The following is a 72089-nucleotide window of genomic DNA, read 5'->3' as shown; positions in this document are numbered from 1 at the left end:
CCCCTACTCTACATTATTTTCCTCTTTAATTAGTTATTTAATTTTTAGTTTAGTTTCACTAAGGGATATCACAGAGAAAAAAATGAAGTTAATTATCATGGCACATCCCTAGAATTTATGACACGGATTGGTTGTTTACCGTCAAAAAAAAATAAAAATTTTTGTTTTGATACTTTTCCCTTTTGATAAGGAGTATTCTGAGACTTTTTTCTACCAGAGGAGAACCACAAACTTAATAACAGGAAAATGTGCGATGCGTGTGTATTAGTAACAAGAGCTAAGAGCTCATATGGAACTTGTGATGAGGCAAGGAGAGCTAAGAGCCAAAAGTTCATATGGTATGAGCTCTAACAAAATTCTAGGAATCAATAGATTAACTTAAAAGGAAAATCAGAGGCTTAATGCCGGCCATGATTTAAAATAACAGCTCTGAGTCACGATGCCCTTCTAAATATCAAAATTCATAAAGGTCCGATCACACACTTGTAATTTACAAATACCTAATTTTTTCTAATTTTTCCTATCCCTTTAGCCCCCCAGATGGTCGAATCTGGGAAAACGACTTTATCAAGTCAATTTGTGCAGCTTCCTGACACACGTAGCAATTTTCATCGTCCTAGCACATCCAAAAGCACCAAACTTGACAAATTACTGAACCCCTCCCCCCAACTCCCCCAAAGAGAGCGAATCCGGTACGGTTACGTCAATCACGTATCAAGGACATTTGCTAATTCTATCCACCAAGCTTCATCCCGACTCCTCAACTCCAAGTGTTTTCCAAGATTTCCCCCTCCAACTCCCCCCAATGTCAAAAGATCTGGTCGAGATTTGAAATAAGAGCTCTGAGACATGAATTCCTTCTAAATATCAAATTTCATTAAGATCCGATCACCTATTCGTAAGATGAAAATACCCCAATTTTCACATTTTCCAAGAATTCCGGTTTCCCCCTCCAACTCCCCCCAATTTCACAGGATCTGGTCGAATTTTGAAATTAGAGCTTTGAAGCACAAGATCTTTCTAAATATTAAATTTAATTAAGATCTGGTCACCCTTTCGTAAATTGCAAACACCTAAATTTTCAAAATTACCCCCCCCCCACCAACTCCACCAAAGAGAGCAGATCCGGTCCGGTTATGTTAGTCACTTATCTTAGACAGGTTTTTATTCTTCCCGTCCAGTTTCATCCTGATCTCTCCGCTTTAGGTATTTTCTAAGATTTCCAGTCCCCCTAACTGCTCCCCCCCAATGACGCTGGATTCGGTTGAAATTTAAATTCAGAGATCTGAGTTACGAGGTCCTTCTAAATCTGAAGTTTCAAGAAGATCTGATCACTCCTTCGTAAGTTATAATTACGTTATTTTTTCTATTTTTTCAGAATTTACCCCCCCCCCACAGAGTGGATCCATTCCAATTATGTAAATCACGTATCTAAGACTTCTGCTTATTCTTCCCACCAAGTTTCATCCCGATCCCTCCAATATAAGCGTTTTCCAGGATTTTAGTTTCCCCCACCCCATACTCCCCCCCCCCAATGTCACCAGATCTGGCCAGGATTTGAAATAAGACCTTTGAGACACGATATCCTTCTAAATATTAAATTTCATTGATATCCGATCACCCGTTCGTAATTTAAAAATACCTCATTTTTTTCTAATTTTTCGGAATTAACACCCCCCCCCCACTAGCCCGAAGAGAGCGGATCTGTTTCGGTTATGTCGATCATGTATCTAGGGCTTGTGCTGATTTTTTCCACCAAGTTTCATCCCGATCCCTCCACTCTAAGTGTTTTTCAAGATTTTAGGTTTTCCTCTCCACACTCCCCCCCCCCCTCCAATGTCACCATCGAATTTCATTGAGATCCGATCACCCGTTTGTAAGCTAAAAATACCTCATTTTTTGTAATTTTTCAGAATTACCCCCCCCCCCCAACTACCCCAAAGGGAACGGATCCTTTCCAGTTATGTCAATCATATATCTAAGACGTGTGCTTATTTTTCCCACCAAGTTTCATCCCGATCCCTCTGCTCTAAGTGTTTTCCAAGATTATAGGTTTCCCCCTCCCAACTCCCCCCCAATGTCACTATTTCCGATCGGGATTTAAAATAACAGCTCTGAGACACGGTATCTTTCCAAACATCGAATTTCATTAAGATCTGATCAGCCGTTCGTAAGTTAAAAATACTTAAATTTTTCTTTTTTTCCGAATTATTATACGACTATTTCTAATTTAATTTGGTACGATCCCTGATACGCCTGCCAAATTTCATCGTCCTAGCTTACCTGGAAGCGCCTAAAGTAGCAAAACCGGGACCGACAGACAGACCGACAGACTGACAGAATATGCGATTGCTATATGTCACTTGGTTAATACCAAGTGCCATAAAAACAGTGATCACCTTGAATCTCGGAGTGAACCAAATAATATTTAGACTTGGAAACTTGAGCAAAGGAAATTGCTGTTCAGGTCGTCTAAAATTCTCTGAATTAAGCGAATATGACAGTTGAACTTAGCTTTTGTGGAAAGCACAAATTGGGAAAGTCGGGGCTTCTTAAGATTGAGGAAACTAATTGGGAAAGTCGGGGCTTCTTAAGATTGAGGAAACTAAAACTCCGGCATTTCATCTATAGAACTTGTTTGTCTTTAAATAAATTTGGAAAATCTACGGCCTACAAGCGATTTCATATTGAGAAAATTATTTTATATGAAGTAACTGCCAAAATTGTTCCTCCCTTCTCTGGAAATAAATAAGGAGATTACTGTCCATTGTCAGTTCTGTAAATGACAACCAAACCTAATAAACATTATAACAAGAGAGAAATAGATTATCCTAAGCTCTCCAGCTTGTAGCCCACAGATCGATTTTTTTTTCTTAACAAAACAAAACCACTGAATTTCCAATTTCCTAATCATTCAAGTTCATCTATCGGTCCAATTTTCTTTTCTTTCTTTTTTATGGCACTTGGTATTAACCAAGAGACATATAGCAATCGTAAATTCTGTCGGTCTGTCGGTCCCGGTTTTGCTACTTTAGGCACTTCAAGGTAAGCTAGGACGATGAAATTTGGCAGGTGTATCAGGGACCAGACCAGATTAAATTTGAAATAGTCGTTTTCCCGATTTGACTATCTGGGGGGGGGGAATGGGGCGCCCGTTAATTCAGATAAAAATAGAAAAATTGAAGTATTTTTAACTTACGAACGGTTGATCAGATCTTAATGAAATTTGATGTTTGGAAGGATATCGTGTCTCAGAGCTGTTATTTTAAATCCCGACGGGATCTGGTGATATTGGGGGGAGTGCGGAGGGGGAAACCTAAAATCTTGGAAAACACTTAGAGTGGAGGGATCGGGATGAAACTTGGTGGGAAAAATAAGCACAAGTCCTAGATACATGATTGACATAACCGGAATGGATCCGCTCTCTTTGGGGTAGTTGGGGGGGGGGTAGTTCTGAAAAATAAAAAAATGAGATATTTTTAACTTACGAACGGGTGATCGGATCTCAATGAAATTTGATATTAAGAAGGCTATCGTGTCTCAGAGCTCTTATTTTAAATCCCGACCGGACCTGGTGACATTGGAAGGGGGGAGTTGTGAGGGGAAACCTAAAACTTGGAGAACACTTAGAGTGGAGGAATCGGGATGAAACTTGGTGGGAAACATAAACACAAGTCCTAGATACATGATTGACATAACCAGAACGGATCCACTCTCTTTGGGGTAGTTCGGGGGGGGGGGAGGTAATTCTGAAAAATTAGAAAAAATGAGGTATTTTTAACTTACGAACGGGTGATAGGATCTCAATGAAATTTGATGTATAGAAGGATATCGTGTCTCAAAGCTCTTATTTTAAGTCCCGACCGGATCTGGTGACATTGGGGGAGTTTGGGGTGGGGAACCTAAAATGATGGAAAACGCTTAGATTGGAGGGATCGGGATGAAACTTGGTGGGGAAAATGAGCAGTCTTAGATATGTGATTTACATAATTGAAACGGATCCGCTCTATTGGGGGGGGGGTTAATTCTGAAAAATTAGAAAAAATGACGTATTTTCAACTTACGAAGGAGTGATCGGAATTTCATATTTAGAAGGACCTTGTAACTCAGATCTCTTATTTTAAATCTCAATCGGATCCAGCGTAATTGGGGGGGGGGGCAGTGGGGGGGGATACCGGAAATCTTTGAAAATACTTAAAGCGGTGAGATCAGGATGAAACTGGATGGGAAGAATAAAAACCTTTCTAAGATACGTGACTGAAATAACCGGACTGGATCTGCTCTCTTTGGTGGAGTTGGGGGGGATAATTTTGAAAATTGAGGTATTTGTAATTTACGAAAGGATGACCAGATCTTAATGAAATTTGATATTTAGAAGGATCTTGTGCTTTAAGGCTCTAATTTTAAATTCTGACCAGATCCTGTGACACTGGGGGGATTGGAGGGGGAACCAGAATTCTTGGAAAACGTGAAAATTGGGTATTTTTTATCTCACGAATAGGTGATCAGATTTTAATGAAATTTGATATTTAGAAGGAATTCATTTCTCAGAGCTCTTATTCCAAATCCCGACCAGATCTTTTGACATTGGGGGGAGTTGGAGGGGGAAATCTTGGAAAACACTTTGAGTGGAGGAATCGGGATGAAGCTTGGTGGATAGAATAAGCAAAGGTCCTTGATACGTGATTGACGGAACCGTAATAGATTCGCTCTCTTTGGGGGAGTTGGGGTGGGGGTTCAGTGATTTGGCGAGTTTGGTGCTTCTCGACGTGCTAGGACGATGAAAATTAGACGTGACTTAGAGCTCTTATTTTAAATCCTGACCAGCATTAAGCCTCTTATTTTCCTTTTAATTCAATCTGTTGATTCATAGAATTTTGTTAGAGCTCATACCATATGATCTCTTGGCTATTAGCTCCTCATGCCTCGTCACAAGTGCCATATGAGCTCTTAGGTCTTGTTTTTTATTAGATTCAACATATATAGAGAGAGGAGGAGAAGAGAAATGTCGCAGTAATATGCAGAAGTCACCTAGTCCTTTAAATTTTATTAATACATTTTTGGTAAGTCTAATCAATTTTGGTCTTGGTAAGTCTAATCAGAGAGATTAGTATTGTGATATCACCTGACACCAACAATAATTTTGCTGGATGTTTCTGCGGAGTAACCAGAAATATATATATTTTTTTTAACTCTCTTCAAAGAAAGTAAAGAGTGATATCAAAGCATAAAATAAACAGAAATAAAGTTTATCATCAGGAAAACTTAAAACAAACAGAAATTACTATTAGAGAGTATATGAAGCTAAAAAATGCATAAAATAAAATGAATGAATGATCCAGTCTAACTTAAGGAATAAAGAAACGGCCTAGTCCTTTTTAAAAAGCGACTTTAGAAGACTGTCAACGATAATGTTTTTTATTTTGTTTATAGTTGTCCTTAGGTCACAAGCTACAGAGTTACCAGTTTCCAAGTATGTACTGAGTTTAAAATTTGACACGTATAATATCTAAGAAAAAATACATTCAGCATAGACGAAACCCTAGTTTCCATTTTAATCCAAGTGGATTACCCATATTTGACAAAACTCGTTACTATGGAATTAAGTTTTACTAGCTTCATCCAAGCCCATTAAAGTGTTACCTTCACTGTACCCAAATATTTCGAGTTTCCTCATAATCCCCCCCCCAAAAAAAAATAATGGCTTGTTTCTGAAATCTCCCCGACACCAGATGATTTGTGTTTCATTAATGCTCACATTTTTAAGAAAGCTATTCTTCAACAAGATTTCGTAAAACCCAATTCTGTATTGGGGAAATCCGAATTTTTAGAAGGGTGTGCATATGTAAAGAAGAGCATTGGCGTTATTCGGGCTTGCTTGAAGTGACTATTTAATATATTGAAAAATACGGCATGCGCATACTAAATTTACTTTACCTTTGCCTCAAAATGTACCACATATTTTTTCCGACATATTCATGGTAAGAGCAATCAGACCATGTCAAACTCTGAGTGACTGCCATATAAGAACTTCACCGATTAATTCCAATAGTTATAAAATTACGTCATTACGCTGCATTGATATTACAAATTATTGATGCTTACAAAATATTTATTTGTCATTTCAATATTTTTGCAGACCTCAAAGGATGTTTTATCAGTCATTTGGCTTCCTAAAGGTTGGCAATATCCAAAGGTATTGACCGGGCAGAACAGTATCCAATCCAATGATAATGCGCAGGCGGTCCAGTTTTGTTAGATACCCAATGCAATTCAGAAAGACGTCGGTCCATGTATTTTACTAGTAGTAAGACATCTGGTGAGACCTAATAGATAATTTGCGATAATATGGGCATAACTGTTGCGTAATAACAGTTGCAAGATTGCGTTATTATTCAGCATTAACATGGGTGTAACTGTCGCACAACAACTTGCACGGAGAAAAGTTTCCCTTGCGTAAAATGTATAGGATGCCAATAAAAGATATACTAGTTGGCACAACACTCTCTTCAATAGAGGTGGGTCCCCACACAACGAAATTTTGCAGACTGTTGGCAATTGAGCCTTAAAGGTCGATGGTCTAAAAGAACAATTTTTTACAAATAAAAGTAGGGTGTGATCTTTATCCCGAAGCGTTCAAAAAAAATTAATCCTAATCAAATTTCAAGGAAAAGACAAATAATTTCTTAGGAAACACAGTTTTGAATTTCAATTTAATTTATCTATCTTAGAAGGATTATTTGATTTCCTTTTAGTTCCTTTTCATTCAAAAGTATAAGAAACTGACACATGCATTGAAATTTTAAAGCAATATTTAATATTTTCTATGGTCATTTGTTAGTTTTTGGTAGAAATTAAATGGCCACCAACCCTATAGGAGCTTCGAGGGGGGGGGGCAGCCACACTTTTCCTTGTTGTCAGTACAATAGTACATATGGAAGCTATGTGTCTGTTGTCTATAATTCCAGTCGCCCTCTTAGGGGTAGAGGTAGTAGAGATAATAACTTGAAAATGTCTTCCCATATTCTAATTTTTATTTATTTATTTATTTATCACCCGTCATTCTGACAGAAAAAAGACGGAGTATAAAAAGCAAAAAAGAAAAAGGAAAAAATAATACACTTCCACACAAAGAAGAAAAACAACAACTATGAACTAAAAACTCACTAATCTACAACTGAATGTAAATACATATAAATTCTGATAATTTTGCTCCTGGGGTGGGATTGGACTTATGAACTATATTTACTAATCAGTTTGTAAATGGCAAGCTCAGGATCAGTTGTTTTATACATTTTAATTATTTTACTGTTTCCTATCCAAGGGGGAAGCCGAAGTAAATATTTAGAAAATCTGAAGAAAGTGAACCTGAGTTCACTTTTTTCACCAGTTGAAAATTTTTCCAAAAAGGTGCTAGGTAAAGGAGGCATTGCAACAGAATTATAAAGGGACACTAGGATTTTTCGGTTAAACATGTGAGTTTTTTATAAGTAGAGCATAAGAAGAGCAAATTTTCCGTTCAAAATATTCAGAAAGGAGCCGGCGGGTGTGTTTCAGTGAGGAACCAATGGGAAGACAAAGATAAACAACACATTCTACGGGTCTTAGACAACTATCACCAAGAACAATGGTGGGCAAGGGGCCTTCAGCTTGCCAATTAAATAGCATAACATCAGACTCCGAATTAAATTTGGGACATAGATGATGATATCCATTTTGTATAAATTTGAAAGTTTTCTTCTATCCGTTGGATAGAAGCTGAAGGATAGAAGCTTATATTGATAACTCCGTCAGCATAACACACGAGAGAAATGTTAATAGCTTGAAGAACACATGAACAACAAGAGCTAGGAGCTCATATGGCACTTGTGACGAGGTCGAAAGAGCCAAGAGCTTTGTGGTATGAGCTCTAGCAAAATTCTAAGAATCAATAGATTGCTTTCAAAGGAAAAATAGAGGCTCAATGCCGGTCGGGATTAAAAATAAGAGCTCTGAGTCACGAAGTCCTTCTAAATATCAAAATTCATTAAGATCCGATCACCCACTCATAAGTTAAAAATAGCTCATTTTTTCTAATCTCTCTTTCATTTTTTCTCCTCTCTCTTTAGCCCCCCAGATGGTCGGATTGGGGATAACGACTTTATCAAGTGAATTTGTGCCTGCTCCCTGACACGCCTGCCAATTTTCATCGTCCTAGCACGTCCAGAAGGACCAAACTCGCCAAAACACTGAACCCCACCACCTAAATCCACCAAAGAGAGCGGATCCAGCCCGGTTACGTCAATCACGTATCTACAACATTTAAAAGCGTTTCCCAAGATTTACGATTTCTCCCTCCACCTCTCCCCAAAGTCAAAAGATCTGGTCGGAATTTCAAATAAGAGCTCCGAGACATGAGTTCCTTCTAAATATCAAATTTCATTAAGATCCGGTCACCCGTTCATAAGTTAAAAATACCTTAATTTTTCTGATTTTTCCAAATTAACAACCTCCAGCTCCCTCAAAGAGAACAGATCCGTACCAATTATGTCAATCTCGTATCTATAACTTGTGCTTATTCTTCCCATCAAGTTTCATCCCGATCTCTCCACTCCAAGGGTTTTCCAAAATTTCCAGTTTACAAGATTTTTTGTTTCTCCCCTCCAACCCTGTATGTCCTAAGATCCGATTCCAATTGAAAATGGAGTATCTGAGACATAAGATTCTTCTATATATCAAGTTTCATTAAGATCCGATCACTCATCCGTAAGATACCTCGATTTTCACGTTTTCCAAGAATTTTGGCTTCCCCCTTAAACTCCCTTCAATGTCACCGGATCTGGTCGAGAATTAAAATGAGAGTTCTAAAGCACAAGATCCTTCTAGATATCAAATTTCATAAAGATCTGATCACCTGTTTGTAAGTCACAAATACCTCATTTTTTCTAATTTTTCAGAATTACCCCCCCCCCTTGCTCCACCGAAGATAGCGGTTCCAGTCTGGTTATGTCAGTCATCTATCTTGGACTTGTGCTTATTCTTTCCACCAAGTTTCATCTTGATCTCTCTGCTTTAAGCGTTTTCCAAGATTCCCCCCCTCAAATGACACTGGATCCGGTCGGGATTTAAAATAAGAGATCTGAGTTTCGAGGTCCTTCTAAATATGAAATTTCATTAAGATACGATCACTGTTTCGTAAGTCAAAAATACCTCATTTTTTTCTAATTTCTTAGAATTAACCGTCCCCCCAACTCCCCCAAAGGGAGCAGATCCGTTCTGGTTATATCAATACCATAATTAGGACTTGTTTTTATTTCTCCCACCAAGTTTCATCCCGATCCCTCCATCCTAAGCGTTTTTCAAGATTTTAGGTTCCGTCCCCCCCAACTTCTCCCTCACTGGATCCGGTCTGAATTTAAAAAAAAGAGCTTGGAGACACGATATCTTTCCAAATATGAAATTTCGTGAAGATCCGATCTTTCTTTCGTAAGTTAAAAATACCTCATTTTTTTATTTTTCAGAATTAACCATCCTCCCCCAGCTCTCCCAAAGAGAGTGGATTCATTCCGTTTATTTCAATCACGTATCTAGGACTTATGATAATTTTTACCACCAAGTTTCATCCCGATCCCTTCACTCTAAGCGTTTTCCAAAATTTTAGGTTCCCCAACTCCCCCCAATGTCACCGGATCCGGTCGGGATTTAAAAGAAGAGCTCTGAGACATGATAACCTTCCAAAAATCAGATTTCATTAAGATCCGATCATTCCTTCGTAAGTTAAAAATACCTTATTTTTTCTAATTTTTCAGAATTAACCCTCTCCCTCCCAATTCCTTCAAAGAGAGTGGATCTGCTCCGGTTATGTCAATCATGTATCTAGGACTTGTGCTTATCTTTCCCACCAAGTTTCATCCCGATCCCTCGACTCTAAGCGTTTTCCGATATTTTAGGTCCCCCCTCAATTCCCCCCAATGTCACCACATCCAGTCAGGATTTAAAGTAAGAGCTCTGAGACATGATATTCTTCCAAACTTCAAATCTATTTAGATCTGGCCAGTCCTTCGTAAGTTAAAAATACCTCATTTTTTCTAATTTTCAGAATTACCCCCCCCCCCACTTCCCCCAAACAGAGCAGATCCGTTCCGGTTATGTCAATTACATATCTAGGTCTCCTTTCATCCCGATCCCTCCATTCTAAGCGTTTTTCAAGATTTTAGGTCTCCCCCCAACTCCCCTCAATTTCAGTGGGTCAGGTCGGGATTTGAAATAAGAGCTTTGAGACACGATATACTTCCAAACATAAATTTCACTAAGATCCCATCACCCGTTTGTAACTTAAAAATACTTCATTTTTTCGATTTTTTCCGAATTAACCAACCCCCCACTCCCACCCCCCAGATGGTCAAATCGCGAAAACGACAATTTCTAATTTAATTTGGTCTGGTCCCTGATACGCCTGCCAAATTTCATCGTCCTAGCTTACCTTGAAGTGCCTAAAGTAGCAAAACCGGGACAGACAGACCGACACAATTTGGGATTTCTGTATGTCACTTGGTTAATACCAAGTGCCATAAAAACATAGCGACTGCGCATCTAAAACACTATTATTTTACAATGTTGGCAAGGAGATGGCCCCCTGGTAAGTACCCTTCCGAACCGGAACTGTGCGATCAAAATGACAAGATTGAGGCGATCCTAGCAACTTTTGAGACAGCTTTAGCCTTACTCGTAGCCCTGAGTACATATTCTTAAGAGACAATACTACAGCGTGATTAACACCTCGCTTTGCCGCATGCAAAAGCATAACAGCATGAATCAAAGAGTCGAGAACTCAGCGGATATCGTGGCCAGCTAGAGCCAAACTTTCCCCTGAGTTTTCCACATCTCTCAATTCTTACGCAACTACAGCTAGTGCATGGGTGCATCCGATACAAGGTTGGAAGCCAAATTGTGAAGGGGTAACAAACACTTCATGCCTAATTCATCAATAAATAACAATTTGTAAATTTTACAAAGTGTCGTGGACAGCTTTAACATTGTGGCGTGGCATTAGATTTTCCTTTTACGTAATTGGAGTAAGGTCTCCTACACAAAACGTTGTAGGAACAGCGCTAAATCAAACATCATCTGCATCAACAAAAAATATTGTCAACAAGCAGAGAGCTACCGTTTATTATATGGAGAGCACTAACACTGTCAATACCCGAAGATCGTTTACGCTTTAGGCGAGTAATGGCAGTTATGACAGATTCTCGTGTCACTAACAATCATGGCCGGATGCGCATTCAAAAATTCTGTCAATTCATGCTCTGCTATAGCCTCGGTTTCGGGGCCAGGAGGAGCAAACTCATTCGTAAAGAGCAAACTCGTGCAGACCATTCTGATTTCGGAAAGGCTGATGCTGAGACACTACATTCCGGCTCAATTCTCACAACATTCTTCCAAAGCATTGCCGGGTTTGTGCCGCGACTAAAGAAATAGTCTTGTACGACAAGAAATTTATGGTGATTTCAATAAAAACCTTAAACCTATCAAAAATGGTGTCACATCAAAATAGAAAGTGTACCATTAGAATCATCATGGTCGAAAACCTGTATAAGGAAATTACAGTCTCCGTCTTTGAAAAACATGGAAAATCACTTGTTTACATCGGTAGCTCTGATCTGTCTCCAGTTTTTTATTGTTTTTTTTTTTAGACCAAGCAGGCTACCTGAACATCATAGAAAGATGCTTAATGGCTCATTCAAAAGATATTTCTCATATCTATGTGCTTTTTCTAATTTCCACCATCTGCAAGAGCCGTATGGCAATAAAATGACACTTTTTGCACCATTTCTAGAGAGGTGGCACTAGCAGACTACTAAAAAGTCGTAAAAGATTTTTTATTGCTCATATAAAAAATATTGTACAAATCAACGTCCTTCCTATAATTTCCACAATCAATGTGAAAGTTCAAAATGGCACTTTCGTGCCAAGTCTCAAGTGGAAAAGGTGGAGCTAATGGGCTAGCAAAACTTATAAGAGTTGGGTTTAATGGCTGACTTGAAAGTAATTGCTCATATCTACGTGATTTTTCATGGCACTTGCCCGTCGACCAATTGCCTTATAGTGATCACAATTTTGTCTGTCTTTCGGTCGGCTCGGTCTGTCGGTCCCTGTTTTGCTAGTTCGGGCACTTCCAGATAAGCTAGGTCGGTGGAAGTTGGCAGGCGTATCAGGGACCGTACCAGATTAAATTATAAATAGTTACTTCCCCGATTCGAACATCTGAGGGGGGAGTAGAAGGACGATTAGCTCAGAAAATTTTGAAAAAATGATGTTTTTTAACTTACGAGCGCGTGATGAGATCTTAATGAAATTTTATATTTGGAAGGATATCGTGTCTCAGAGCTCTCACTTTAAATCCCGAACGGATACGATGACATTGGGGGAGTTGGGGGAGGGGAGGCGGAACAGAAAAACTTGAAAAATGCTTAGAGTGGAGACAATGGGATAAACTTTGTGAGACGAATAAGCATAAGTCCTAGATACGTGATTGACATAACTGGACCAGATCTGCCAGTGCTTTGGCGAGTTCGGTGCTTCTGGACGTGCTAGGACGATAAAAATTGGTAGGCGTGTCAGGTACCTGCACAATTGACTTGATAACAGCCTTTTCCCCGATTCAAGCTTCTGGGGGGAACGGAGGGAGGGAAAGTTGTGAAAACTGAGGTATGTCTTTCTTAAGAATGGGTGATCGGATGTTAATGAAACTTGATATATAGAAGGATCTCATGTTTCAGATGCTCCATATTCAAATCGGATCAGATCCGAGGACATTGGGGGGTGGAGGGGGAAACGGAGATCAAGGAAACCAGAAATATTGGAAAACGCTCAGAGTGGACAGATCGGGACGAAACTTGATGGGGAGAATAAGCACAAGTTAAAGACACGTGATTGACATAACAGGACCGGATCCGATCTCTTTGGGGGAGTTGGGAGGATTTCTAGTGCTTTGGTGATCTCAAAAATAAGCACGAGTTCTAGATGCGTGATTGACATTGGACGAATGACTCGGTGATTGACACCGAGGAATTTCCAGTGCTTTGGCGACTTCGGTGCTTCTTGACGTGCTAGGACGATAAAAATTGGCAGATGCGTCACGGCCGGCACAAATTGACTTGAGAACAGTTGTTTGCCTGATTCCACCATCTGGGGGGTAGGAGGAGGAGGAAATCGTGAAAATTGAGGTGATCGGATCTTAACAAAAATTGAGGTATATTTATCTTACGAAGGGGTGATCGGATCTTAACGAAACTTGATATATAGAAAGATTTTGTGTCTTAGGTGCCCCATTTTCAATTCGGATCGGACAACTATCACAGTAGCCTTTAAAAATGTTTTGTTTGCCCCTCCCTCCTCCACTCCTAAATGTACGCTTCAAAACCCATTTACAAACTGGACCTTACTCTTGACCAAAAAAAAATCCTCAAACCAAGTTTCATCAAAATATCTCGATTCTTTCGAGAGTTATAGTGTGTACAGACGGACAACTTTTGCGATGTCATAGGTATCCTTCCACATACGTTTTGCGACCCAAAAACATACGTACCAGCCTACGATAACTCTAGCACCGAGTCTAATTTCAGGTTCCAGCCTCGTCACAAGTGTCATGTGAGCTTCTGGCTTTTGTTTTTATCAATTCTATCATTCGTAAGTGCAATATAACACTTACGAATGGTTACGAATATTATCAGTACCTATGCTTGAAGAGCCAACCACCCCTGGGCAAATGTTATTTTATAATATTTGTAGTGGAAGTGTATTTAAATTTTTGAGCTTTTCTTTCTTTTTCTTTTATATACTCCGTCTTTTCCGTTTTTGACGGTAATAAATTAGTAATAATAATAATAATAATATATCACTGAAAACAATACTTTTGATGCCACTTCTAAAGTAGAAAAGTTCAGTAGTACAAAACAGGTACTATTGTAATAGTTATTCCCCAGAACGCTTTGACTACAGGTTTACAAGAACACCTCCCGTACACTCCTTTTCCAACTAGTTTTTGGGGGGAATTTACATGAACACTTTGTCATGGTTGAAGCATTAGCTGCAACCTAGTAAAGAGCGAATCACAGCCCATAGTAACTAAAAGTTAAACAATGTTAAAAACGGGCTTATTTTTTCTTCTTTTTTCCTGGCCTAGCGGGTTACTAGAACATCATGGAGTAATTCTTAAGAGCTCATTAAAAAGCTATTTCTCATATGTACGTGGTCTTTATAAATTCCACCATCTGCAAGCGCCATACGGCACGAAAAAAGACACTTTTTATGCCTTTTCTCAAGAGGTGGGGTTAGCGGGCTACCGGAACATCTTAGATAGATTTTTGATGGCTCATATAAAACGTATTGCTCATATCTCTTTCTTCTTGTAAATTCCACCATCTGTAAGTTTCAAATGGCTCTAAAATAGGTAGTTTTTTGCCATGTCTATAGTGGAAAAGCTGGGGCTAGTGGGCTACCAGAACTTTTTAGAGTGACTTTTAATGGCTCATTTGAAAACTTTTGCTCATATCTACGTGCTTTTTATGAATTCTACCATTCATATGTGAGATATAGCACAAAACAACACTTTTGGTGCCACTTCTTAGGTGAAGAATTTATCTCGGAAATATAAAAAGTTATCATTGTAATAATTATGGTCCAAACCCCTGACAGAATATTTACAAAAGACCTCCCGCATGTTCCTCAGCCATTTCCCCTTAATAAGCTACGCAATTAAAGTCCTACAAACAACGTTATTGTAAGTTACATCATTAGAGGCGTAGTTTTGTTAGTGCAACACTTGACTTCAAATTACATTACCATGCGTTCGATTCCAGCTTGTTTTTTTTGTTTTGTTTTTTTAAGCATCAGTTTGTCCCTTCTTATGATTACTTCTCAGATAATTCACTGTTTTTACAAATGTGATGCACTCATTTTTTAAAGTATATCCTTGGAAGTCTCATTTTCAACCTATTACTAATATATATGTGCTTTTTATCAATTTTACTATCCATAAATGCCATATCAAACAGTTCGTGGTAACGATCTGTAGCAAGGAGCGACCCGGCTCAATAGAAACCAAAACTCTAAAAAATGGAATTTTGATACCAATAGCTACATCAAAAGAATCGCATTTTAATGCTGATTTTAAACATATAAGTTTCATCAAGTTTAGTCTTACGCACCAAAAGTTATGAGCCTGAGAAAATTTGTGTTATTTTAGAAAATAGGAGGAAACAACCCTTAAAAGTAGTAGAATCTTAACGAAAATTACACCATCAGATTCAGCGTATCAGAGAACCCTACTGTAGAAGTTTCAAGCTCCTATCTACAAAAATATGGAATTTTGTATTTTTTGCCAGAAGGCAGATCACGGATGCGTGTTTATTTGTTTGTTTTTTTTTTTTCCCAGGGGTGATCGTATCGACCCAGTTGTCCTAGAACGTTGCGAGAGGGTTTATTCTAACGGAAATGAAAAGTTCTAGTGACCTTTTTAAGTGACCGAAAAAATTGGAGGGCACCTAGGCCCCCTCCCACGCTAATTATTTTCCCAAAGTCAACGGATCGAAATTCTGAGATAGCCATTTTATTCAACGTATTTGAAAAACCTTATAACTATGTCTTTGGAAACGACTTACTCCTCCACAGTCCCCGTGGGAGGGGCTACAATTTACAAACTTTGAACAGTGCTTACATATAGTAATGGTTATTGGGAAGTGTACAGGTGTTTTCAGGAGGATTTTTTGGTTGGGGGGAGGGGTTGAGAAGAGGAGGATGTACTGGGGGAACTTTCCATCGAGGAATTTGTCATGGGGGAAGAAAATTTCCATGAAGGGACTGCAGGATTTACTAGCATTATTTAAAAAAAAAAAAACAATGAAAAAATAAATATGAAAAAGTTTATTTCAGCTGGAAGTAAGGAGCAGCATTAAAACTTAAAACGAACAGAAATTATTACCATATGAGGGGCTCACCTCCTCCTAATACCTCGCTCTTTACGCTAAAGTGTTTTTAGCAATGTCAACTATTTATTCTACGGCTTTTGGGATTCAGGGGTCATTCTTAATGAATTGGGACAAAATTTAAGATTTAGTGTAAAGAGAGAGGTACTGACGAGGGGGCGAACCCTCTTATATGTGTAATAAAACATGAGAATAAAACATTCTTTTCGTAAGCTAGTTTATGAGTTACGTATATCTTTTACTAATAAAAAGATTCGTAAAAAATTAAAAGTTCTAGTTGCCTTTTTAATTAACCAAAAATTGGAGGGCATATAGGCTTCCTCCCTCGCTCTTTTTTCTCAAAATAATTCGATCAAAATTATGAGAAAGCCATTTAGCCCAAAAAAAAATATGCAAATTTCGTTTTAATTATTTCTCTGCAGAGAGCCAAAATCAAAACATGCATTGATTCAAAAACGTTCAGAAATTAAATAAAAAAAACAAGTTTTTTCAACTGAAAGTAAGGAGCGACATTAAAACTTAAAACGAACAGAAATTACTTCGTATATGAAAGGGGCTGCTTCCTCATCAACGCCCCGCTCTTTACGCTAAAGTTTTTTACTGTTTTAAAAAGAAGAGTTGAGAGAAAGAGTCAAACTTTAGCGTAAAGAGTTGGGCGTTGATGAGGAAGCAGCCCCTTTCATATACGAAGTAATTTCTGTTCGTTTTAAGTTTTAATGTCGCTCCTTACTTCCAGTTGAAAAAACTTGTTTTTTTTATTTAATAATACTAAAAATGGCACTTTTAGTGGCGATTCTTAAGTTTAAGAGTTTGGAAGCAGAAAATGGTTCCATGGCAATAATTATGGTCCAAATTCTTTAACTGGATGTTTATAAGAGCCTGAGAAAATTTGCCTCATTTTAGGAAACACCCCCTAAAAGTCATACAATCTTAACAAAAATCACACCATCAGATTCAGCGTATCAGAGAACCCTATTGTAGAAGTTTCAAGCTCCTGTCTACAAAAATGTGGAATTTCGCATTTTTTGCCAGAAGACGGATCACGAATGCGCGTTTATTTGTTTGTTTTTTTTGTTTTTTTTTAAGGGGTGATCGTATCGACTGAGTGGTCCTAGAATGTTTCGGGAGGGCTCATTCTAACATAAATTAAAATTTCTAGTGCCCTTTTTAAGTGACCAAAAAAATTGGAGGGCACCTAGGCCCCCTCCCACGCTCATTTTTTCCCAAAAATTACTGGATCAAAATTTTGAGATAGCCATTTTATTCACCATAGTCGAAAAACCTAATAACTATGTCCTTAGGGACAAATTACTCCATAGATTACTCCACAGTCCCCGTGGGAGGGGCTGCAAGTTACAAACTTTGACCTGTGTTTACATATAGTAATGGTTACTGGGAAGTGTAAAGACGTTTTCAGAGGGATTTTTTTGGTCTAGGGGGAGAGTTGAGGAGGGATTACGTGGGAGGATATTTCCATGGAGAAACTTCTCATGGGGGAAGACAATTTCAATGAAGGGGGCGCAGGATTTTCTAGCATTATTTGGACAAACAATGAAAAAATAAACATGAAAAGTTTTTTCTACTGAAAGTAAAGAGCAGCATTAAAACTTAAAACAAACAAAATTATTACGCACATGAGGGGTTTAACTCCTCGTTATACCTCACTCTTTACGCTAAAGTATTTTCAGTAATTTCAAATATTTATTTTACGGCCTTTGTGATTCAGAGGTCATTCTTAAGGAATTGGGACAAAATCTAAGCTTTAGTGTACAGAGCGGGGTATCGACGAGGGTTGAACCCCCCTCAAATACGCAATAAAGACATACGAATATAGAAGTTTGTTACGTAAGTTAATTCGTAAGTTGCGTATATTTTTTACCAATGAAAACGTTTGTAAAAAATTAAAAGTTCTAGTTGCTTTTTTAAGTAATTAAAAACCTGAAGGGCAACTAGGCCTCCTCCCTCGCGCCTTTTTCTCAAAATCCTCCGATTAATTGCAATTAATTAATATGCAAATTTCGTTTTAATTATTTATGTGCGGAGAGCCAAGATCAAAACATGCATTAAATAAAAAACGCCCAGAAATTAAATAAAAAAAACAAGTTTTTTAAATGAAAGTAAGGAGCAACATTAAAACTTAAAACGAACAGAAATTACTCTGTATATGAAAGGGGCTTTTCCTCCTCAACGCCCCGTCCTTTACGCTAAAGTTTCTTACTGTTTTAAAAATAGAGTTAAGAGAAAGAGTCAAACTTCAGCGTAAAGAGCGAGGCGTTGAGGAGGAAAAGCCCCTTTCATATACGGAGTAATTTCTGTTCGTTTTAAGTTTTAATGTTGCTCCTAACTTTCATTTTAAAAACTTGTTTTTTTATTTAATCTTCAAAGTAAAGGATCATAGAGGAAAAAGATAACTAGTACTAAAAGCTTTTCAACTAAAAATCTACCAAAATTTAACCTTGAATTACCAATAGTTTTGAATTGAACCTCCAAACTTCACTCTGCGATGAAGCCTGTGTGCTAGTTTTGACGGCGGTATTTAAGGGGGGGACGTTCTTAATCCTTAATTTTGCTCTTGCCTAGTTTTTGAAACACACCTTTTTTGGTCATTTCATTGGAAAATGCACTTTAATCATTTGAAAAAAAAAGTGTGGGAAACAGCCGAAATTGCACTTTGTGGGAATATGCTTTCAAGTGAAATTTATAAAAATCGATTAGGTATAAATATAAGTTTTTAAATGAGCCCTTAAACAGCTCTCTTTTGTTACAGTAGCCTTCTAATTTCTGCTACTCAGTATGTGGCCTATAAAGGCCCTGTCTTCTTTATGTCTTTTTCAAATGAAGTCGGCCGAGTAAATACAGCGTTTAGTTCATCGAAATACAAGCGTTCGTGAAAAACGTGTATTGTTTTGTAAAGTATGGATAACGAACTTTATGTTATAAGCTGAAAGTTTTTAGTAGCTGTCAATGTTGTCTGCAGTATTTTCTAGATGTGCTTTATCTTCTCTAGATCGCTGAGAATTAGAAATTATATGAAAAACAAGTTTTCAACTGAAACTAAGGAGTGATATTAAAATTTAAAACGAACATACAACACGTTTTTCAGAATGTTACGAACATTATGAACATACGTTATTCAGTACAAATAAAAAGATAATGGCAGCATTGTTTCTATATTAAATTTTAATAAAAAAACGAACAAAGATTAATTTCAAAAAACAAAGTTTTTCTATGGGAAGTAAAGAGCGAAATCGAAACTTAAAACAGAAAAAAAATTATTGCTTCACGGCCTATCTAATATATATTAATAAAACTAGTACAAATAGACCAACTAACTATGTGTTCCCTATGTTTCTAGGATTATAAAAAACAGCGCTTTACTGAAAACACAAAATAATATAGGAATTTTTGGTACAGCAAAAGTGAATCAATTAAGTAAACTTTTTACAGAATGAGAATTTTATCGATCTCTTTTAGAATCAATCCCTTTTAAGATAAAGCAATAATACATTTCATGATTGTTGTTTCATTTAATGTTTTTCGTTTAATTTGGTATCACCTCTGCACAATAGCTCAGTTCAATGACTGGCTCTTGTTTTGTGTCTAAACAGGACATGTCATGATTACTTTGTAGACAAGTTCGGAGCAAAGCCATTTTGATAGCATTAGGACTATATACTAGCTTTAAAATTTGTATCATAGCTTGAAATTCACTGTTGTATAGAGAAATAACCGGACTTCCAGAGTTCATATTATGTCTCATTTCATCTTCATTTCAAGTAATACTAAAGCATATTTCTGACAATTTAAGATATTATGTTACTCACTATTGGTATTATAGCTGGCGAGACCGAAACGCTACCTGATAAATCAATCTAATATTTCTGTATGCTGTTGAATTACTTTACGATTGTTAAAAAAAAAAAAATTTACGCTTATATTTTTAAGATAATCTAAACAGTGAAACACACTGAGATCACAACTGGTGTAAGACTATGAAAAGCTTTATAGATTTATTTATTGTTGTCTACATACTCACTTTTGCCTCCCAAATCAATTTTCCTGTTTTATTCTCCCAAGTCAATCCTATGCTTATGTTTTTAAGATAATTTAAATTGTATAATGAAAGATACTGATTTCATAACCGCTTTAAGACTAAAACAAGCTGTGTAGATTAGTTTATTGTTGTCCGGCTACATACTCACTTCTACCTCCCAAATCAACATTCCTGTTTTGTTTTCCCAAGTCAATTTTATGCTTATGTTTTTAGGATAATTTTAGTTGTATACTAAAAGCTACCGGCATCACAACTGGTGTAAGACTCTGGAAAACTTTATAGATTAGTTTGTTGTTGTCAGGCTACGTACTTACTTTTAACCAATAAATCAACATTCTTTTTTTTTATGCTTGGTTTTTGTGTTTTCAGTAAAGAGCTAGTTTTCTATTATCCTAGAAGTATAGGGAACATAATTAGTTGGTCTATTTGTAATAGTTTTATTAATATATATATATATATATATATATATATATATATATATATATATATATATATATATATATATATATATATATATATATATATATATATATATATATATATATATATATAAAGTGGATGGTATTTTAAGTAAATTGCCAAGTGCATACGTGGCGACAGTTAGTAAGCATGGTAGAGAGAGTTGCCCACCACTGCCAGAACGGAAAGATGACTATATACCGAAATTATATTCTGAAGTTAAATTAGAAAGACCGAGCAGTTCTCAAAATTCACCAGATAGCAATAAATTAATTTTTATTAAGTAATAATTTTTGTCCGTTTTAAGTTTCAATTTTGCTTTTTACTTTCCTCAGAAAAACTTTGTTTTTTAAATTTTACAAGGGTAGATACAGGCCTACCTATTTTATGCAATGTCCAGAATTATGGGGAACGGGAGTCATGTCTATGAGTGTGAACCAGGGATGGATCTAGAGGAAAATCTTGAGTAGGGGGCAATTTGACAAGTGTGCCAATAAGCAAAATCTTGAGGGGGGTAACGTGACAAGGATGCCTATAATTGACCAAATTGACAAATTCCTTTTTTTTTAAGAGCGAGAACTAAAAAAAATAAGGAGTGAAGGTGCCAGAGATAAATCTTGGGTGGGGGGGGCAGATTGATAAAAAAAAATAGTGTAACACTTCAAAAAGTAGTAGGTACTTGCACCCATACTGCCAGTTGGTGTTCTAGCCGGTTAGTTACTACTAATTGGCACTGATTACTGAGACAAGAGAAATACAAAATAACTATCTTGTACAGTGGCGTAATTTCGTCAAAATCATAGGGGGAGGGGGCGAAGCTGGAGCCGATTTTCAACTTAAAGGGAAAATGACAGGGAAAAACGAAAAATGAGCCATATAGTACCATAAAAGCAAAGGTATTTGCCGGAAAGATTTCTAAAGAAGAGGAGATTGCTTCATGATTTGAAAACAATCAGAAATTAGTCTTTTTCAAATGAAAGCACGCTAAGAAACAATTTCACCCGGAATCGTCCCCAAGAAATTTTCTGGAGGAGGGGAGATTTTCAGCTAGAATAGAACTGTCTGGGTGAATTTTCCTGTAGTGGGGGTGTAATTTAGGTATACTAAAGAAAACTGATCTGTTTCTGTTGATACTTGAATTATGTTGGCCTATCTTAGTTTTGACAAGACTTTTGAAGATCTTGAGGTAATCATGAGATTTAAAATTAGCGAGCCGTTGAAAATAGCTAATGTTTAAAGTTTTTTTCAGAATTTAATAAACACTTTAGACTTTTTATCCATTTTTCGATACCGGCAAAATGGGGTCGGGGGGCAGTTAGTCCCCCTTGCCTCATAGCAAATAACGCCCCTTGCTTTTAAGGGTAAACTTCGGTTTTATAACTCTTAGCTAGGGTACAACGGAGAATGTGAGAGATCGCACAAGAAAACATCAAAGTATCGGGGATGGGAGGTTGGCTGAAACATTCAAATACACCATTCCCCATCTTGCCAACACACCAGAGATGGGTCTATCTATGACCCCCTTAAGATAGCTTGTTCAAAATTAGCTGCTGAAATCTGTAGCTATCCAAGTTTGCCACAAAACAAGACATATATGCCATAGAACAAAGAACACCAGAATATCCGAGCCAGCTGCAAACTTAAATATGATATGGAATCCAGTTCAGCTAAATGACAGGCATATACATTTGGATCATTATAGACCTCCGGATGTTAAACCCATAAGCAAAATTTAACCCTTTTCAAATTCTTTCCTTGTATATCGCCTCCCCTTTTGCATTCACCTATGTAATTAAGTAACAAAGCAGTCTAAAATTAGACCAGCTGTTTGGAAGGGTTGTGCTTGTTTCGTCATCACATTACACCTTCCTAGTTCAAGCAAGTTCAGTCTGAGGGTCACTTGCTACGATTCAAAACTGAATGTGTTGATTTGTTGTAGAAATGGAGGATAGTGAAACTGTTTGGAAAAAAGTGGATGGTATTTTAAGTGGATTGCAAAGTGCATACGTGGCGACAGTTAGTGTGCATGGTAGAGATAGTTGCCCACCACTGCCAGAACGGAAAGATGACTATATACCCAAATTATATTCTGAAGTTAAATTAGAGAGACCGAGCAGTTCTCAAAATTCACCAGATAGCAATAAATTAATTAGGTGTCAGAGTGAGCCTATAGATTTTTCAGTGAAAAATGTTCGCAAAATTACAACAAAAGCTGAGATGAAAAGCTTTTCCCCACCTGTATCTCAGGAGCATATTCAGGCATTAGCTAGTTTTACACAAAGATTTACTCAACCTGAGCAATCACAAGGTTGTCCAGAAAGTCCACCTTATGGCTCTCTAGTTGACGGTTCTCGAAAAGCTGTTAGACCCATCACACCCCAAGATCGCTTTCCAGAAATGAGAAGGTTACATCCTATTGAGTCAGGACCAAGTACATCTCGCGTTTTTTCACCAGGTCAAGACAGCCCAGATGTCCAACTTGGACTAGGGATTAAGAGGAGTTTTTCCAAGGGAAGATTAACAATGCCTATGGACAGCATGGTAAAACTGACAGATGGATTGCAAGACCCTGATTTTTCCTACATGAATAAGGTAAAAGATCTTGAACTGCGTTGATATTGCATCCTTCTTTCTGACACTACCCACCCAAGCTTAAGGAGAGGGTGTTTTAGCCCAAAACTTTAATGAATCCTGAAGATGAGGCTTTAAATAATTTGGAAAAATGGGCAAAATTCTAGATGATGGACCCTTTGCTATTGTAGAGGATAGTTGTTATAAAAATCAAAGTTTGCGGGAATGATACGCGAGCATGAATTATAGCCTACCTTAAAAGCAGGCTTTGAAGATTTCATCTAAACTCCTTCCTCATTTTTAGCAAGTGCGGATCTAGAGCAAACTCTTGGGGGGTGGGGCAAAAAACCAAGAGCACCACTAGTTGACCAAATTGACAATTTTATTCTTAAAAAGAGTATAAAATTGAAAAAACATGGAATTAGGGTGCCAGAAGAGATCTTCGGAGTGTAGGATCCCCCAGATCCCTGGATCCATCGGTGTTTGTTAGGCTTCTAAGAATGTCCAGAAAACCGACCGATTACTGATCTTGATTACAAAGTCGCCTTAATTTTGTTTTGATTAAACTTTTCATAGACTTTTGGTTTTGACAACTCAATTCCTATGATTTGAGAAGGAGTCAGGCCGTATTGATATTTTATTTCTTTATTATAAAACCCTAGAAATTTGGAAACCTGTTGACCTTACTCCTTAGAAGCAAAGTCACTGACGGATGAAGCCACATACAAGCCTATTGCTCCTATGCCGCCTAAACCAGTTTTGCTTTCTTTCGATTTTTTTCCATAAAAACACCAAAAAGTGTTTTATTAGTGAAAATACCTAAAAAGGTAGTTTCCAAAACTTCAGAGGAGGGGAAAATATATAGGGAAAAATACCCTCCAATTGGTGCCACATAGCCTACAAAGCCTCCAAATAGTTCCACTTATTAGTGATTAGGCTGGTTATAACAATGCGAATATTATGGTAAATCCCACCAAATAATAGTATATTTTTTTTGATTAATCTGCTATTGGCTGGATTCAAATCCATGCCTCTTTTGTAAATTATTCGGCCTCCTTTGACCTTGTTTCTACAACGTCTCACTTGCAAACCTTACTTTTATGTAAGTTTGTCACTGATAAGATGTATAGATGAAAAAATAAACTTCCTATCTCGCAATACTAAGGCCAAAATGACTAACTTCAGCCCCTTTTTTTTATTATGGGCTAAATGAATATTAGGGGTTAATAATAATTTCATAGACCGCACTGCTTTTCATTTATAGTTAAAAGGAAATGAGAATATTTGAGTAATTTTGAACACCTTTAACACATTGACATAGTTATCTTTTTTTGCTCTTTCTGCTTTCTTTCCATTTCTTTTCCCTTTTTTTCTCTTGTTCTTTCTTTTGTTTCCATTATTAAGGGCTTCCGGACCTGAATCTGAAATATTCCGGATCTTGATAATATTATGAAACTTCTGAAAAATAAGTTTTTAAAGAGAAAGAGGAGCTGTATGAAGGCCAGAGATGATTAGAAATGAAGTCTTATAATAGCCCAAAATTTAAACGAAAATAGATTACTATCAATGGATAATTCAAACCAATATCGAACAGGTATTATAACAAAAAACACAGTAAGGTAAAACAATTGATACTGGTATAGATCAATAATTCAATCCAAACGAGAAAAAATATTATATATAATCGAGTCAGACTCAAGCGACAAATAAAAACACCACAAAAAATATAAACAATAAAATAAATAAGAAACAAACTCACATTATAAAACAAAACTGCACTGACGGTAATAACTGTAGAATAAAAATAAAGCAATTATATAATGATATAAATATAAATATAATGTATAATAAATATAATGAAACTTCCCTCTGCCGCATTCGGTGTATAAATGGGAATCTATTAAAAATGAAAATTATAAATACTTGCAACAAAACAAAAGCAGGTCACCCAACCCCAAATCCAATCAAAATCTTACAGGTTAATGAAACAAAGTTATGAATTATAAATTGAATGGATTTTTTCATTTGCTATTTTAGCTGCAGTCCGTTGATTTCTTACAGCATTGACCATGCTTTGACTTTCGTTCGCAAGGTTATTACTTGTTTCAGGACAATTATGCAAATCAATGCTCGTTGAAGTTTTTGACTGGTCTTTAATCAAACTATTATAAATTGAATTTATTTTAAAATCCCCTTCATCTCTATTGATACTAATACCCCCATAGATAATCTTTTTTATTTCTATAATTTCTCTGAAACTTTGTAAAAGTCCTACAGACTTATCAACAATTTTTTTCTGATCAAATAAAATACTGTGATGACGAAAATTATACACGTGTTCCGCTATAGCGGATTCAAATGTTTCAGGTTATTTATTCTGTCTTAGCGAGCAATCTGTCGCATTTTTGTGTTGCTGTAGACTATTTTGTAAATTCTGCTGTGTTCTACCTACATTAAATTTACCACAAGAGCATGGAATTTTGTATACCCCCTGTTGTATATTTCTTGGAACTTTATCTTTTCCATTATTTAGCCATGAGCTTATATTTTGTCCTGATTTAAAAGCTGTTTTTATATTTTTTTTTTTAATAATCTCCTTAATTTCTGTGACAACCTTGGGATATAAGGCAAAGTTATGTAATTTGTTTTTTGATTTGATCCATTTTCTTCTAATATTATAGGTTCCAGTAACTTTTTTTTCCATTTTTCAATTATTTGAGAAATCATGTTTTCGGGATATCCATTTTCTACCAGAATATCCTTAATAAAAATTAATTCACTGCTCATGTATTTTGGTGAAGCTAATTTTAACACTCGTATCAACTAAAGAAATAACTACCCCCCCCCTTTTACTTGGATCGGGTGATTTGATGCGAAAGACAAATAGCGGTTGTTATTAGTTGGTTTACGGTAAATTAAAAATACTAGTTTATTATTCTTTCTATTGATCCAAATATACAGAAACGGTAACTTATTCTCCGTTTCATTTTCAATTGCAAAAACTAATTCCCCTCCCAAATTTGCTAATAGTGGACTTAAGGGTCCTCGCATTGCTAATCCTCCAACTTGATGGTAAAAATTATCTCTTTTAAATCTCGACTGGATCTGGTGACATTGGGGGGGGGGGGGGGGGTTGGGAGGGGGAAACCTAAAATCTTGGAAAACACTTAGAGTGGAGGGATCGGGATGAAACTTGGCGGGAAAAATAAGTACAAGTCCTAGATACATGATTGACATAACCGGAATGGATTCGCTCTCTTTGGGGTAGTTGGGGGGGGGGGGTTAAATCTGAAAAATTGAAAAAATGAGGTATTTTTAACTTACGAACGGGTGATCGGATCTCAATGAAATTTGATATTTAGAAGGACATTGTGTCCCAGAGCTCTTATTTTAAATCCCGAACACATCTGGTGACATTGGGGGAGAGTATGGAGGGGGAAACCTAAAACTTGGAAAATACTTAGAGTGGAGGGATCGGGATGAAACTTGGTGGGAAAAATAAGCACAAGTCCTAGATACATGATTGACATAACCGGAACGGATCCACTCTATTTGGGGTAGTTGGGGGAGGGGGAGTTAATTCTGAAAAATTAGAAAAATGAGGTATTTTTAACTTACGAACGGGTGATCAGATCTCAAAGAAATTTGATATTTAGAAGGATATCGTGTCTCAGAGCTATTATTTTAAATCCCGAACAGATCTGGTGACATTGGGGGGGGGAGAGTTGGGAGAGGGAAACATGGTTGGAAAAATAAGTACAAGTCCTAGATACATGATTGACATAACCAGAACGGATCTGCTCTCTTTAGGATAGTTGGGGTTGGGGTCGGTTCTGAAAAATTAGAGAAAATGAGGTATTTTTAACTTACGAACGGGTTATCGGATCTCAATGAAATTTGATATTTAGAGGGATATCGTGTGTCAGAGCTCTTATTTTAAATCCCGACCGGATCTGGTGACATGGGGGGAGTTGGGAGGGGGAAACCTAAAACTTTGAAAACACTTAGAGTGGAGAGATCGGGGTGAAACTTGGTGAAAAAATAAGCAAAAGTCCTAGATACATAATTAACATAACTGGAACGGATCCGCTCTTTTTGGGGTAGTTGAGGGGGGGGGGGGTTAATTCTGAAGAATTAGAAAAAATGAGGTATTTTTAACTTACGAACGGATGATCAGATCTCAATGAAATTTGATATTTAGAAGGATATCGTGTCTCAAAGCTCTTATTTTAAGTCCCGACCGGATCTAGTGACATTGGGGGAGTTTGGGGTAGAAAAAATGACGTATTTTTAACTTACGAAGGAGTGATCGGATCTTCATGAAACTTCATATTTAGAAGGACCGCGTGACTCGGACCTCTTATTTTAAATTTCAACCAGATCCAGCGTAATTGTGGGGGGGGGGCAGTTGAGGGGAACCGGAAATCTTAGAAAATACTTAAAGCGGTGAGATCAGTATGAAACTGGATGGGAAGAATAAAAACCTGTCTAAGACACGTGACTGACATAATCGGACCGGATCTGCTCTCTTTGGTGGAGTTGGGGGGGGTCAATTTTGAAAATTGAGGTATTTGTAATTTAAGAAAGGGTGACCAGATCTTAATGAAATTTGATATTTAGAAGGGTCTTGCGCTTTAAAGCTCTAATTTTAAATTCCGACCAGATCCTTTGACATTGGGGGGAGTTGGAGGGGGAAACCGGAATTCTTGGAAAACGTGAAAATTGGGGTGTTTTTATTTTATGAATAGGTGATCGGATCTTAATGAAATTTGATATTTAAAAGGAATTCATGTCTCAGAGCTCTTATTTCAAATCCCGACCAGATCTTTTGACATTGGGAGGAGTTGGAGGTGGAAATCTTGGAAAACACTTGGAGTGAAGGAATCGGGATGAAGCTTGGTGAATAGAATAAGCAAATGTCCTTAATATGTGATTGATGGAACCGTACTGGATTTGCTCTCTTTGGGTGAGTTGGGGGAGGGGTTCAGTGATTTGGCGAGTTTGGTGCTTGTGGACGTGCTAGGACGATGAAAATTGGTAGGCGTGTCAGGGAGCTGCACAAATTGACTTGATAAAGTCTTTTTCCCAGATTCGACCATCTGGGGGGCTAAAGAGAGAGGAAAAATTAGAAAAAATTAGGTATTTATAATATACGAGTGGGTGATCGGATCTTAATGAATTTTGATATTTAGAAGGACATCGTGACTCAGAGCTCTTATTTTAAATCCTGACCGGCACTAAGCCTCTTATTTTTCTTTTAAATCAATGTATTGATTCATAGAATTTTGCTAGAGCTCATACCATATGATCTTGGCTCTTAGCTCTTCTTGCCTCGTCACAAGTGCCAAATGAGCTCTTAGCTCTTGTGTTTAAATTAATCACACCTGGTCCTGGTAAATGTTTAGATTTATACGTTGAAATATTTTGTTTTTCAATTTCCCTTTTTAATTGCAAAAATTTTTGGTTTAATCTTTCCTTCGATAACCTTAAAACATGTTCAAAAGAATTTTTGAAAATTTATATAATTTGTTGGAAATCATGCGTATTAAGAAACCCGCAAAGAATATTTTTTATGAAATCTATTTCTTTTAGAACTTGTGATCTTTGAAAACGTTTATCCTTCAATACATGGTTTAAATTTAGTAAATTTACTTTTCTCGTGTGATTAGTCTCATTAAATGTATTTAAATAATACTTAAAACGAAACGATTTATGAATTATTTTGTTTACTTTGCACTTTTCTAAAAACTTTTGTTGTGTAATTATATTGGCATGTTTTTTTGCTAAATTCAAAAATACTAAAATTGAATCGGTCTTTTGCCACCCGTAGGCTTGACGTAAATAATTTTTTAGACCACACTGCTTTTCCATTTACGAAAAATTGATTGAAGAAAAAACGGGTTTAATTTCTATAAAGCAGTGATCAAAAATAAAATATATGTCCGGGAGTCTTTATATGTCCGGGATGTCCCCATGTCTGGGAGCCTTTCTCAGCGGAAAAAAAAGAAGAAAATTACTAATCGACAATTTAAGACATCATAAATAAAATGCCAATTTTCAAGAAAACCTTAAGAACAAAGATATAAAAATTTTGAAAGTTTTACTATTTAGTATTAAGTAGTATTAACTTAAAAATATTGAAATATCAAATGATTCTAGATTTTTTAGTTTTGATATAAAATCAATTTATACGTATATACCTTTCGATAAATCTTTATTTGTTTTATCCAAAAAACTTGATGTGCATAAAAGTGAAATCGAAGAATTATCTGCAGGTATTGAGATTGAAACTATATTAAATTTAATTAAAATAACTAGCAGGGATACTAATTATTTCAAATTTAGAGATAATTTTTACCATCAAGTCAGAGGATTAACAATGTGAAGACCCTTAAGTCCACTGTTAGCAAATATTTATGTAGATAATGAGAAAATTTAGCTATTGATACATATTTTTAAAAACCTAAATTTTGGGGCAGATATATGGATGATGTATTAATTATTTGGAATTATGGGGAACCACAAATTGAAGGTTTTCTGGGACATTTAAATAATTTGGGAGATTTTTGGAATGGATCAAACAGAATTTTATCATTCATCAATTTATCAAGGGTATTTGGTACCTAATCGAAAACCTTGACCTTTCAGAGCTTACAAAAGGAATTCGGTACATCCTAGACCTCCGACAATCCGAACGAGGAAGTAAAATTAATAAAGATTTGTCATAGAAATAATTTTTAAAATTTTGGATTTGAAAATGCCATATGGAAGTATTTAATATTCGTATATCATTTAAATCCAACAAATTTAAGAAGAGGAATAATGTTTTAGTTTCTGACACATTTTCAAGTTTTGAAGGTCGATGTAAGAAATTTCCGAGTATTCTTATTGCCCTATTTTGTAGTACCTGTAAGGGTTTTATATGCTTCCAAAATGTATTAAGATATACAACTGAGCAGTAATTCAAATAAGAAGTAATTAGAGAGTGGTAAACTATTTTTAAAGTGGTAAAAGGAAAAATATTCTTCACACGCTACATCGACCAAATATTTTGAGCAAGTTTTAATCTTAAATACTCAATATGATTATGAAATGACAAAAGGGGATCAAGAAAAACTCCTGAATAAGGATAAGATTGGACCCTACAAATTTTTTGATCACCAGCCTGTAGCTCCTGACAAGAAATCTCTCGAATGGAACGTTTTGAACGACCAAAAACCATAAAATTAGTTTTCTTAAAATTCGGTACTAGATTATTAGAAACAAACCATCGATTAACTGAGGTAACACTTATAGTAAGAGCTTCGATCAATGTCGATGAATCCCTAGTTTTAACTGTTATAGCTGTATCATCTGCAAATAGAACTGCAGGGCTAATATTCTCATGCAAATTTCGGGGAAGATCATTAATATAGATCAAAAATAAAAGTGGACCTAATACTGAGCCTTGGGGGACACCAATGTCAATAAGACTTTTTAAATTAGTCATTTTTCCACCGACATTTACTGTGATTTTGCGTCCGCATAGGTACGATTTAATAATATTTGCAATCCTTTCCCTCTTATGCCGGAATTTATCATTTTGTCAAGAAGAATTTCATGATTTAAAGTGTCAAATGCTTTTTTTAATATCATAGAAAACAGTAGCCACATGGAAATCATCATCTAAACAATCATTTATTTCTAATGAAAGAGCTGCAACCGCTTGTTCTGTCGAACGGTTTGCCCTAAATCCAAGTTGATATTTGGTAAAGAAATTTATGTTATCTAAATAGCTAGAAATCCTTTCTTTTAAAAGTTTTTTCAAACACTTTAGATGATGGCGATAAAATTGCAATTGGACGATAATTACTTACATCAGGTTTATCGCCTTGTTTATACAACGGAATTACTCGGGTAATTTTCCATCTACTAGGAAATATACCTGAATTGATACTCAAATTGAAAATGTGGAAAAGTGGTTCAAAAATAACTCCGGCAATACTCTTTAATAAATTTGTTGATAATTCATCATATCCCACTGAATTACCGTTTTTTATATTTTTGATAATCTTATGGAATTCAGCAAAACTAACAGGGACCAGAAATATGCTCGTACATTCATTGGGGGTAAATATTCTTTATGCGACCTGTGAGGGGACAAATCTATTCCTGCTGAAATAATCGCTTGACCAACACCAGCAAAATAATCACTAAACATATTAGCAACATCTTGCGGTTCTCCAAGTTTCTCGAGGGGAATCAGAATTTTAAATGAATTTTCATAATACACTTTCATTTTCTCTAAGAATCCTTACTAACAGATTCTTATAGTTTTTAAAACGTATTATATTTATTTCAGTGCGATACTTCATTTTGATTTTATATATGCGATTTTTTTCATTAATAGACCTCAAAAGCGATGCATATACCCTTGGTTTTCTCGGTGTATGCCTCTTTCCTTTCAGATTTCTATACGGGCAAAATTTATCGTTATCAATATCTTCGCAAACTGCATTCCATATGATGATATTATTTTATAACTTGGCGGCTTCCAATTTCACAATCCGACACAATGAATCTTCATTTTTTATTTTTTATTTTATTAATTATTCGATACAAATTTTTGTTCACTGCTTTATAGAAATTAAACCCGTTTTTTCTTCAATCAATTTTTCGCAAATGGAAAAGCAGTGTGGTCTAAGAAATTATTATTTTTGTTACTGTTCATTTTAGGGTTCGTTTATTCATTGATATTGTTTCCTGGTTGAGTTTGATTCATTTTAGGAACTTTATTTCTCCCTATCTTAGGTTTAAATATAGTACTTTACTTTTCTTATAGAAGTTCTTTTCGGAAAAGCTCTTTTTCGGAAAATTGTTATTACCGAAGATTTCTTATTGATTATTAATATGTAGTATTTTTCATATGTCTTTTTTGAAAACCTGGATGCACATAGGACCTTTAAATTAAGTTCAAAATTCGCTCAGCATTCCTTGAAAGTTTCAACTTAATACTCTGCCTTAGAGCCCTTTTAACAACTTGGTTGCTTATAGGGCTTTGGTTTAATTAGCATCCCCCTCAACCTTCCCTGAAAATTTCTGCTGAATACCCTTAGCGGCTCCTAGAATATGGATACATCCTTTTGAAAACCTGGATATGCATAGTATCTTTGATTTAGTTCAACCCCTCCCCCCTAAGGACTCCTTCTAAGTTTTTACTTAATACTTTTTTGAAAATTTCTACCTAATACCTTTAGCCGTTCATGAGATATCGCGGAAAGGCGATTTCCACAAAATGGATTTGAATTGTGTCTTTTAAATTAGTAAAAGATCTCCCTAAACATTCTATGGAAGTTTCAATGCAATACCATTAGTCGTTCCTTATATAGAGATCAAGCTCCCTTTTTTGTTACAAAACATGTGCTGAATAATTGCCAGTCTCCATTGTTTACGGTCCCTGTCCAGGATTTTGGGAGTGGGGGTCAGGTCATCTCCAGAAGGATATCTATTAAACTTTTCAACTACTTTGAACAAAATAGCAATCTCGAAGTTTTGTCCGGATGTCTTTAGGTTTTACGGTTAATCGGATAGTAAAAAAAGCAAGAGACGCGGCGAAGTTTGAAGTTTGAATCGCATAAGTCCCCTTCGAAGTTTTTAAGATCACCTGTTCGATATGAGATGACTTTGAAGGAAAAATAATAATAAATAATGTATTGATTACTTATGACTCTTGACTACAAGCAATGAAGAGAGTTGGCTCTGATATATGTTTTTCTAGTTTTAATTAAAAGTTTAATTTGTTATCTCTGCTTTTTTGCTTTATTAAAATATAACTAAAGGGAGGCACCTCTTCTCCAAATATTATTTGATACTGAACACGCTTTAAGTGTCTTCAAGCAACTTTCCAGTTTGTGTAAAAGAACGTGAAGACTGCCACTTGGAGATAAAAAAAAGAATATAAAATTTGCTATCGTTGATAGCAAAACATTAAAATCTTTCTCTGAATAAAGACAGTTGAATATACAGTCGGGATAAATATGCTTTAGTCTGGCTTGTCAAGGGAACCAACATTGCTTAGTCTAAATTGTCAGGAGGCGCCAGTTTCTTGCAGTCAATATTATGACTTTTTGGTTTAGATAATCCTTAAGAAACGCCATTGTACTCTACCAATTTACATTAAAACTTTACCACACTAATTGAATAGTGCATTCTAGAATTACCTACTGTCACATGAAACATTAGGCGACTATGCGATTCCTTTAAAAAAAATCTGCAATTGTTTCTTGTCTTGTTGTGTCTGCATAACAAACTTACAAATACCATGCATAACACAGGCCAAACACCATGGTTACAGATTATAAGAATCAGGTATATGTAAATAGTTTGTAAGCCCATTTTGTGGCTAATTAACCCACTAAGATCTTGCATCTCTTGACAACAACAAAAAAAAATTTTAATGAATATCTGACAACTAGTTTTACTTCTCCGTTAGTCCTTCAGTAAGTTCGTTTATTCTGCTCTGATCAGTGATCGAAGACGTTTAACGAGAATATCATAGAAGTCCTCTGTTTAGGGACTGAGCTGAAAGAATTTTGATCATTTTTTTTACTGACATCAGTGACCTCTTAAGAACTTCGGACTTTGATTAAGCACCAAATGGAAATAGGAGTAGAATTATGTTAAAGAAGAAAAGAAGAAACTGAGCAAGTGCACCAAATCATTATTTACTATTTTTCACTTGCTTAAGACAATACGTAGGCTTTTCAGCCGAAGTAGGTGTCAAGAATCTCCTGAATCATCAATTGGATTCTGTCTTCTGTTTGTAGTAGAAAAAACTTCAGCAACTCCTTGTCTTACTTTTAACCGTGGTTCAGGAATCCCTAAGTGGTTTGACGTCTTTTTAAGGATGTTAGGTCAGGGTTTAGCATTGCTGCCTGGTTTTTTTTCGCCCAAGAAGAAGGGGGTACTGCTAGCAGTACCTGGTGTCTTAGGATCTCTTTCGGATACTTTGTTATATTACCTAGCCACTTGAGACGTCATTTTTTGATTATTTTGGATCTGTGAAGCTTTTGTTCACATATTTTTATCAACTGCTTCCTGCTGATCCTTTGCACTAGCTTTTTGCTGCTGACGATTCGTAGGTGTTTTTGGTCAAGAGCGTCAAGCTGACACTTTTCCTCCACCCTGAGGGTCCAGGTCTGACATCAAACATGTGCATGCAGAGAAAAACCTAAGGCTTGTGACGAGACTGATTTCTCATTAATTCCATATTGGGTTGCGGGCCTGATCAAAGCCTGATTTACCTGTGCTGATCCTGCCTTGATTCTCTTTCGAAGCTCCACCTTTAGCAGCATGGTTTGAAATCGCTTACTATGTCAATACAGTCGATTCAGACTTTTTATTCAGGTGGAATCCAGCCCCATGTACAAAAATTGTTTTGTAATGTTTGTCAACCAAAAATGGCAATTGTAGTAGCTGAAAATCGTTGGAATTGAATATTTAAGATCTTATTGGAATACCCCAATCAATATTGAATTTTTAAATGGCTGAGAAATAAAAATATTGGATTTACAAACCCAAATGGAAATTTTAGTTTGTTGAAGAACAAATATTTTTATTTTCCAGATCCTTATTGGATCCCAACATTTTTTCTTTACTAAATAAGTTGAATTTCAATAAGGCTACTGGATTACCTGTAAAATCAACAAATTTAGTGATGAATCAGTACCGGTGGCAACCCTGATCAACTCACAATGAATATAAGCCACACATTAATCTAGGGCAATCAGAAATATCACAGGGATAAACACGTCCACGGCCGCTTGAATTACAGCCATTTCATGCCAACTGGCTATGCTATCATAGCAGTCTCGAACGGTCCTTTATAGCCAAGTTCCGAAATATGCCAGAACCGGTACTTCTCCCGGACAGTGATAGACATTTCCAGTCATCACCGTGAGTGGTAGAAACATGCTTTCCCAATGAAGCCTAGCCAATTATACTACAGAAATGATCTTGTGAAACACAGTGTAAATATTCAACAGTACCGAAAATTCATGTGCTCTCCATTAAAGATTTTTGGTACACATCGGCCGCACGGCTTTCTTCGTGACGTCGCCACATTCAAGCACGCGCAATGACGAAGTTTTAGTACATTGCGATAGGATTATGGGAGACCTAAATTGCTCTGAAGCTATAGCTCTCACGTATTGGTAACTTTCCGACCTCTGTGATATGTGCCACTTCTGAACCAAATTTTCCCTACTGTTAAATATTTATACAGTACTGTGAAGCATTATCTTAAATTTACGGTGTTCCGTTACGTTGTTGCGTTAAGTTTACGTTAAATTTACGTAATTTATCTTAAATAACGTTGTTACGTTGTTTTACATTGAAATGGCCCAAAACGATTGTTTCTGTCTTATTAAAACACTGTAACTATTGAATAAACAATACGAGACTAATAAATTCCTTTAGAATTCTTCCATTGTTCCGAAATATTGATTATATATGCTTGAAATATGTGTACTTAAATTTCTGGTTGTGCATTTTGTTGACATGTAAGTTCAACTCCTTTCAAAGTAAAAATATATTTAGCTTCAGCTTTTTCTATTATTATTCCAACATTTATTTTGAATTGCTATTGAACATATTAATAAAGGGCACCATAGTCAAATTTAACACGATGTTGACGAAATTTCAATCTACTATTATCCGAAACAATTTGATCAATAAAACCTTTTACGTTGAGAATTATATTTTTTCTACTGAAAAGTGTATAAATGTTTAAAATTTCAATAATTCGGTGGACTTCAAACACAAATCACAATTTCAACAACAAAAAATATGATTTTGTTTTTACTGGTTTAGATTCCAGAATCCAATTTTCTATGGTGAGTGAAAGGGTTGTGTAAGTTTCTTTTGCCTTAGTCATTCATTCTCGTTCCAGTTAGATAAAAGCATCCAATTGATAACAAAGAAAGTCAGCAAAGACAAGAGCTTGAGTTATATCACACTTATTTACAGTTGAGTTACAGTATACCTTCCAGGTCCATATCCTCAGGATTTCTATGAACAGGCTCACTGCCAAGGACGTGGTGGGGGCTTCCTGATTTAGCCCCAAAGTAACTGGTTCTCTTGGCACGTTACCTACCAGGAACATCGCAGAATCGTTTGGTTTTTATTTATGTCCAACAGATTAACCGGTTAACTGATGGCTCCCCAGGCCATAAATGCTCCCATTGCGTTTGCCCGTTTTGAATTTGGGGTAGCAAATTTGCTTTAAGATTTGTCGTTCCGCCACTTTGAGGAGCACTTACGGACATTGATAAAGGATATAGAGACGGGGGCTGGACGGTTTTTCACAACCAAGTGGCCCACACCAACAAAGCTGATGATGGATACAACCAACTACCAAATACAATCTCCTTAGAGTTAAGAAATGTCTCCTTAGGTTAGGAAGGGCATTTTTCATTTATCGCTATAAAACAATAGAAAAACTATTTGTAAAGTACTGTGAATAATTTGACTTGCGGCATTTTTTTTTATTGATTAGGCAATCCTAAAGTCAAAGCATAAAGTCAAAGCCTAAAGTCTTATACACGACAGTTACTTATACTCCCTTTCTCTCTGTGCTTTCTTTTACTTTCTTTTTCTCTCTGCTGTTTCTTTCTCTCTTTCTCACAGATAACTGAAATTGATCCTGATTGATGGCCAAGTCAGCTATCACTTTCATCTGTTTTAGGATATGTCATGCAACACCAGCAGTCAGAATTATGATGAATTTGCCTTACCCTAGGTTTTATTTACTAGAAGGAATATATAATACTTTTTGTTAGATATTGGAAAGGGTCCATTCAGGAGAACTTCCTGAATTTTACTATACTTTTGCATGGTTAACTACGTAAGTTCCCTATGGTTAGCCCACTTTACTGGAGATACTTGCAGAAATGGGGAGATTGGTTTAATTACTTTTTCATCATTTTTTTTACATTGTTCAATTAATTTCAGAGTTGCAGAATTTTTAGACATTTTATTTAATATCATCTGTTTAAACCAAATAGGATTAAAGAACAGAACATCGCATCTCAAGCTATAGCCAAACCGAACGCCATTTTTAATGGCAGTGCCCAAGTAATGATTATTTTGAAGGAGAGATAGGTGGGTTTTAAATCTTGAAGTATTACAACCCAAAATTGTTGGGATGAAGCTTCATTCCTTAGCATGAAGGATGAAAGATACGATTTTATTGCTCCAAGACTAGATTTATCAAAGACTAAAAAAGTACAATAAAATATTTAAAAAAAAATTTACGAAACCTTTTACTCCTAAAAGCAATAAAATGCGTAAACAAAAAAAATTCTGCTACGTAGAAAAGAGATTCCTTTTCTTTTGCATTCATTTTTGTTCTCATTTCTATTTCTTTGAATTTATAACTTCTTAAGACCAAAAATCAAAATATTCTGCAGTCATGACGCATAAATCGTTCTTAAATAATTATTAAATAAATCCAAACAAGTATTTTCGACTGGAAAAATGGAGCAGCATTAAAACTTAAAACAAGCAGAAAATACTCCTTATATCTACTTTCCTCGACCCTCGCTCTTTACGCTAAAGTCTTCAGTTGGTGTAACGAATCTTAATTTATATTACCGTTAAGTGTCTGTAACTCCAGAGAAAACCCGCTTATGATAACCCCGCGTCTACGTATAGAGTAGAGCAACAAAGGTATACAGTCAACCAGCAAGCCCAGCTAGCTCAGATGATAAAGGATTTTGATTCCCACTCTCAGAGTCAGGAGTTCGAGTACACCTTTGGGCTTTTTTTTCAACCTGACAAAAGTTAAATATCGATATCTAACAGTTATCTTACAAAATATCTTGTTAGATATCTAACAAAAGTTAGATATTAAGAATATATTCCTTTTTGAGTCGAATATGTCTTTGTTAAGATTTGCAGACTATTTACGAGCACATGCAGATAATGAATTCGATTAAAAGCAAGGAAAGTCCTTTCCCTTCGTAAATGATCATTTCCATGGTTATAGTTTCCGTGAGCCTACCCTGCTCTTCTCATGGCAGCAGGGTCTATTTCAACTTAAAGGAACAGCCCTTTTAGGGGGGGGGCAAAGTAACCTCGTATTTTGGGTGGAACAAAATAATTTTTCTCTGATATTCATAAAGGAGTATGCAATACATTTACTATTATTATTATTATTATTATTATTATTATTATTATTATTATTATTATTATTATTATTATTATTATTATTATTATTATTAACATTATTATTATTATTATTATTATTATTATTATTATTATTATTATTATTCCCGTCATTTAACAAGCTTCCTCACTAGTATTAGTACTCTTACATATTCGTTTCATAAAAGAATTAGCACTCTGTTTTATTTTGTGTTTATAATATTTTCGTATCCTCCGGTTTTTTTTTTCTTCTAGGAATACGAAAAACAGTACCGGCAATTTCGAGAGAAATACTTACCGCAACTCCATCTCCCAAGACCGGGCAGGAGCAAAACCAGTCAAAGGCAGAATGATGCCGACTCTAATTCTGGTAAGCCAAGGTTTTTGCTCATGCTCCCATACCATTTAATGCAGGCGTAAATCCTCACAAGTGTTGGCATCAGCACACATACTACATAAAACTTGTCTCTTCAACAGAACGTATGTTGAATGGATAAAAAGCAGACTATCATTTGTTTTGTTTTATTACTCATCTGCGATTAGTCAAGTGCATGAAAAAAGGCTCTGTGATATTTTAAGCAAGTAAAAAACAGTGAAAATTTACTTATTGGTTCCAGTGTAAAATATTAATAAAGTAAAAGGAACAAATATTGTTTCAGTCACAGCTCTTTTTATTAGTAGTTTCTCTGTTTCTCTGTGTTTCAGAGTCAAACAACTCTTCGTCTTTGGGCCTTATGAAAGCTTCGTATCGGTTCTTTCCATTAAGTTCGCTTTACATCTATTAAAAGAACTTCGAGATAAAGCTTTTAATCCTAAGAATTTCCGCATAATAAAACGAAAAGCTTGCTAAAAATCCTAAAAGCCTCGCATAATACAATACTGGCAGTTTCAAGAAAAAGAGATATTTTCCGGTTGTAGAAGTTATATGCTTTCAGAGGATGTGTTTTGTTCTCAAAAATACAATCGTCTTTTCCATTAAAAAGATAAACAAATAGGATCGCTTTTCTTCTGTTTTTACGAAGTTTTAGAAAACATTTGGGAAGACTAAAATACTATGAATTCTAAAAAGAGTTATAACTAGCGGCTCGTGATTCTAACTAGGTTCTTTGAGTATAATTCAGAAGAATAACTGTTAAACACAACTTAAATATCATGAAAAATGACATCTAATATTTTCGATTTACTACAAAATGAAAAAATATAGAAGAGTACGTTTTTGCTGAAAAAGTTCTTCTTATATACAGCATAAGCATTAGTTTGACAGTCGCGTCTACAAAAAAAAATCAACTAAAAGTAAGGAGCAAAATCAAAACTCAAAATCAGCTGAAATTATTACGAAGGGCTTGCCTTCAATACCTTGCTCTTCACGCTAAGTTTTTAGTACTTTCAGAAAAGCTTCCCGTTCCAATTAAACGACCCCTGCGCTTTAGGAGTCGTTCTTAAAATATACAACAGACGGTCAAACGGCAACCCGTACAGGGCAACCCTTACATACACAGAATAATTTTGTTCATTTTCAGTTTTAATGTTGCTCCTTGTTTTCAGTTGAAAAAACTTTGTTTTTTATTTATTTAATTTCTAACAATTTTTTCAATTAATGTTGGTCAAACTGGCTCACTCACCATGAAAAATTGCCTCCACTCACGATAAACTCCTCCGTGGAAACTTCCTCCCGCTTAAAAAACATCCTTCCTATAATATTCCTTCTGGACAATCCCAAACTCCGCACCTTCCGCAAAATGCCTTGCAGAAGACTCATATCGTGGAAAATTCTCCTTAGAATACTTTCGTTTGACACGGCACATTCTCAAAATATTCTGCCAATCTCTTTTTAACTCTTTATTTATCACTAATTGTGGTCCCGTTTTTATCTTTAACTGGGACATTGACTGCTCTCTCTCAATTTATTAACACGCCAGTACAATATTTTGACTAATATGCCATGTAGCTGCATTTTCAAGATTCTTGACAGTTTTGTCCATGGCCTCCAGTTCACACCTCCTTAGTTCATATTTTAATGCGTTCTCCACTTTCCTTACATTCCTTTTATTTTCATATGATCTATCACTCAGATAATTTCACTCAAGGTCATATACTACTATAACTGATACTCTGAACTTCTTAGTCATAAAATGAGCGATAGTATTCATATTTTTAATAGCTTCTCAGCCTAAACTAGACTTAGCAGATTCCCTATTCATCATGAGCCCTACTCCCTATCTATGTTCCCCATCCTTCCTGCCTGAGTATACAAATTTTATATCACTTAATATCATGCTTCCCATCCCTGGGATATGAGTTTCTGAAACTCTTAATAAGTTCAGTTTGAATCGTCTCAATTTGTCAGTCAAAATGTCGGTACGATAGTTATTTTTTAACGTCAAAACAATCCAAGTTCTAATTTTCATGTACTTTAAATCATTGAAATTATTTGGCCTCAATAAAAGCAATGGTCCCGAAACCAACGCAGGACAGGGATTAACACATCTTCTCAAGTCTACGCCAAAGTGCTTAAGCCGGCTTAAAACTGGAAAGCATAAAGTTCCTAAAAACTTCAGCATGAACGGAGGCTCTGCGTAATCCTGGGCCCATTCTTTGTCACAACATGGTTTTCATCATTGGCGATGGTCTTGTATCAACAAGAGTTGAAATCCTGCACAGACAGTCTCAAGCCTATTACCTCCTGCGTATTATATATACTTGCCTACAAATATTATGCTACAATGGAGAGGCAACCCATAGTAGATACATTAGCTAGTAAGAGATTTTTCAGCTTGAAAACGCCCACCAAAATGGACCAAGCCCAGAAGTAATCGAGTAGCTCTTTTATGAAATTAAATAGAAAAACAAGATTTTCAACTAATAGTAAGGACCTACATTAAAAATCTAAACAATCAAAATTTTTCAACGGTTTATGGTAAAGTTTGACTTTTTTCCACAATTCTTTAAGGAAGACTTCGTGAACATTAGGGTTGTTTAATTAGAATAAAAAAAATTGTCACAGCAATAGAGACGTTAGCTTAATGAGCGAGGGATTTGGGAGAATGCAGCCCCACTCGTATATGGACTAATTTTTGTCTATGTTTCAATTTGGTTCTGTACTGTAAGTTGAAAAAACTCATTTTTGAATTTTAATTTCCGATAGTTAATCAGATTATGCCAGAAAATCCCGATCCCTCAACGTGGTTTCAAGCACCATCCCCTCTCCTCAATCTGCACCCACCAAACTCTTAGTAGTGACAGCATAATGACTCCCATGACAGACATTTCCCTCCTTTCCCATTACTTACATATCACTCCTTTCCCATGACACAAATATCCCCCCATTCCAACGATAGCCATATCCCACAATTCCCATGAAAAATAAATCTCCCCATTCCCATGACACACATATCCCTCCATTTCCATGCCACATATTTCCAACCATTCCGACTACAGCCATATCCCGCCATTCCCATGACATACATATCCTCCATTCCAATGTCACAAATATACCACCATTCCGACGACAGCCATATAATACCATTCCCATGTCACCCATATCCCACCATTCTGACGACAGGCAGCAGGTACATCTTACGTTATAGGTTTTGTTTACATTTGGTTCTTACGCAACGGGGAGTGTTTAATTTTGGTTTTTACGCAATAATTTCTTTGAGTTTTTAAAAACCATCAGGGGCCCGCCAAATCATGATTTCCTAGTTTTTTGTGTGATAGGGTTTGCATGTAACATAAAAGTGTTTTTTTCCTTAAAAAATCCAACGAGAGCAAGGGACCTTCAAAGCCTCAAGTAAGAACACGGTCCCAACTGTTTATCATCCCATGGTTTCATGTCTTGCACACACACAGTCATTTTGTGTCTCCAAACAAGATATTTTTTCTGTCATTTGTATTACTAGAGCCGTTAGAGAGACTAGACATCTATTGATTTTCCTGGGAACAAAGGATTGTTGGTAAACAAAAAGTAACACTTTATTTCCAGGAAAAAGAAGCGTCACATGAACCGCTATTTTTCTAGCGGGAATCAAGTAATTTTCTATTGTCCCTGGGGTATAGAAACGGTTATTGAACGAACTTCCGCATTAGTCTTGTTTTGCATTTTGAAGGTACAACAAGGATTTTAAAAATGTATGCCTATAGAAATTTGATGAAATTCGGATTTCTACATATATACTGGTGAGTCTCTATGTATATACTCCCTCCCCCACCAAAACAGTAAAATGGGCATACCCAAATTTGAGCTGATATAACTCCCTTTATTAGATACAAAAGTAAACCCTAGCCCCACCCTCATAAAAATTTCTATCGGAGGAATAATAACCGTATTTTTATCACTAAATTCAGGTCCCATATTAAATCACTTTCAAGCATATTCCATTGGCGGGATAAAGTTGTATAAGGTGATATATGTGTTTAAAAACCTTAATTACACCACCACTCGGGTACAGCTTATCTAAAAGAAAACAGCCAATCTTTTAAGGGGGACCATTCAGTTGTCTGCTAAATTAAGCTCTCAATTAACACATAACCCGACCAGGCAGATACCAAATAATTACGACAGGATAGGTATCAAATATATAAACTTTTAAATAATTGGACAAAAAGACTCACTTTTATACCAACTGCTCTCTTTAGGAAAGTATCCACATAAACATATTGGATTCTAACATGAAACGGTGACATAAATGTAAGTTATTGAGTCATTAAAAGAGAGCGTGTATAATATTCTTTTCTTATAGTAATTAAAAATAGCAAACAAGTGTCTTTTTTGACAATAGTATTGAATTATTGGAGAGAGCCCCTCCTCCCTTAATAGGGTCAGATGTAACCCTAGGCAACAGACTAAAAGTCTGCTCATTCAGTGGCGATTCTTCTTTATTGTAGCCTTCCATTGTACATATTTCTCCTAAAAATTTGTCTCTTATGAACAATTTAGCGTACATCCTCAAAAAATCTACTTTAGCTACTTTTTGCTGTCCTGAATTGGAGTGAGGTTGGCAAAATGAACCTTTCGGGGACGGGTCTGCATACTTGACCTAGGAAGTTTTTTTGAGGCATGTACCAGGCTTATTTTATCGCTCTTAAAGGGAATAACCGTTAATTGAGGCACTTTACTCTCACTAAAACTCTTAAGCAGCAGAATAATCCCTATTTCCTTAGATCTTTTCTTCTTTACTTTTGCTTGAAACAACTTCTTTTATCCTTGAAAGCCGTGAAAACTATAGTTTTTAACATCGATAGAGAAGAGTTTGGGTGCGATAGGAGTGAGTTGGATTTAAGTGGGGTCATGTTCAAATTAGGCTACAGTTATTGGGAAAAATTTCATTATTTATTACAAGAATTTTGATGATATTCTTGGGGACAAGAGCAGGTATCCATGAACTACGAGAAGCAGAAGACCAAAATACGTATGAAGGATTTTTTTCAATTACTATATCATAGATATAATAAAAATCCAATGAGCTGATAAGCTCTTTTAATTTTTAGGTTCACATATCAGAAATTACCACCTACACCAGGGGCGTACATTGATTATATATTGTTGCTACCAGCCCTATTTCATGACAAATCCCAGTGGAAAGTGAATATGAGTGGGATTGTAGTGAGGAGTGAGCTCTATTTGTATACTTTCCCCCAGCTTTAATCTAGACTTTGTTATTAGGGATCTCTGACTAAATACAGATTTTTTAGGCAATCATCTGAATCAAGTGCCATCTAGCGAGGTCGAAAGGGTACTGGAAAACACAGTGCCTACCCCTCACAGTGACAGGTATATGGGGGAACCAGGACAAATTGAGCCCACTCAACTCCTGTTTTGTATGAATTCTATTTAGCTGATACCGATTTGAGCAATTTTTATGATTTTAGAGCTGAGTTTGGAAACCCATTTAATACTCTAATAAGTGGTAGGGTCCACACAGATCCGGTATACGTAGCACACTCCAACATCAGTAAAATTTGGGAAACTCTAGAACGACCGATTCGGGAGGCGGGAGCTAGGGACAGTGTTAAAGCATCCGTTGCCCAGAATTTTTCCTTTAATACAGAGACGGGTGAAGTCTTACCTTAAAACGAAGATGCAAACGCGTTATACAGGCTTGGATAATTTTTAGGACGTTTTTTGCGTTAGGAGAGAAGTATTTTTTAATAGGATAAAAAATATTAAATGGGAGTGGGTCTAAAGTTTTATTTATTAAGTATTAAGATTTAAATGTCATGAAATTTAAATAGAAAATTGTTTTAAGAGGAGGGAGAAATTAATTTACAAAATATAATACAGATTTAAAGGGTTGTAAAGTTGAAAAACGCTTTCGTTTTGATACAGGCTTAGACTAATTCAAGTATATTTAAAGATAAAAACGGCATGATATATTCAGCAAGGGTTACGTCCATTAAATGGATGAAAATGCCGGGTATGACTTTTTCACAAGCTTGCTAAAGACCCTGATTCAATCGGACATTTCTACCCTATTTCCCATAATAGTCGGGTTTCGTGAGAGTAAAAATGGTTATAATTGGACATTCAATTATTGTTAATTTGTCTTTCTAGATTTATTGGTGAATTAACATTAAAACATCACTTAAGGCACTGTAAGCATCATGGATATCAGTCCATGGAGATGGTTTTGGGCACCAATGCCACCTTACAGTTCAAGAATTTCCAAAATTCACTTTCAGAGTGGCAAGGTGGGATTAGACATCGAAGGAAAAACTCATGGACGTGTGCAATTCATCAAACTCGAATGTTGGTATAGACTGTGAAGCAATTGTGGTGTCTTTTGTCCATGCGCAAATTACCTCGAGTAATTAAACGCTGTTGGTAGAGGTATTTGAGACATAGAGTGGGGAAGATTGTGTAGGTGCAGCTATGTTTGCACTTATAAAAACAGCCAATAAGTCAATTTCAAGGCTGTACGACGTAAATTATCCAATGACTATCACTTACGGAACGAGTTGGCAATCAAAAACAAAGAAATATGTTGTGTGCGTAAGAAAAAGTTTGTTCATAATAGTGGGGAAATGTCATTCCGCGACCATGACCATTTAAGCAAACCCATTTTATCGGTAGGGAGTAACTTTCGGATGTTGGCACATAAATCTTGTAATTTAAACGTTAAGCGGCAATACTTTCTACTGGTTTACATGCGAAATTTGACCTATGATTTGAAATTCATATTAGAAGCGTTGACACCTTTGCAGACAGGTGAAGTTGTAGAGGGTAAATTTGGAAATGTATGATTTATTAACGTGTAAGGGCATATACCCGTATGAGTACTAAAACTCCCAATCGAGTTTACATGAAGAAAAATTGCCACCCACAGAAGTGTCTTATGATTCAATTCGTCATCATCAATGCCCTACTGCCCCCTAGGAAATTTCTAAGAAATTTCGGGCCAAGGGAGGGTCAAAATCAGTAAAGAAGAATTATGTCTCATCAACGACGTTGATCAGCACTTATTCGTAAGAAGGCCCCTGAGGGAGGTTATGTTTTTCACGGGGATCGTATCTTGGAAACCGATCCTACTGGACAACGCACTGGTGAAAAATCGAATTTGAATTTCCTGGATATGAATTCCCTTTATCCATCAGCAATGTCTCACTACTCTTTGCCGTGTGGGAAGTACAAATGGCTGGACAATCCTTGTGTTCCGTATTTCCCTGACATTTACATTTTTGAGGAGGAATGAACCACGTTAACTGTTTTTCAAAATTGATAGTTAAATACCACTGAAACGTCACGACTCGGTAAAAGGAATTCATATCCAGGAAAACCGTATTCGGCTTTTCACCGGCGTGTTGTCCGGTCGATTCAGATTCCAAAATACGATCCCCTTGAAAAACATACCCTCCCCTCATGGACCTTTCAACACATAAGGGCCGATCGACGTCGGTGATTAGACCTATTTCTTCTTTACTTATTTTAAGAATTAAACCTATAACCAGATGAGGAGTTGAAAAATCGGAACCCAAATCCAACCCAAATTCTTCTTATTTTCACCTGTTTTTACAGAAAATATCCTACAACGTTAATACATCACTTTCCAGGTACATTTTACAATAATCCTCGCCATTTCACATCCTCCTTTGGCTTAAACTTTTTTAGCAAATTTATAGTCGGCAGTGGTGCATTGACAATCGTGAAATGAACCATAAAACGCTTCGATGGTTGGCAATTTTCCATCACGTAGCCTAGAGACAGAGTTGTAGTACTAATACGGGTATAAGCCCTTCCACGTTAGTAAACTACATATTTGAATTATCTGGAAAGTGCTGTTTTGAGAGGGGTAAACTATTAAAAATCGTCACTTTTTTGTACTTGAATCAATTGACTTAGGGATTTGGGGAAGAAAGTATAGGAATCTAAAAAAAGATTTTATTCAATTAAATATTATTATTGTCATATGTATTTCATTCGAATTCTAAGAGCAGCAACTTTTCAGATGACTGTGGTAAGATGCTATATGGAAAACAATCTATCCCTGCACCATCTACGACTTCACCTTTCTGCAAACGTGCCAATTCTGGTAATATGGATTTTAAATCATAGTTGAAATTGTGCATGTAATCCTGTAGACATTATTACTTCTTAACGTTTAAATTACAAGATCTATGTGCCACCCACTGAAAGCTACTTTCTCCTGATATAATAGGATTGCTTAAATGGTCATGGTCGAGGATTGACATTTCCCCAATATCCTCAACGAATATTTTCTTATACACCAACACATATCTTTATTTTTAATTCCCAACTCGTCCTCTGGTGATAGAGTCATGGTGATAGAGGTGATGGATAATTTACATCGCGCAGCCGTGAAATTGACTTTTTGGTTGTTTTGATAAGTGCAGCTATCGCTGCACCTATACCATTCCCCCCCCCAATGTCTCAAATATCTTTACCGATTGCATGGTTTTACTCAAGTCTATTTGCCCATGAGCATAAGAGACCGCAATGGCTTCAGTTCCTTATCACGATTCGACTTTGACAGATCGCACACATCTATGAGTTTGACTGGATGTCTAGTACCGCTCTTCTCTCTGCAAGAGTGTGATCTGAAAATTCTTTAACTGCAAAATAGCACTGTCACCCAAAACTGTCTCTGTGGACAGGTATCCATGATGTTTAGAGTGCCTCAGTGATGTTTCAATTTTAGTTCAGTACAAAATCTAGACATTCACATTGGATAATAGTAGCATGTCCAATTACGGCCCTTTTTACCCTCACTTAAAACCTGAATAATTTGGGGAATAAGAAGAAAATGTCAAGTTAAATCAGGGTCTTTGGTAGGCTCATAAGAAGCCATGTCCAGTGTTTCCACCCATTTAATGGAGAGAGCCCTTACTAAATATATCACCCCTTCTTTTTATATTTAAGTTTACACTCTTTATGCTCAATATCATACTGTAACATTGAAACCCCAATCTTTAAATGTTCGTTGGCCCTCTCAAAAAATATCTTTCCCCTTTTGTGTTACAGGATATTACCCCTTTGAACAATTAAAATCGACTTTAGGAAACTCTGCAGCCTCCCCGTCCCTATTAACTGCCAAATCATCCAAATATGTCTTATTAACGCCATTTTTCTTACGGGTCTTATTCCCAGTCACGAGGATTGAATACTTGAAGTACTCTAAGTACTCTAAGTCCGCATCGTTTGGGACCCCAACTTGTGGCAGACATCATCTTCATTATATTTAACCTCCTAATACAAGCAGCTCTAGTTTGATTTATATGAGTTCTGAATGTAAGTCTCCTGTCAAAGTAACACCCTAGCCACTTGATTTCATCAACAAAATCTAGTAGAGTACTATTTAATGAGAGTTTAGGATTATTGACTTTTCTTTTCCTAGTAAATATCATTAATTTGGTTTTCTCTACTGAGAATGAAATATCTGCTTCCTTAGCCCAACGGCTTATCTGATTGAGTGAATTTTGAAGAATTGATTCTACTTTATTAACTGATCTACCAACAGCCCAAAGACAATTATCATCTGCAAAAATAACCCCACTGACGTTTCCAGTTTCAATGGGGATGTTAAACTCACTAATGTTGTAATAGACAGGACCTAAAACTGGCCCTTGAGGTACCCCTCTTTTTCTGTGTATCAGATTTGATGATGCAGCTTTTCCGAAAATGACCTTCATATCTCTATCCTCAAGGAAAGACAAGGAAAAGGCCAATAATCTGCCTCTTATCTTTGCTTCAAGGACTCCGTCCAAGATTTGACGATGGACCATGGTCTCAAATGCTGCCTTTACATCCAGAAACACAGCAACAAGGACTTTTTTGTTTTCAAGGGCATATAGGGCATCATTCAAGAACATAAACATGATATCATCTGTGTTTCTGCCTTTTCTGAATCCATACTGTATATCTTGTAGCCCTTTATTTATTTCAATCATTGTGATCAATCTTTGCTTGACAAGTCGTTCATATATTTTCCCAGCAACAGGTAGTAAGGTGATAGTTCTATAGTTTTCAATCTTACTTTTATCTTTACCTTGTTTTGGTATGAGTTTTACTGTACCGTCTTTCCATGATTTGGGGAACAAGCCATGATCCCATGTTTCATTTATGATGCCTAGTAGAATTTGCACCCAGTCTATTGGTAGGTTTTGAATAAAATGAGGGTAAATGCCATCATCTCCAGGCGAAGTTTTCAGGAGTGACTTGATTACAGTAGTCAATTCATGGAGAGAAAAGGGGCTGTTATACTGTGTGTTGTTGTCCATCTGGGACATGCGCTTCACCTTGGATTTTTGAGCAATGGCTTCTTCAACAAAGGGGTCCTCAACACTAACAATGCTTGCAAGATGCTCTGCAGCAGCATTTGCTTTGTCAATATCTGATATTAAAAACCTGTTTTATAAACTAAGGGTGGGTTTATGGTTTCTTGACTGTCTCTGGATAACAGTTTCTTAATGGTAGTGTATGTTTTAGTCACTGGTGTACGAAAGTCCAGACCATCTAGGAATTTAATCCATGAATCTTTTTTTGCTCTAACTATTGTCTTTTTGAGTCTTGCATTATTTCTTTGCATTTCTACATACAGCTCATAGGTTCTATATCGCTTGTAAAGCCTTTTAGCTGTATCTAAATTATACTTGGCAATAGAGCATTCTTTGTTCCACCAAATTGTGACTTTATGATGTTTCCCATCTCTTCTGATGTGAGTAGCCCCCTTTCCAGCTTTTATTAATAAATTTTGGAATATTGCAATTTTTTCATCGGTGTTAGTAGTTTGCTCTAGTTGGACATTCACATTAGATCTATTAAGTACATTTCTAAATACATTCCAATCCATACATCTTAATTGAGACATTGATAATCTATTGCCATCAGTATTTCTATCAGGATTTGGCACATGATAATTTTTATCTAACTCTAGCAGGATAGGGTTATGGTCACTATGTAATGAGCTGTCTTCACAACAGGATATGTTTGATCTATTCAAAAGTGCAGGGGAAGAAAACATCAAATCAATTGTGGTATATGAGCCTGTGTTACTATTTAGTCGAGTTGGTAAATTCTTTGGGGTTAGGAGACAAATATTATCACTATTCATCAAAAGTTCTTCTATATGATTACCACTTCTATCTGTAGTTCCACAATTACACCATATATTAGAATGTGAATTAAAATCACCAACAATGATAAACATGTCTCTTGGGGGGATATTTGTGACTATTGTAGACAAAACATCACTAATTTGAGGAGAATCACCTTGAGGGTTATACACATTGAATATATTAACAGTCATATTTTTACTTAAAAATACTCTACAGCCCTGAACTTCAATTTTATCAAATTTGTCTAGGTATTGGGTTCTGATTGGAACAAAATGGATATTTTTCTTTATTCCAACTAAGATTCCCCCTTTATCTGCATTGATTCTATCCTTCCTTAAAATGTGGAATCCTTTAAAAGCTGGGTTAATGTGGGGTTTAAGATGTGTTTCTTGTATACAGAAGATGTTTACACCATTCATAAGGCAATAGTTGACTAGCATATCTTTATTTGTTTTAACTATGGATTTTGCATTCCAGGATAATAATTTAAGGGAACTGGTCATTTTCTTGTACATTCTGAATTGACTTGGACAGCATCTACTTCACCAATATTTAGGTTTATCAAAAAGGAGCAAACCTTTTGGATTTTTTTAGATAGACTAAAATTGTCAAATTTTACAAAGTCTTCAGAAAATACCAATGAAATGGCCATTTTAGTCGTAATTTCTCTTTTTGTCTCTTTAATAATTGCATCAAAAGTTGAAGTGGGTTGAGGTGTTTTTCTTATAGGCTTCATTGTGTAAAGCTTGTGCATAAGTCTTGTGTACAGCAGAGGCTCTTTTATACCCTACTTGGTATTTTTCAGCAACATTTAGTATTTGCTGATTTTTCTGTCTTTCAGGGCAGGTTAAAGAAGCTGATGAATGATTTCCCTTACAATTAATACACCTATATTTAGAAGCCCTGCTCTGGGCATCCTCAAGTTTCAATGGGCAATCCTTGGATGCATGTTTGCTAGAGCACCGCAGGCATGTAGAATGTTCTGCTTTACAATTCTTAGCAGTGTGACCATATTTTTGACATTTGAAACACTGTAAAACTTTTCTGTTATATTCCTTAACTTCTCTTTCTCTTCCAAAGCATGTAACTTTTGGGGGTAGAGTGTTGCCACAAAATGTAATTAGTACTGACAAACTATCCTCTAAGATTTTGGATTCTCTATTGAAACGTTTCATTCTTTTTGCAGATTTTACAGTCACTGTAAACACTTTCGATAATTTCCTCTTCAGATAAGTATTTTGGTATGCCTTTGATGACACCTCGAGAGATTTTTTCCTGTAGTTCAATTGATACATTCTGGTCACAAATTGAGTTTAATGATAATAGTTTCTCTGCTGTATTGTTAGAATCTACATGTATGACCATTTTTGGAATTTTGCTTAATATTTCAAATGCAAACATTTTGTGACCAACCACATTAGTTAGGAATTTAAAAACTTTTGAGTCTTCTGGGAATTGCTTTCCATTTTCATTTAGGGACACTTTCACTGCAATAGGAAAAATCTCATAATCAGGAATATATTCTTTTTGTAGTAGCTGGTGAGCATTGTTAACACTTTGGCTTCTTTTCTCATAATTTTGCACCTTAGAGGTATTAGGGGAGTGGTTTTGCCTGGGTGAACTACACTGGCTCATACTGTTTGCTATGATTCCTTCAGCTACAAAAGGATTGATAGCACTTAAATTTTCATTACAGTCTTCCATCTGTGGTAGTGATGGGAAGTCTGGGTCATTTGCCCAAGATTCTGGGAATCTGTTATTCATTCTCATAGGGGATAAGTCAGGCAAGTGATTCAATGTGGGATAATTAATTGGAGATAGCTGAATTTGGGTTCCAGTCACTGATGATGGAGCAGTAATGTACACCGGTTGCCCATTTTGAAGAAAGCCATAGATGAGCAGGTTGGAATTAGTGATCATGTTTCTATCAGGTGGTTCTGACCCCATCACTTCACTTGGCAGTAAAAACCACTTTTACTAAGCCTAGATTTAACAGATTCCTTACTTACACAAAAATAATTCAGACTTCAAGAAAAAAATTATTAATCCTACCGTTTAATCTTTTCCTCCAAACGAAAGTGTTTTTTACCTTTACAACCTTTTTAAATTTTGTGACATTTAATTCTAAATTTCTATAAATGAAACTCCCATTTTTTATTATGATTTTCCATACTATTAAAAATTGTTCCAACCCAATCTGAAAAACACCCTCAAACCCCGCTTTCATGCAATAAGAGTCCACTTCACCCGTCTTTTTAATAAAAAATTATTTTTGGGCGATGGATGCTTTAAGACTTTCCCTACCTGACGCCTCCCGAATCTGTCATTCAAGAAGTGCCCAAATATTGCTGAAATAGGAGTTTGCTATGCTTATGGGATCCTTATGGATAATACCAATTGCAAGGGCATTAAATGGGTCTCTAAACTAAGCTTTAAAAACATAAATATTGTACAAAGCGGTATCAGCTAAATAAAATACAGTTAAAATTAAGATCTGAGTCGGCACCACGTTGTCCTGGTTCCCCAATATCACTGTCACTGAGAGGGGTGGGCACTGTGGCTTCCGGTACCCTGTTTATCTCACTAGATAGAACTTGATTTAAAAGATCATCTTAAAAGTTCCGCTTCAAGGCCTAAATTCCTCACTAGAGAGTACAGATCAAAGCTGAAGGATGGCTCAGTCCCACACTATAATCTCCCTCGTGTTCACTTTCCACTAGAGCCACACATGAATTAACACGAAATTGGGCTGGTGGTGACAATACGTTCTCGATACACACCCCTAGCGTATGTGGCAGTGCCGGTATGTGAACCTTGAAAATAATAAGGGCTTATTAGCTCATTGAAATACCTTGGTTTCATCCTGAGAACGAAATTATAATAGGCTTAAAGAGAAAATATTACTCTGAAAATTTTTTAGCGAAGACGCTTGCTTATGCTCAAGAATGATTGTTCAGAGCTTGAAGGACCTCACAACCAACAACTGGTTTAATGACCTGAAATTATTCCATACAGGGACTCCCAAAGTGACCCTACAGATGTGTTGAGACCACACTACCAACTACAGGTTTAATTATCAAAAAGAATATCATACATATATTCCAAAGCGACCCTTCGCACCCACAGACCCCACACTACGAGCAATAAATTTAAAACCAGATATATCCTATAAATGAGTTTAGAGTGCGCGCTCTTTAGATTTCAGGTATTATAACGTTATATAGAGTATTAAAACTTATGGACGGGATATTTTATCCTCTGGTGCTGCTCCAAAGTTATCCGTCAGCAGATCGTTAATCCATGCCGGGAGACCATTTTTGGGATCCTTAAAAAGAAGAAACATTCTTACTCCTCCCTTGAAGCAAATATGATTGTAAGATGTGAAAAGAGGAGGTCATTATGCTGAAAAGAAGAATTAATCTAATGGCCAGTGGCTCCTCAAATCGTTCCAAACTGACGGGTCAGGGCTCTTAACTGCCCCTTTATTAACAAGAAAAGAATATGCTATTCTAGGTATTTCTCTTAGGACCGTCAAGAGCAACATCGGTCAGGACTCTTAATTAGCCCGAAAAGAATGGGGCATTTTCATTGTGATGGAAAATAATATTGAGCAATGCCCTCAAATTCTCCTCCCTGAGCAAGGCTCCCCTTCAACAGTAAAACGCAAAGTTTTCAACATTAGAATGCATCACTTTTAGAAGCAGCAAAATCCTAGCTATTTTCCTTTTGTTAACCGGAAAAGAATGTGCTACTTTAGTAGTGACCTCCCAAAACTTTCCAGTTAGTTCTCCCTCTGCTAGTCTTAACAAAAATATACATTAGCTAGAAAAATGACCCCAATAAAGTTTTTTACCACCCCAATAAATAAGCTTTATGAAATAATATCAAAAATTTTAATTACGGTAGTGTTGGCAACTTGTATGTTGGGCATAGAAGGGCCATTAGCTTCACTGCAATGAGGTTCGGAATAATTAGAAGCCCCGCAAAGGCCATCCAACGTAGGGAGCATATTCTCCTCTTGCTTGGGAGCCGAAGGGGGGGGGCATTTTCATATTGCATGGGGAGCGTAGAAGGTCCGGTAGCTTCTCTACCATGAGGCTTGGGAGCCAAAGGGGTAGCATAATGGCTTTGTATGGAGAGCGCAGCCCCCAGATTGCTCAGCTACTTTACTGTGATGGGGCTTGAGGGGTGTAGATGGTTCCAAGTTTTTGCCTTGAGTAGGTAGATCGACCCCCATCCTGGCCTTCTTTTGGGGAGGAGTGTTTTTCATGCAGTGAAAAATACATCTTATTTAATTATTTATGGAATTTACTTTTTATAAAAAAAAAGACATTTATCATGACTTTACATGGCTAAAATATGTTTCATTTTCTCTTTACCTTCAAAAATAACCCCATTGACCCCTAACAACCTAGTGACCCCAAAAAATGTTGTAATGACATGGGACTAGGGGGGGGGCAAATATTAGCAAATAATGCGCAACCCCTTTGTTCTAAGAGGAATTTAAAGTTCTATAGGGTTTGAAGGGACTTTCTTAACTTTAGTAAGAGGGTAAGCCCAAAATGGGATATTTAAGAGAAAAAATTGAATTAGTTAATATCACAGATAATAAATATTTTCTTTGACGTTTTTATTCTTTTTATAATATAGTAAATGAAAAAACACTCTTCACGTATATTTCTTTAAAATTTTTGGCGTTATTCCACTGCCTAAGAATGTTAGTGAGGGAAAAGTGCCTCAATTCACGATTACTACCTTAAAGAGCGATAAAAAAAACCTGGTACATACCTTAAAACAGCTTCATAGGGCAAGTCTTTATACCCGTATCTAAAAGGCTTATTTTTCTAACCTAACTCCTATTCTAGATAGCAAAAATAGCTAAAGTAGAAGTTTTGGAGGATTTGGCTTACATCTGTTATAAGAGGCAATTTCTTATGAGAAATATGTATATAATATACTACACTAAAAGGAAAAAACACCGAATCAGTAAACTTTTAGTCTGTGGCCTATGACTACATCTGAACCTATGAACGGAGGCGGGGCTCTCTCAAATAGTTCAATATTATTGTCAAAAAAGACGCTTGTTTGCTATAAGGAAATATTAAAAGGAAACGATATTATACGCGCCCTTATTTGATGCCTAAATCAGATACATTTATGTAATCGTTGTGCGCCAGAATTCAATTTGTTTAGGCAGATATATTCCAGACGAGAGCAGCTGGTATAAAAGCAAGTCACTTCGTCCAATTATTTGACGGTATGTATGTTTAATACCTATGCTACGGTAACTTTTTGTGATCTGCCTGGTCGGGTTATCTGTTGATTGAGTTTAATTTAGTAGAGAATGCGATGAGCCCCCCCCGTATACTAAACCCATGTTCTCTTTAATTTAACCCTTACCCAAGTGGTAGCGTAATTAAAAGTTTTAAACATATCTGTCTGCTCATACAATTTTAGCCCGATGATGGAATATGTTTTAAAGTGATTTAATATTTGACGTGAATTTAGAGATAAAAATAATGTTATTATAACTCCAATAAACCTTTTTTATGGCGGCGGAGTTTAGGGTTTTACTTCTTTATTTAATATAGGGAGTTTTATCAGCTTAAATTTGGGTATGCCCATCTTATTCTTTTGGTGGGGGAGGGGGTATATATATAGAGAGACTCACCAGCATGTAAGCAAAAATCCAATTTTTTTCAAATTTCCTCAGGCATCCATTTTTGAAATCCTTGTTGTACCTTCAAAATACAATATAAGACTGATAAGACAGTTCTTTCAAAACCCGTTTTTATAGCCGCTCCCCCCGAAGGAAAATTACTCTGTTCACATTAGAAGAATAGCGGACCAAGTGACGCTTCTGTTTCCTGAAAATAACGGTGTACCTATTTTTTGCTAACAAGACTTCAATTCCTGGGAAAATCAACAGTTATTTAGTCTCTCTAACGGTTCTGGTCATATAAAATGGTTGAAAAATCCCTTGTTTGCGTTCGCGAAATGGCTTTGTGTGTGTGTAAAACATGAAACTATTATGCGATGAACAATCGGGACTATGTCCTTACTTGAATGGGGCCTTGGAGGTTTTTCCTTGACCTCTTAGGCTTTTGAGAAAACACCCTAGTATGCAACATGCAAACTTTATTACGTAACAACCAAAGAAGTCACGATTTGGCTGGCCCTGAAGGTTTTTACACACTCTAAGAATCGATTACGTAACAATCAAAAGTAAAAATCCATACTACGCAACAACCAAAAGTAAAACATACCTACTACGTAACATATACCTGTTGTTAAAATGGTTGGATATTGCTGTCATGGGAATGGTGAGATATGGCTGCCATCAGAATTTTGGGATATACATGTCATGGGAATGGAGGGATATGTGTTTCGTGGGAATGTTGGGATATGACTGTTGTCGGAATGGTGGTACATGTGTGTCATGAAAATGGAGGGATATGTTTATCATGGGAATAGATGGATTCGTGTGTCATGGGAGTCGTTATGCTGTCACTACTGCTCTTTCTTAACAAGTGATTGCAAACTAATAAAACCAGCTTGTTATTTTTTTAAACGGTCATTGTGCGTTAGGAGTCGTTCCTAAGGAATTTTGACAAAAAGTCAAAACTTTAGTATGAAGAGCAAGGTATACGTAATAAATTCTATCCGCTTATTTTTTGATGTTGCTTCTTACTTTCAGTTGAAGAAACTTTTTAATTTTATCTCTCTTCTCTTTTGTTAACACCGAGAAATCACGCTTCACTCCTATGAAAAAATCCATCGTTCACGAGAAAAATCCACCGTGGAAAGTTGTTTTCATGTTAAAATGTCCTCCCCCCTTTCCAGGAAAATTCCCCCAAGACATTTCCATTCTAGCTGAAAATTCTACCCAAAAAATCTCCTGCAGATGATCTGGGCTAAAAACAAATTTTCCTAGTGCACTTTCATTTAAAAAAGACATTTATATCTGATTGCTTTTAGTATCATGTCGGTAATCCTCCTCTCGGTGGGAAAGTTTCCCAACGAAAAGGACAGCAAAAGGGTGTTTTCTAGCAAAGATTTTTAGGGAGAGACGGGTTAAAAGAAAACTTTAAAAAACGCATCAAAATGTAAATTGATATTTACTCCCTTAACATTTGTGGGAATATTTCTGTTCAAAAAAATTGAGCAGAATTTATTCCATAAAGGAGGGAGATTGTCCCTTCCTCATCTACGTATCCATCTCAAGGTCGTGGAAACTTTGAAGTATGCTCATTGGATCAGAAACTTAGAGTTCTAGTTCTTTCCGGGGGGGAGCGGAATTTTCTGGGGGGATCCGTGGAGCGCTCTCTTCTGGGGGGTATTTTCCATATTTTTTTCTGCAAGGGGTGTGTATTTATCAGGGGGTTAACGCTGGTCACCAAAAAAGGACAAGCAACGATAAAAAAAGAACGCTAATTTTCTAATAAAAAATACGCATCAAATGAGGCATGTTCAATACCGATAAAAACCAGAAAATGACAAAAGAGTTTAACCTGAAGAAAAAAGGGATTGCGACTAATCAAGTGAAGAAGAGAAGGGGAAAATCAGAATTGGTCATCAATAAAACTAAAATTAATTAAAATCTAACCACTATTAGGCTAGATTCTTGTTAGCTGGATTTGATTGGAGTACCTAAAATACACTTAGTTTGCTTTTGTTGTGCAGGAGGGGGAACCAATGGTTTTCCTTTTTTTAAATGTTGTTTCTAGTTTTCTTATCTCTACTTACATTATTCTTGTTACTCCATTCTCCTGTTTTCATATTACTTTTGTTTTTATTCTTTTCTTGTATTTATACAAATGAACAAATATATCTTAAAAAGAGTATGATGAACTAATGATCGGCAATGCCATTTTGTTAAATGATACCCTATTGGTCAATTTTAGTTGCAATGCTAGGAAGAATCACTATATCTTATCGGGCTTCCTTGGCTCTTTCAGGTGGGAAGCTAACTATTTCTAAATTAGAAATATCACCTTCAGACTATTTGAGTAAAATAAACCCTTGTATCTGAAAATTTTGAAAGTTTTCAGAGTTGTCTTTGAGTTGCATTTGCATCAAAAGCGCATGCGACTTATTCAGTACAAGATTTACATACTTGTTCTGCTTATACATTTTTACTATCTCCGATAATCTATACCTACCTTATACGTGAATGAATAAATTTATTCATAACTTGTCGAATTTGTAAAACAACGACGAAGCAAACAAAACAACAAAAAGAAAAAACGAAGAAAAGTTTCAAGACGCAGTAAATAAAACCTACTTTTTTGTTGTTTTCAAATCCCCCTTCCTAAAATACACTTTTGTAAGAGCCTGGGGCAAACTCCTTGTTTTCTTTTCTTGAATATTGATATCCCAGCATTGCTGAAGCTGAATATCTGTCAGTATATGTTTTTCATTGCGCAACAAGAAAGGAAATAATAAATGAAAAGAGAAAATGTGTCTTTCCTCCTCTCGTAGAGTTCACTTAAGAAGATTAGATTTTGTTGGTTTTTTTTGTTTTTTTTTCCTCTTATATTTTATTTTTTATTTTTTGAACACTGAGGACGACTTGGCGGAGGTCCTTGTCGAAATATTTGCTTGATTTTCAACTTCAAATTTTAATATTGGCTGAAAAAATCCTCGTTTTTCACTTATTTGTTTTTTTTTCTTTTCATTTATTATTTCCTTTCTTGTTGTCATACGTCATCCATAGCCAGTATGATCTCAGAACGTATTTTCATTGCACAACGTATTTGTTTATTTATTTAAGAATTAACGACGCTTCTTGAATACTAAGGTCCTTGCGTCGGCCCTGCAGTGCATTCCTGCAGCGTGATTCGATCTCTGGGTCCCGTATTACCAAGCTAAGGTCAAATCCACTGCGCCACCACAGGACACAACGTATTTGTTTCATCTTCGTGACCCGTGGCTTGAAAATTAATTCTTACACTACATAGTTAATGCTTACAGGATATAACTATGACTAAAACATACAACTAGCTGGAACTTCCTATCAATTTTCTTTACTTTTCTTAGAAACAATAACTAAAATCTATAATTTACTATTCATAAAACTTCGATTGGGGCTAAATTTGCTGAGATGTTCCCCTTTGAAATTTACTTCTATTCATATTTGACTAAATTTGTATTCTTGTACTTAGAAAATGTTGCAGTAGTTACTGTAGTACGATTAAACTAAAGGACTTCCCTCCAGAGCACAAGTTCGTAGACCTTGTGGGTTAAAACCATTTATTTTGTTTTAAACTACTATGCGAAGCTAGTAAGGTAGTCTATAATAGTGTTCTAAATTACTGACGAGGGTAAAATACTTCGACAAAGTATGTATTTCTAGTCAAAAAATTTGCGAGCCTATGTCTCAAAAATGGACTAAGCTCTTTAAGCTTCAACAGTATATTACGGTACAGTTTGCTTTTCAGAAAATTATTTCAAGGAAAAATTGTCTATCTCTATTTATTCAATAACTATCTGTGCTTCCCTTGACTGCTATAGTAGGGAATCAATATCCTTGCAATCCTTGCTGCATATTGGGAAGAGAAGTGGCTATCCACTGCGTTATCCATTGGCAGAAAATCAATTGGAATATATCGTGGGATAAAAAGCTGTGTTCACAATCAATGCTATGCTCTAATTAAGGTTTTCGTATCTTGTTGGATTAATGGAACATGTTGGTTTAAGTTAATAGTTTAAACTACCAATTTTGAATCATTTCGTGCTGAATTTGAACAATCTAAGTATCAGCTTAGAGTAATTTTGAATTAAGATTAGAATGCTTTAAAGACAATGTTGCGCGTCCTAGGAGACTCCCTAGTCGTGGATCCTTATACAGATTAAATAAAAAAAAAAATAATTTTTTTAAGCTGAAAGTAAGGAGCGACATTAAAACTTAGAACGAACAGAAATTACTCCGTATATGAAATGGGTTGTCCCCTCCGCAATCCCTCGCTCTTTACGCCAAAGCTTTTAATTGTTTTAAAAAGTAGAATTGTGGCAAAGAGTCACGTAAAGAGCGAGGGATTGCGGAGGGGACAACCCATTTCATATACGGAGTAATTTCTGTTCGTTTTAAGTTTTAATGTCGCTCCTTACTTTCAGCTTAAAAAAATTATTTTTTTTTTTTATTTAATTTCTGAACGTTTTTGAATTAATGCATGTTTGGTTTTGGCTCTCCGCACATAAATTATTAAAATGAAACTTGTATATTAATTCTTTTTTTGGCTAAATGACTTTCTCTTAGTTTTGATCAGACGATTTTGAGAAATAAGGGGTGGAGAAGGAGGCCTAGTTGCCCTCCAATTTTTCGGTTACTTAAAAAGGCAACTAGAACTTTTAATTTTTAATGAACGTTTTTATTAGTAAAAAATACACGTAACTTAAGAATTAACTTACGTAACAAACTTTCATAACCTTATATTTTTATTATGTATACGAGGGGGTTTGTACCCTCGTTAATACCTCGCTCTTTACACTAAATCGTAAGTTTTGTCCCAATTCTTTAAGAATGGCCCCTGAATCAGAAAGGCCGTAGAATAAATAGTTGAAACTAGACCTTAGTTGCCTGTGCAACGGGAAGTGTTGCAGCAACTGTGCCCTGTTCCTTAGGGAACAGTTGCGGAGCAACACGTGCAACTGTGCCCTACGGGACACAGTTGCGGAGCAACAGTCTCCATTATGTCCTTCAGAGGACATTTTTCTAATGCGGCTTCGATTGTTATCTTGAAGCATCTTTGATATGGTTTTATTTCGAGCTCCTACTAAACTGAGTTTGGTAAAATGTTTAGCTGGTCCAGAAATAAACGAGAATAACACAATATCACAGTTGACAATTCTGAATATTTATACGATGGATAATTACAATTTCAAGATAAACCAGAATTTCTTTAAATAATTGAAACTAGAAATCAAATTAACTTTTAGAATTTGTCCTGTACAACAGAATAATACGATACAAATTAAATTGCCCCGAGGGCATGACAAAACTTCCAAATAGAAAAACCCAAAGAAGGAATTTTATTTCGGAGAAACTATTGTAAGCTCCAGTTGTTAGGAGATCGAGACATGTCGAACCGCGTTGGAAAAAAAATTCTAGCTGGTCCAGAACAGAAGTTACCTCTAGAACGTCGAAACTTCGGAAATTATTTCATAGAGAACGAAGCAACTTGGTATATAGAACACTTCACTTCTTCTTGCATACTTTTCATAGCACTACTCGATAAAAATATAAGAAACATCAAAATCGAAAATTTGAGAAAACAAAAAAAAAATCGGAACGAGATGCACTTTTCCGGAATTATTTCCGGGAAATCTGTAAGGCTACGGAATTTTGTGCTCCGGTTTTCGAAGAGACAAATGAAAGTTCTACATGAGTTCAGCATAACTGTATTTCTAACAAGTTTATTTCCGAAGCTAGGGTCGTCTTAACTTGACGCCAAACATCGAACGCAGAGTTTCTAAAAAAAAAACGGTTTTATTTGTTTTTATGGAAAGCTATTAGAAATTTTAGGAACTTCTCTGGAACTTTTTTACTTTGTTTCACGTTTCCCTTCCCTCTGAAAAATCTCAAATTTTTAACTCTTACCACTTCGGAGCTACAGGTCGCTGATCACGGTGAAAAAAAAAACTACGAAAGCAGTAGTGTTGCTCCGCAACACAATTACTAAAAATACTTTAGCATAAAGAGAAAGGTATTTATCTCCTCCTAAATACCTCGCTCTTTATGCTAAAGTATTTTTAGAACCCCTCATATGCGTAATTATCTCTGTTCGTTTTAAGTTTCAATGCTACTTCTTCCTTTCATTTGAAAAAACATTTTCATGTTTATTTTTCATTGTTTTCTTATAGTAATGCTAGAGAACCCTGCGCCCTTTTCATTGAGTTTTTCTTCCCCCATGACAGATTACTCCAAGGAAAGATCCTCCAACATAGCCCCCTCTCCTCAGCCTCAACCCCAAACAAAATAAAATCCCCCTGAAAACGTCTGTACACTTCCCAATAACCATTACTATATGTAAACACTGGTCAAAGTTTGTAACTTGCAGCCCCTCCCCCAGGGATTGTGGGGGAGTAAGACATCCCCAAAGACATAGTTATTATGGTTTTCGACTATGCTGAACAAAATGGCTATCTCAAAATTTTGATCCGTTGACTTTCGAAAAAAAACGAGCGCGGGAGGGGGCCTAGATGCCCTCCAATTTTTTTGGTCACTTAAAAAGGGCACTAGAACTTTTCATTTCCGTTAGAATGAGCCCTCTTGCGACATTCTAGGACCACTTGGTCGATACGATGACCCCTGGGGAAAAGAAAAAAAAAAAAAACAAATAAACACGCACCCGTGATTTGTCTTCTGGCAAAAAATACAAAATTCCACATTTTTGTAGATAGGAGCTTGAAACTTCTATAGTAGGGTTCTCTGATACGCTGAATCTGATGGTGTCATTTTCGTTAAGATCCTACGACTTTTAGGGGGTGTTTCTCCCTATTTTCTTAAATAAGGCAAATTTTCTCAGGCTCGTAACTTTTGATGGGTAAGACTAAACTTGATGAAACTTATATATTTAAAATCAGCATTAAAATGCGATTCTTTTGATGTAGCTATTGATATCAAAATTCAATTTTTTAGAGTTTTGGTTACTATTGAGCCGGGTCGCTCCTTACTACAGTTCGTTACCACGAACTGTTTGATTAGTTTAAAAAACATAGTTTTTCTGAGGGAAGTAAAGCGTGTTGAAACTTAAAACGAGCAAAGTTACTGATTTACAATCCATATAACATAGATTGATAAAACTAGTGCAAATACACCGTCTGATGATAATTAATTACAGAAAACTAGTGCTTTACTGAAAGCACACTGTGTCGTTTTTAGTGCCATATGGCACTTGTAGATGATGGAATTCATAAAGAGCATATAGATACGAGAAATAGCTTTTAGGTGAGCCATCGAACATCTCTATGATTTTCTGGTAACCCGCTATCCCTAAAAAAAAAAAAAAAAAAAAAAAATGAGAGCACTACCAATGCAAAGCGATTTTCCTTGTTGTTCAAGGTGGGAAACTAATCCCCTGTACAAGGTTTTCGACTATGATGATTCCAATGGTGAGCTTTTTATTTCGCTATGACACCATTTTTGAGAGGTTTAAGACTTTGTTACTAAATCACCATAAATGTCTATTTGCAATTTGTTTAAAAACTTCTACTAACTTTTACTTATAAGATGAACGGAATAGTTACCATTCTTGAATCCATGTCGGATGGCACCACTACCGGTGCAAAGCGATTTTCCTTGTTGTTCAAGATAGGGATCTGTAATTCCCCGGTTCAAGGTTTTCGACAATGTTAATTCCAATGGTGCGTTTTTAATTTTGAAATGACACCATTTTTGAGAGGTTTCAGACATTCTTCGAAATCACCATAAATTTCTAGTTGCAATTAGTTTAAAAGCTTTTACTTGTAAGATGAACCGTTGATAATAGTTACCATTCATGAAATCATGTCAGATGGGAATTTTTTATCGCAAGGCAGTTTTTTTTAAACGTTTTTCTTAACTTTTAGTTATTACGGGTTGTGGTTTGCCCTTTACTAGGTTGCAGCTACTGCTGCAACCATGATTTTTTGGTTCATTCTACGGTTTTGTTGAAGCTTTCTTTTAAACTGGACATTGGACTTTTAAACTGGATTTAGGAAGATTTGCTCTTATTTAAGGAGATATTCTAGCATGCTGTGAAATACAGTAACAGTTATTAAAAGCTGAATGAATCCTGATAAGAAACTAAATTTGCTTATTTTAACCTTTAAATGTACAAAGGGTCAGTATAGATTTAACTATGAAAATCGTTTCTTGTTTCATCTCACCATGGATAATCAATTAGTCCATGGCAACGAACTGTAGGACGGAGCGACTCGGCCTAATAGAAGCTAAAGCTCCTATTTGGCATAAAAAAAGAATTGTTTTTTATGCTAATTCTGGATGTATAAAATTAATTAAGTTTCATGTTACCCACCAAAAGCTACGACCTTGAAGAAATTTATCTGCTTTTATAACAAGTGGGAAACACCCTCAAAAGGTAAATGATCTTTATGAATATCACACCAGAAAATCCAGCATATCAGAGAACTCCACTATAGTGGTTTCAAACTCCTATCTACAGAAATATGGGATTTATATTTTTTGCCAGTAGAAAGATCACGGATGCATTTTTGTTTGTTTTTTCCATGGAGCGATCATGTTCGACCAGTAGTGCTAGAATATCGTGAGAGGGTTCATTCGAACGGAAGGAAAAAGTTAAAGTGATATTTTCAATAAATGGCTATTTCAGCCATTTGATACACCATAGTTAAAAGGTCCAATACCTATGACTCTGGGGATTATACGCCACTCCTCCCCCACAAACCCTTTGTGGGCTGTAAGCTATGCAATTTGCCCATTATTTACATATAGTATTTGTTATCGGTAAATATATGGAATTCTTTTTTGGGGGGCCGGATTGTCCACAGGTAAAATTTTCTTTGGGGAGGAAATTGTATAAGAGAAATGCTCGATAGGAAATTTTTTGTGGCAGGAGCAAGGGATTTCATTGAATGAGGTGAAACAAAGTAAATAATTGAATAAAAAATTAACTTTCTTTCAACTAAAGGTAAGGTGCAAAATGAAAAGTTAAAACAAAAAGAAGTTATTTTGTATAGTAGGGGGACTGTCCCCTCATCAACTTTCGCTCCTTAGGCTAAAGTTTTACTTTTTGTCACAGTTCTTTACAAAAAAAAATGTTCAAACACTAGGATCACTGAATTTGAAAAGGGGCTTTTAAGAAACTTTAGGACTACAGAGTCAAGATCAAGGGTTGAGAAAAGGGATACCTCCTAATATACGGACAAATTTCCGTTCGTTTTTAGTTTTCATACTGCTCCTTCTTTTCAGTTGAAAAAAAACTTGTTTTGCATTTAATATTCACTGTGGAATGATATATATCATTGAGTCGAATGCCACGGCCGTAAGATAGTCACACTTGTAAATGAAATTTACAGGGTCAAATGTACAATTCTTTTGTATTTATCTTATTGAATCATGGTAAAGCTTGAAACATAACACCTGTGGGTGACCAATCAGTCTATTTATTGATTATATAAAGCATCCAAATTAGGAATGTTGGGCACCAAGAATATGATCCAGTATGAAAACCTAATTTTTTTAAAACATAAAATTAAAAAAACAGGGTTGTAACAGGAAAAACTAAATATTGAGTATATGCAGAAATCCTATTAGCCTGAGATTTCTAACGTGTCACAATTTTTCAAATGCCAAATTGGTTTAAAATAAATCTTTTTTATGGAATATATACCGTACCCAATGTCTTTGGATTTTGGAGCTTTTTGTTGTAATATCAATTGCAGTAAAGAGAAAATTGAAGGTTCTTATAACTGAAGCTAATACAAAATCCAAAAGTTACACTTGTAGCAGGAAAACAAGCCAGCAATTAAGAATCTTGATTAATCTTGAAAAATAAAATATAACTGTGAGTAGATGCCAAAAACAAATCTGTCTTTGGTGTCAGCTTCAGCTTTAGGTTACCTCGTGCTACATGCGTTACGTTTCAGAAAATGGTCCCAACCCGTAGTTATAATCTAAGAGTGTTTTCGAGCTTAGTGCTCCTCCTTACATTACACTCCCAATGATCCAACATCAAAAAACTTATGGTTGATTTTCCAAAAAGACAATGAAGGCATGAATAAATGTTTTCAAGTTCCTATGTAAATCCCTTTTTCAACACTCCGTCTTTTAAATAGTGTGGTTTTCTTTGTTACTTAATTATTTCGGCTTGAAAGTTGATTGTTGCCTACCACAAGAAAAAAAAATGTGAAATTATAATCTGTGTATTTTTTTTTAACTGCTTTCCATGCTCTCCGCTCCTTCCTGTTTAATTACTTGTTGTTTTTATTTTTTTTAGGGAGTGAATTACGACGAAATGAAGATTCCTGGGAGAGCCATGTTGGTAGCACAACCAATCAAGAAAGTGACAGCGAGCCAAAAAGCCAAGAAACTGTTTATTTAGAACACAGGAAGCGGAATAATGAAGCAGCGAAAAGATCTCGAGAAAAGAGGAGGGAAAAAGAATGTGAAACACTGGTGAAAGTGGCGTTTTTGGAGCAGCTTAATGGTAGCTTAACTCGAACCGTTGTTTCATTGCAAAAGAAGTTGTTATATTATCAAAAAATTGTTCACGGTGAAAATTTTCAGCCAGGTGATGAACCCTCACAGTAACTTACACGAATTCCTTGCTTTATTTCAACTAGTTTTCTACAGAATCAAAATTGTACGTCTGAGCTTTGCTGGGCGAAGTAACACCTAGAATATGTTTTTCTTTTTTCTTTTTTTCTTTTTTTTTAAATGCCCAAATATGGAACTTCAAAACCCAAATATTGAATATCTATAATGGTATGAAAAGCTTTATAGACAGCTTGTGAAGTTTTAAAGTAATTCTCGGTAACACTGCATATAATCCGTATTTGCTCTAGTAAGCATTTTATTGAAACCCAATGGTATTTCCTTCGTTTTTTGGCCAAATAGAACAAATTAAGATTTTCTTAAATCTTCAAATATGGCAATTTAAAAAAAAATTGAATAACTGCAAAAGTAGTAAAATTTTTCTTGGAAAATATCAACGGATTTCAAGTGATTTTGGTCTATTACAAACCTGGTGAATGTCGTGCCTACAACGATAGGATATATCTACGTTCTTCCAAGAAATATATGAAAAACTTTCTTTAATATAGTGCAGTACACATTTTCCTGTTGTCAAAAATACAAGATTAATTGCTCCCATAACTTGAAAAGAAGACAATCACAAATTGTGGTTGCAATTGTTTATTATAAACAACTAGACCTACGTTGCCTGGGCAACGTGAAGTGTTGCGGCAACCTTTGTCCGGCTTTGCCGATTAAAGTGTTGCGAGAGCAACACTTTGGTTTTGTTTCTTCGCTATCGGTTAAATGCTGAAGTTGTCAAAACTATCAAAGCTTTCAAAACGGCATATTCAAAGAAGAACACAATCAGTAATCACATGATCAAATTCTTCAGCGTTGAAAAAACAACAGCAAAAGAATATCGGAAAAAGGGACTAAATTGAGTTTGCAGCCAGTTGAACTTTATCCTTTTCAATCGTAGACATCGTGACGGATGGAAACTTGGAACATTATCTTATATAATCTAGTTGGTATTATAAAGCTATCCGTAACTTTTCAGGATCAAATACCATAGATGTGCACCAATTCGCACACATTTGTAGCCCCTCATGAACCTCCTCTAGCAACCCATTCTTGCTTACAAGTCCCTCTTCCGTGAGAGACAAAGAATAACACAATCAGTAATCAGATGATCAAAGGCTATTCCTCAGGGTTGAAAAAAAAAAAAATATTGGTAGAAGGGACTAAATTGACTTTGCAGCCAGTTGAACTTTATCCTTTGCACATCATAGGCTCTGGCTCGAGGACAAGCAAAAACCATCCTTTTTGGCCCCAGGCAAGAGTCGTACGGATCTTTCCAAAATATAATGTCATATTCATCAATCCGGCCCGAGGTCCACACTAACAGCCGATTATTACTTACTAGGCCCCTAAATGTCACTTTGCAGTCGGTTGAACTTTATCCTTTTCAATCGTAGACATCGTGACGGATGGAAACTTGGAACATTATCTTATGTAATCTAGTTGGTATTATAAAGCTATCTGTAACTTTTCAGGATCAAAATACCATCAGGGACCCATAAATTTCCTGTAATGACTCGTCATCCAGGATCGCTTATTATTTGATGGCGAGTCATTACAGGAAATTTATGGGTCCCTGATTCCATAGATGTGTACCAGTTTGCACAAATTTGTAGCCCCCTCGTGAGCTTCCTCTAGCAACCGATTCTTACTTACAAGTCCCTCTCCCGGGATATACATCCAAGTTCACCGGAAACAAATAATGGGTACACCAACTAGCAAAAGTTCCAAACCCCTTGTCGCTGAAGTCATTGTAGCCTAACAGCCGATTATTACTTACAACTCCCCTACATGTCTTACAATCGGGAACCAAGTTGTTCTTACCATCAATTACACCAGAAACAGATAATAGGTACACCAATCAGCAAAAGTTACAAACCCCTCATTGCCAAAGATGATTATAAGCTAATAATCGACTGTTGCTTGGAAGTCCCCTACATATCTCGCAATTGGTATCGGCCTATTTTTGGTTCAAGTGTGTACCTTACCACTGAAGTTGTCAACCCCTTGAAACTTTCAAACTGGTGTATGTCATGAAGGAATTTTTGTAACAAAAAATGGATGACATATACTTTGATCAGCTCATCAAGGTCTATCGATTGTCATTGAAAAAAAATTCTATCTGTCTTAGTTCAAAAGTTGACTTTTTTGCCGGAGGCCAACTTTCTAACACCACCACTTAGAAAGGAGCAAAGGATAAGCTCTAATTTCTTTAGCAATGAGAGAACTTTTAAAGTTTAAGAGGTATATCTGATACCATTTCTCTATTGCAATCCCAAGTAGAAAAAAAAGAACGGTAAAGTCAGCTGAAATCACGAACAGAAATGGCTAGAAACAATAGATGGCAGCACTTTCGGACCCGTGGGAAAATCGACTTTTTTGTTTCTGTAAATTTTTCTATTTATCACTCAAAGAAGATATATTGGCTGTGGGGCCGGGAACTACCGCATATATTTAACACTTATAGATTTTAGTCCATCTTCAATTTGAAACTGGTGCCTGCCTGCTTGCCTGCTAAAATGGAGCTTTCCACTCGAAAGCAGAAACATAGTTTGATGAAACGAAAGCTTGGCTGCACAACTTCAGATACTCCTCTCTGACATAGGCTATATAACTCCACTTCACTTCGCACACCATAGGCTCTGGCTCGAGGACAAGCAAAAACCATCCTTTTTGGCCCCAGGCAAGAGTTCTACGGAGCTTTCCAAAATGTAATGTCATATTCATCAATCCGGCCTGAGGTCCACATTTTCCGTAAAAACCGCACAGGTTAGACCCTTACCAGTTTCCAGGAATAAGCTGAGATCGGCGGCATAGGAAAAAAAAAAAAAAAAACCGGGACAAAACCAAAGTGTTGCTCTCGCAACACAATAATTATTATAAACCAATAATTTATTATAAATAAAAATAAAGAAATTACTCAGTGCCACACCTGAAACTAAGCTTGTAAAGTCTTGCAGCCAAACATTGAATAAGAAAAATAAAAAGATAATAGCAAATAGAATTCAAGAGCAGGATTAACTATCGAAGTTCAAACTTTTTAATAGCTTTGGGATTTAAGTATCATATTCTTTCAAATAGGGGTCTTTTACCTCATAACGATAGTGTGTCAGATAGGTAGAAGTATGTGGCTTTTAAAATATATAAATTACGTCATAAAAAAGCGGTGATAAATTGTAGCTGGAATGTTTCTGTTCCATTTTCTGTTATTGTAAAAAAGTTTACGCCCGGGCAGCAAATCCAAGATTAATGTAGGAAAGCATGATGCTAGGCTTTGATGTAAGTTTGTAGTGTTTCGTCGTGCAGTCAACGGGTGTGGTTAACTCACAGTAATTGAGAGGCTTCCAAATAGCATGTGCTTCAAGTGAACTTGAATCAGATGATCCGGGAAAGCGTGTCATAAATGAAGTTTTTTGAACTATCTAAACTTGAAGTCCCTTTTGACTTCGAATAGATTATGTATGTATATATAAAACAAAGTTGAATACTGATTTCAAAATCCAGTAGGCATATAAAACTACTCTGTCATCAGAATCGTCAATTAAGAAATGTAGTGTTAGAAAGAAAGTTGAAATAATTTTAAGTCTTCCATTGAATTATGGATATTAGTATCAATAATTCAAACGAAGACTTTTCTTTGTCTTACTTATTATTCCCATAAGCGAGCAAGAGGTGGTCGCGTAATTGTGTTTATTTTGGTATTACGACGAAGGAAATTTCCAATTTTATCTGGTTGAATATGGGACCTTTACTGCCATCTATACCCTAGCCAACGTTACTAAAGGCGAATTCCATAATAACCTTCTACTATTTTACAGGCTTTTCCAGGACTTTCACTTATTTTTCAGATATGCTTCTTATACTATGACACTTTCAATCAATTTTTGAAACTGACTTAGAAATCAATTTCACTTATCTTTTTGTAAAAATTTCAAGCTTATGCAGAATAACAGATATATTGCTAAACTAGAACATATTCCAGCATCCAATCCCCTGAAAGTGTTTCTTATCAGTTCCTCGTCATTCTTGTGTTATGCGCTTCTTTTTTTTGGACGGGGGGGCTGAGGGAAGGGGGATTTCTGCATGAAAACTGCCTCCCAGTAAACAAGTACACTACTGAAGCAAAATATGCGAACTACAACTCCCGGAGACTGATATGTTCCGTCCTCTCCCCAAAAATTATTTTAATAATGTTATTTTTTTTAATGTGAAGAGTTTTGACCTCTCTGGAAACCACCTTCCTCTCTGATACGTTCTGTATGTTTTGTATGCTGCGTCTCTCTTTCTCTGTTTTGTGCATATAAACTTTTAGTCTTACCACTTTTCAAATATTTTTTTATAAATATTTTGTCTCAAATGTTTTGGAACATTAGTTCCAAATCAATGAGTTGTATTGACTGTATGTTTTGACAGTCTCTAAAGAAATGGAACAATCTGAAACAAAAGCTTCAAATGTTTTAGTCATGAAGTTGTGGATATACAAAAGGGTACATAAGAGGGGAAAGTGATAAGGGGTATATAAGGAATACATAAGCGATAAATCAGAGAGGAAAGTGTAGCTACATTTGTGGAAAAAAATAAGAAAAAACTCATAAGGGTCAGAGAAATTTAGATTAATTAAAAGAATACATTTTTAGGTAAATTAGATGACTGAATTAGGTAATAAACTGAAAATGTAATTTTCATAGAATAAATGAAATAATGTACCATAAGTTTCAGTTAATGGAAGAATGGCATTTTTAATTGAATATATCTGATACTTCAAGATGGAATCGTAAAAACAAATTATAATCCAAATAGTATTTGGTTTAACAGTTTAATAGCATCTAAAGTATCATTTAAGCATTCTAAAAATACCTAGTTTAGGGTATTAAGTTGTGTTTTCCTATGTGCAAAATAACAAAATTTTCGCAAAGTCTAATTTATGATCACTAGCAATTAGGATTTTTTTTTTTTTTTGAATGATCTAATAAAAATGAGAAAAATATTGTTGCATTAAAAGGTTTACCTAGTTTCAAGCCAAAATCGTCATTTTTACAACCGGCAATCGCATCAACCTCTAGATGCCAAATTCTATAACAAATTGTTTTCTTTATAAAAACAAAAGTAGGGTATGTTCCAGCCCAAAACCTTCATACTCAATATCCCAATAACTTGCTTTCACATGAATTGCAAAAAAGGTAATTGAAAAATATGGTTCTTAAAACTAAAGTGTTTACTAGCTCTTCTAATTTGGGCTGTGAGCATAGTTTAACTAAGTTTAACAGGAAATTGTTAAATGTGATCTAAGTTCATCAATCTATTATTTTTGCTGGTCATAATCGGTTATTGTTCTATTATGCTGACTAGGCTATATTTGTCAATATATTTACGCTTACAAATAATTCGTGTCATTCTTTTGTTTTGTTTTAGATGTTCGCAATAGAATAAAAACAGGATTATTTATACTTGGAGTTAATTTTTTGTTCAGGACTAGTTTGGTGTTTTGATTTTACCACAATGTAAAACCTTGGAACCTTTTCTAAACAGTTTAAACCCATATTTCGTATATAATCCATATATTCCATATTTACAAGTTGGTGCACAAAATAATTCTTACTTGACAAAATCTTAAGTGCTATTGCAGCCATTTTAATAACGAAATGTCACAATTAGGTTTTTAAATTCAAATTCAATATATATAAATTCAATGTATAAGCTCTATTGCAGCCACATAAAACTTCTGGTAAAGAAAAATAACGAAGAGAATTGTTTTGGGGCGAAAATTGTTAATTCATAGGTAGCATTTCATCCTTACCTCACCCACGTCAGCTGAGGTAATTACAAAAGGCTTTATATGACTATTTTGAGCTTACCTTAACAGCTTTTTAGCATCCTGACCAATGGTGTTTGTAGTGCAGGTACCGATCTCCTGATTTTCTGCCTCTGGCCAGGAGTCCAATGCGTGGTTTGGGGGCTCGACTCACAGCCCATTTTCAAACTTAAAAGCACCTCACTTGTACACTTCCCA

At 35.9% G+C, this 72089-nt stretch overlaps 1 protein-coding gene across 1 annotated transcript; it reads left to right on the top strand.

Moving 5' to 3' along the window:
- The first annotated feature begins 22385 nt into the window (after positions 1–22385).
- Positions 22386–67570, top strand: LOC136039455 (uncharacterized). The gene is made up of 3 exons (XM_065723218.1): positions 22386–23073; positions 38491–38605; positions 65763–67570. Exons 1-3 carry the CDS (start codon positions 22423–22425, stop codon positions 66074–66076), a joined length of 1080 nt encoding a protein of 359 aa, XP_065579290.1. The 5' UTR covers positions 22386–22422; the 3' UTR covers positions 66077–67570.
- The last annotated feature ends 4519 nt before the right edge of the window (positions 67571–72089 follow it).

This window comes from Artemia franciscana, chromosome 19, assembly GCF_032884065.1.
Source record: "Artemia franciscana chromosome 19, ASM3288406v1, whole genome shotgun sequence".
Classification (NCBI taxonomy): Eukaryota; Metazoa; Arthropoda; class Branchiopoda; order Anostraca; family Artemiidae; genus Artemia; species Artemia franciscana.
Note: the sequence above shows the minus strand (reverse complement) of the source record. Positions and strands in the feature narration are given on the sequence as shown.

What these genes read in the sequence shown, in the direction of transcription:
- LOC136039455 (XM_065723218.1), top strand. Translation starts at nt 22,423, where the DNA reads ATGGAGGATAGTGAAACTGTTTGGAAAAAAGTGGATGGTATTTTAAGT. An exon ending in ATTTTTCCTACATGAATAAG is followed by an intron (nt 23,074 to 38,490) that starts GTAAAAGATCTT and finishes TTTTTCTTCTAG; the next exon opens with GAATACGAAAAACAGTACCG. An exon ending in TGATGCCGACTCTAATTCTG is followed by an intron (nt 38,606 to 65,762) that starts GTAAGCCAAGGT and finishes TATTTTTTTTAG; the next exon opens with GGAGTGAATTACGACGAAAT.